This window comes from Ceratotherium simum, chromosome 2 (genome assembly GCF_057802395.1).
Source record: "Ceratotherium simum simum isolate JZ-2026a chromosome 2, ASM5780239v1, whole genome shotgun sequence".
Classification (NCBI taxonomy): domain Eukaryota; kingdom Metazoa; phylum Chordata; class Mammalia; order Perissodactyla; family Rhinocerotidae; genus Ceratotherium; species Ceratotherium simum.
The window spans coordinates 3,086,668-3,158,053 of record NC_141901.1 but is presented as its reverse complement, the minus strand read 5'-3'; the positions used below and the strand labels follow the sequence as shown (position 1 = coordinate 3,158,053).

The 71,386-nt window shown below is 46.6% G+C and overlaps 2 protein-coding genes across 2 annotated transcripts; both read left to right on the top strand.

The window, feature by feature from the left end:
• Positions 1 to 43,333: 43,333 nt before the first annotated feature.
• IL10 (interleukin 10) lies at positions 43,334 to 47,251 on the top strand. The gene is made up of 5 exons (XM_004425092.3): positions 43,334 to 43,498; positions 44,319 to 44,378; positions 44,635 to 44,787; positions 45,819 to 45,884; positions 46,974 to 47,251. Exons 1-5 carry the CDS (start codon positions 43,334 to 43,336, stop codon positions 47,064 to 47,066), a joined length of 537 nt encoding a protein of 178 aa, XP_004425149.1. The 3' UTR covers positions 47,067 to 47,251.
• Positions 47,252 to 64,586: 17,335 nt separating this feature from the next.
• LOC106800984 (MAP kinase-activated protein kinase 2-like) lies at positions 64,587 to 65,998 on the top strand. The gene is made up of 4 exons (XM_014783268.2): positions 64,587 to 64,610; positions 65,006 to 65,130; positions 65,479 to 65,564; positions 65,681 to 65,998. The coding sequence occupies exons 1-4, from the start codon at positions 64,600 to 64,602 to the stop codon at positions 65,996 to 65,998; spliced, it is 540 nt and encodes a 179-aa protein (XP_014638754.2). The 5' UTR covers positions 64,587 to 64,599.
• Positions 65,999 to 71,386: the final 5,388 nt, after the last annotated feature.

Genomic DNA, 71,386 nt, shown 5'->3' with positions numbered 1-71,386 from the left:
TGAACATTTGTGTAGAAGTTTTTCTATGGACTTATGCTTCCTCTTCTCTTGGGTAAATGCTTTATAGTGAAATGGTTGGATCATGGGGTAGGTGTCTGTTTAGTTTTTTAAGAAACTGCCAAACTGTTTTATAAAGTGGTTATACTGTTTTACATTCCCACTAATAGAGATACGAGAATCCTCACCAACACTTAGTGTTTTTTAAGTTATAACCATTCTAATAAATTCCAATGTACCGGTATCTCAATGCAGTTTTAATTTGTAGTTTTAATTTCCCTAATGACTCATGATGTTGAGCATCTTTCCGCTGTTTACTTGTCATCCATATAACATTTTTGGTGAAGTGTCTATTCAAAGCTTTTGCTGATTTTTTAAATTGAATTGTTTGTTTCTTGTTATAAAGTTTAGTGTACTTTATATTTTCTGGATACAAGTCTTTTATCAGACATATGTTTTGTGAATACTTTCTCCCATTCTGTGGTTTATCTTACATTCTCTTAACAGTGCTTTCTGAGGAGCAGAGGTTTTTAATTTTGGTGAAGTCTGATTTACCAACTTGTTCTTCTATGGATTGTGCTTTTGGTGTCATATCTTTGAAATCTTTGCCTAAGCCACGGTCACAAAAATTTTCTCCCATGTTTTCTTCTAGAAGTTTTATAATTTTAAGTTGTCCTTAAATCTATGATCCATTTGTGTACATGGTATATAGTAAGCATCAAAATTCTTTTCTTTTTATAATGTGGCTATCCAATTGCTACAGCACCATTTGCTGAAAAGACTATCCTTTCTTCACTGAATGCCTTTACATCTTCATCAAAATTCAGTTATCCAAATGTGTGCAGATCTATTTCTGGACTCCCTATTCTGTTTTATTGATCTATTTATCTTTATACATTGTCCTGATTACTAGAGCTTTGTAATGTCTTGAAATCAGGAAATGTTAGCCCTGCAAATTTAGTCTTCTTTTTCAAAGTTGTTTTGGCTATTCTCAATCCTTAGAATTTCTACATGAATTTTAGAATAAGCTTATCAATTTCTACAAAAAGCATCTGTTGGAATTTTGATTGGTATTTGCTGAATCTGTAGATCAATTTGAGGAGAATTGCTGTATTAACAACATTGAGTCTTCTGACCCATGAACAAAGTATATCTCTCTATTTATTTAGGTCTTTAATTTCTCTCAGCAATGTTTTGTAGTTTTCACTGCAGTTTTTTTTATCTTTTATCAAATTTAAACTTAAGTATTTCACATTTTTATGCTATTGTAAATAATATTTTTTAATTTCAATTTCTGATTGTCCGTTGCTAATAAATAGGAACACAATTGATTTTTGTACATTTAGAAACACAATCAACTTTTTGTATATTAATCTGGTATTCTGTAATCTTGCTTGACTTGCTTACTAGTTCTGGTAGCCCATTTGTAGATTCTATAGAATTTTCTATGTAGACTATGAATAAAGACACTTTTACTTCTTCCTTTCCAATCTGGATGCCTTTTATTTTATTTATTTATTTATATTTTTGCCTTATTGTAGTGGCTAGACTCTCAAACGTGATGTTAAATACAATTGGTGAAGGTGAATATCCTTGTATTGTTTCTGATATTAGAGAGAAAGTATTCAGTCTTTCTCCATTAAGTATGATGTTAGCTGTAGGTTTTCCATAAATGCCCTTTAGCAGATTGATGAAGCTTTTTTCTAACACAGCCATTTGATGCTATAAATTTCCCCCTAAATATTGCTTAGGTAGCATTCCACAAATTCTTACGTGATGTTTTTGTATTCATTCAGTTCAAAACACTTTTTAATTTCTGTTTTGATTTCTTCTTTGATCCAAGGGTTATTTAGAAGTGTGCTGTTCAGTTTCCAAATATTTGAAGATTTTCCAAATATCTTTCTCCTATTGATTTCTAATTTGATTCCTTTGTGATCAGAAAACGTGTGTGTGTGTGTGTGCACATAACTTCTAGTTTACTTTGGACTAGTGTTAGTATGTACGTCTTTTGACATTTTCTGCATTCTTTTACTTTTAACTTAGTTTTGTCTTTAAAGTGTGTTTCCTGTAGACAGCATATAGTTGGGCCTTCGTTTTTAAATCCAATCTGATGAGCTCTGTTTTTTAATTGGGGTGTTTAGGCCATTTGCATTTAATGTGATTATTGACATCGTTAGGTTTAAGTCTTCTCTCTGGTTATTTGTTTTCTATTCGTATCATCTGGGATTTTTTGTTGTTTTTTTTTTTTGGTGAGGGAGATTGGCCACGAGCTAACATCCATTGCCAATCTTCCTCTTTTTGCTGAGAAAGATTGGCCCTGAGCTAACATCTGTGCCAATCTTCCTCTATTTTGTATATGGGATGCCGCCACAGCGCGGCTTGACAAGCAGTGCATAGGTCCGTGCCCAGGATCTGAACCTGCAAATCCCAGGCCACCGAAGCAGAGTGCGTGAACTTAACCACTGCACCACACGGCCAGCCCCTCAATCTGTTTTTTAATGCTTTTTTTCCCCTCATTTTCTGCCTTCTTTTGAATTCATTGAGTTTATTATTATTCCATTTCCTCTCTTTTATCTATTCCTGTGTTGGCTTATTATATAAAACTGTTTTGTTATTTTAGTGGTTGCCTTAGGGTTTAGTATACATCTTTAACTCACCACAGTCTACCTTCAAATAGTATTATACCACTCCATGTAAAGTGTAAAACCTTACAATAGTGTCCTTTCATTTTTCCCCTCTCTGTTTTTATGCTGTTGTTGTCATATTTTACCTATACTTATGTTATAAACTACAAAATACACTATTGCTATTTTTAAAACAGCCAGTTGTTCAAAGAGATTCTTAGAAGAAAATAATCTGATACATTTATTCATGTAGTACCATTTCCAGTGCTCTTTGATCTGTTGTGTGCATTCAGACTTCCATCTGGTCTCATTTTTCTTCAGCCTAAGGAACTTTCTTTAACATTTCTTGTAGTGCAGGTCTGCTGGCAATGACTCCTTTCATCTTTTGTATGTTTGCAAAAGTCTTTATTTTACCTTCATTTTTGAAAGCTATTTTCACTGGGTGTAGACTTCTGGACTGACAGACTCGTTTTTCCTTCGGTAGTTTAAAGACAGTGCTCCACTGTCTTCCCTCTCGCATTGTTTCCAATGAGAAGTAGGCTACCATCTTCATCTTTGTTCCTCTGAACATAATGTGTCTTCTTTATCTGGATGCTTCTAAGATATGTTTGATTATGATTTGCCTCGGTGTGCTTTTCTTGCTAAGCCTATGTTTTACATAGGATTATGCTACTCTCATTTTGCTGATTCTAATCCCCAAAATCACGTTGATAATCAGATAGGATTGACCTAACCAAGCAGCCATATATATATAACAGTAAAGAAAGGGGTACTTTTTTTTATTTTTTTGTGAGGAAGATCAGCCCTGAGCTAACATCCGTGCTAATCCTCCTCTTTTTGCTGAGAAAGACTGGTTCTGAGCTAACATCTATTGCCAGTCCTCCTCCTTTTTTTTCCCCCAAAGCCCCAGTACATAGTTGTATGTCATAGCTGCACATCCTTCTAGTTGCTGTATGTGGGACACGGCCTCAGCATGGCCGGAGAAGCGGTGCGTCGGTGTGCACCAGGATCTGAACCCCGGGCCGCCAGCAGCGGAGCAGGCTCACTTAACTGCTAAGCCTCGGGGATGGCCCAAGAAAGGGGTACTTTAACTCAGGATTTCTAAAGGACTTATGCGACTGAACCCACCCAATGCAAAGAGAACTACATATGCTTTACCAGTTGACTTGGCTAGCAAGGCATTCTCGAGAGTAAAATTTTGGTTGCTTCTTCTAATATTTCCTCTATGGCAGTTTGAAAACATGGCCCCCAAAATTCTTTGACATTCTTCCCACTGAGAAGTGAGAGCTATATCTCCTGCCCTTGCACCTGGGTTTTGTGACCACTTGATTAATGCAATGCAGCAGAATCAACACCGGGCCAATTTCCAGACCCAGACTTTAAGACATTGTTGGTTTCAACCTTCTCTCTCTTGGGATGCTTGTTCTTTGATCCCAGCTACTCTGCAGTAGTGACCCCAAACTGCCTAGAGACAGGCTCACATGGAGGGGAAGCTCACAGCCCACCATCTTCACTGAGCTCCCAGAGAGCTAGCCCCAGCCATATGAGTGACACGTACTGAAAATGGATCTGCCAGCCCTGGTCTAGCTGTTACAGCTAATATTGTGTGGAACAGAAATGATCTGTCTGCAGTGAGCCCTGCCCAATTTGTGAGCAAAATGGGTGGTTGTTGTTGTTTTAAACTTCTATGTTCTTTGGTGATTTGTTACAAAGGAAGAGATAAACAGAACATACTCCCCAAAGAACTGGACTCCCAACCAATATCTCAACAAGTTGCTTCTGCTCTGAGCCACAGTGTTTCCTATCTTCCAACTTCTAACCTTTATATACTCCAACGTGTTCTGTTCTCTTTTTCTTCTGCCCTGGAATAATCCTTTCCTTCCAGTAGACTTGTACTGTTATTTGTAGAAAACACTTGTTCTTCAAATCTGTATACGCTCAAAGTGTGTTCTAATTACAGCCTTATTAACTTGTTTCTTCTGAGGCTCTAAATTCCTTCCATTATCCTCTGAAGAATGCTGCTTACCTGCTCTATGTGTTAATCATTGTCTCTTGTTAGTCTTCTAACCTACACACTCTACTTCGGCATCTATTTTCTCTGCCTAAGCAGTGATCTATTTACTGGCTGCAATCTCTACCCATGTTAGCTGTTTAAACTCACCTTTAGTATAGGAGTCTTTATTAAAAACTTCTACCAATTGTGAACCCTAACTGAATCAGTTAGGGTTCAGTCAGGAGAGCAAAACCACACCAGTTATTTGAAGAGAGAGAATTTAATTTGTTAAGTGATACACAGATCCTAACTAGGTAACTGTATCAGTCAGGGATTGCCAGAGAAACAGAACCAAAATCTCTTCATACATATATATAGATTTATTTCAAGGAATTGACTTACACAGTTGTGGGAGCCATCAAGTCTGAAATCTGTAGGGCAGGTTGGGAGGCTGGAAATACTCAGGCCAGAGTTGCAGTCTTGAGGCAGCATTTCTTCTTCCTCCAGGAAACCTCAGTTTTTGTTCTGAAGACTTTCAAATGATTGGATGAGTCCTACCCACATTATTGAGGGTAATCTCCTTTACTTAAAGTCAATTGATTATAGATGTTCACCACATCTACAGCGTATCTTCACAGTAGCACCTAGATAAGTGTTTCATTAAATGACTGGGTGCTATAGACTAGCCAAGTTGACACATAAAACTAACCATCACAGTAACTAAAAGACTTAAAAGAGAACTGTAAAATACCATGAAAGTTGCAACTGCTGAGATCTAAGGAAGCAAAGGAAAAAGGTTGAAATTTTTATAACTTAGAAACTTAGTAGAGAGGCCCTGAGGAACTGAAATTCAGACCTCTGAGTAGGAAGCATCGCTCAGCCAGTGCTAGTCATCTGAGTTCAGAAGAGGGGACCCAGGGGACTGGGATCCAGATCTCTGTGGAAGGGGCACTGGCTGGCTGTTGCTGGTGTCCCCAAGGGAGACATGATGAGGCTGATTCTGCAAGTGTTAGAAAAACTGCAAACTGGATCCAGCTGCCACTACAAGAAGAAAATGCTTATGTTATGATGAAGTAGCTTTGCCAGGGTGATACAGGAACCACAGGCAGACAGGAAAGCCTCGGGAAATATACAGCAGGGAGTAAAGCCCTTGTTTCTCCTCCAGCCTCGCAGTCTCCATCTAGTGTCCCTATTGGTAGAGCCAACTGGAAAAGCAAAATTGTGGTTTTCAGAGTCCCAGCTCTAGGATCCTTGGTGCTCAAGGTCACCAAGGCCACTGGCACCAAGGTGCAATTTCAGAAGTTCTGATACTGGATGCCTGCCCACTCTCCTAAACAAAATAAAGTTATTTTCCCATTCGAAAAAAATGGTGAGTTTAGAGCTGAGAGGCAATAACTTAATAACTGATACAGTCCAACCCTTTGGCTATTCAGCATCCAAAACACTACAGAAATTTGAACTTTGATATAATTACAAAAAGCCTTCTTTGTTTCCTTCTCAAAATGCAACTTTCCTGCATATAAACAAAGACAGTGTTGCCTTCTCCCCAAATTCAGGTTTGTAAAGTCCGAACTGTCATTTCACTCATCTCCAAGCAACATTAATTATTTCTCCAATTCAGTAACAATTCCATCTGAATATGTTTTCTAAAAACCAAATTGTAAAGTTAACTTCCAACAAAACTGGTAAAAAATAATAAGGATAAGAAGGAGAGAGAGAACAAAATAGTTAATATATACAATTACATATACATATACACATACATAGACATAATAAGCAAGTAACAGGTCATGAGGCCACAATTGATATTTATAACTTCCTTCTTTCATTTTCCATTTCACATTTCCTTTGCCTTCATCCAGTGTCTCAGATGGTTGGTTGTTTTTTTTTTATATGGTGGAGTAATTCATCTCGCTCGAAGGATCTCAATCATCACTGGTTATGCTTTTGGTAGGAGAGTGGGAAAATCGTCATCTTCTATTAACTTTTACTATTCATGAAATACTAACATAAAAATACTAAAAGTCACCCTGGAGAACACCTCCAGATATAGTCCTCCCTGCCCCCACTGAGTGGCAATAACTCAATTTTCCTTTGGTAATCAGTATCAATCACCCCAGACAGTAGAGCAACTCGCTTCTTTGCCTGTTGGTTCAGTAGGATGAGGAGCTCAAAACGGCCAGAGGGTAGTCTCATCTTCCAAATCAATGAAGTATTGGTGTGTGTCCTGGTAGAAGCATTTGTTTCTTGGGAATCAAGACTCTAAACCAACGGAGCTCAAAGTCACAGGGATTGGAAGCAGAACATCTGTGGGCAGGCTATGAGATTTAATAGTGAGAGGAGCCAGTCCACTCCCACCTCTGATTCCCAGACCCATGTAGTCCAGCTATGGGAAACACAGAACTATATATTTGTCTATGATTCAAAATATAATATGGATCTTTTGAGAAAGAGCCTATCCTTTCAGGTGTAATCTCCCAACTGGTATCATATCTTCAATAGGCCATTGCATCTTTCTATTAGGCCAGCTGCTTCTGGATGGTGGGGTATATGATTGTACCAGTTAATTCCATGGGCATGAACCCACTGCTGCACTTGTTTTGAAACGATTTTCCTGATGAGAAGCAATGTTGTGTATAGTACACCATATTTTGTAATCATAGATGTTGCTGGCAGAAGATTCTTGGCCAGGAAAGCAAATATGTACTCAGAATACACGTCTTCTCCAGTGAGGAAAAATTTTTGCTCCCCTCCGTGATGGAAGAAGTCCAATATAATCAACTTGCCCCTGGGGGCTGGCTGGGCCCCTTAGGGAATGGTACTATTTCAGGGGCTTAGGTTAGTTGCCAAGTTAGGCATTCGGCAGCATTGATAGTCAGAAAAGCCTTGATTAGGGCAAGTCCATGTTGCTGAGCCCATGCGTAGTCCCCATCCCTGACATTATGACCACATTATACACAGACCCATTAAGCAAGCACTGGAATAGCTAGGGAAAGACGCTAACTGAAACCCACAGGAGGGGTCATTTTGTCCCCCTTCAATTAAGGGACTCTGAGTCTGGAACTGGTTTAGTTCTGGAAATTGGATGAGAGGCCACTCAAGTCAGGTTTTTGGCTACCAGACTTTTACATACAAAAATCAACCAACATTTTAGTAGGCTATCAATCTTTTTCATTCCTAGGTGCACCATGATCAATTAGTTCCACTAAAGATCCCAAGGTTTCAAAACAGTTTGATTGCCACTACGTCTCTGCTGCCTTTTATGGTAAGTGTGGTCCCTTTGTCTCTTGTCATTTGACCTCTGCTATAAGGGAATTCCATCATTCCCACTGAAATCAGGGAGCCCTACTCAATGGAGGTGTCTTTCACCACTATATCTGGCTTACAGAAAACAGCCAGCTACCACAGAGTTTTTCAGAGATGCAAGTGCTACCATCAGCAGTGTATTTCTCAATGACTTAATGAACCATCCTCTGGGCCCTCTGTTTGATGTATTTGGTGGGTAGGCGTGCAGATCTCATGTGATAAAGTCACTTTATCATTCCTTTCTCCCTAAGTCTTAAATGCCTTCCTCTATATCATGTCAGGGAAGTTCTAGCATTCCTACCTTATTAAATACTTGCCACTGTTGAGTCAGCCAACCAAGACATCTTTAGAGCCACTTCAAATTGTAAGAGCTCACACATTAAACCCAGAATATCTAATAAATACACCCAATAAATTTGATCTGATACAGTGCTATGTTCCATCATCCTTGGCCTAGCACCCTTAGAATATACTCCTGCATATATTTCCCAGGTTTCTGCCAATATATACTACAAAATCTTGCACTTCTTTTAGCATACGAACTATTTCCTTCTGAGTCAGATTTTGTATTTGTCCTCTCTTAGAGAAAGCTGCGATCTGACCCTAATTTTGAGTCTCGTGGCAATCAAGAGTGGTCTTGAGAAGAATGGGCATCGCCTTGAAGGCAACTGCCCGCAGGTGAAGTTGCTATAAGGTTTTCAAAAACATATATGGGATGGTTGATTCTGTGTCTGGCAATCGTTGAACCACAACTCGCCATCCACTGATTAATCTGAGGAAATTTCCATCAATCTCATTAGAAATGAAGCGAAGTATCTTGCAAGTCGTTTACTGGAAATATATCGTTCTCATCACCCCAGCCCACTCCCACAGCTACCACATTTCTTGTCTGAAGTGGTTCTCACCTGACGTGCCGAGACTACTACGCTGCCATCTAGTGGCAACTGCTCATCGAAACTTGTTTTTTCACATGCTACTTACAACAGGGGTAAAGATGGTACTGATTCACCTTTTCCGGTGATTCTCCTAAAACTAGATAGATGATGGCCAGAGGTTCATATGGATGTGTTGCAGACATTCTCAGAGACTGGGTGAAGGATAAAATCATGTTTTAAAATCCCTCCCAGAGAAGAGGACTGGGTGGAGGAACGTTCTGCTCCGCCGGCCAATAGTTTTTCTTTGAGGCTGAGCTCAAGTGAGGACCTGGCAGGTAAGGCCAGTGGAGGTCAGGCCCCACAGACAGCATTTCCAGAAACTCACGCCCGCCTACCCCCAACACCGTGCAGGCCCAAGAATAACTGACACTACAGATTGCAAAGCCTTTCACATATGGAGGTCACACACAAGGATCTGGGGATCATTAACCACTATCCCTTCCTTTCGATGAGAACAGTCTTAAGATACTGAACTAGCTTGAGGTTACATAGATATGAAATGGCAGAGACCGCTAAGCCAGCCCAGACCTTCTGCCTACAAATGCTACATGTGCCGCACTTCACTGCTCCTCAAAGTGCCCAGGCCACAGGCAGCAACACTCATGGGGGCCACCTTGAGGGGAATATTGTTTTTTATCGACACACAGAAAGATTGTTTTCCAGGAATAGAGAGCAGCTTTGCTCACGCCCCCTGAACAAGACCTACTCCTGAGTTCATGGAGAGTCATGCAAGTTTGTTTCCAGAACCTTCTGCCTCCTTTGCTGTCATCCAGGATCCTCATGCACCCCTTCACTCGTGTGCCCCACCCCCAGGCCTTCCTTTCCGGGGCAGCACCTCAACGCCTGTCACTTCTTTGCTACCTCTGTCTCATCCCTCTTTGTTGTGCCACAAGATGTCCTCGTTGTCACAGTCCTAGGTCTGCAGCAGGCACACAATCAACCCCTAATCCCCTCAAGGAGAAAGCTTTGTCCCTGCGGCAGCAGTTTCTGGATTTCCTCTGAATTTTAACCCAATGTGAGTCCTCTGGCACATGGGAGTCTTGCTGTGCCCTTCACCCCTCCCCTCACTACATATTCTCATTCTCACCTCTAGACCTCTGCTGACTTAATCTTTTCTGCCTTATCCCTACACACACAAGTGCACACACATACACACAAAGACACACGCATACACACATGTACACATACATACACGCGCGCACACACACACATACACACAAGAAATGCCCTTCTTACCTCTCTCTGATTCACTGCATTCTAGCCTTCCTTCAGGGCCACTGTCGCTCTACACTCACAGCTAATTCTGCTCTCAGAGCCTCTGCATCACGTCAGCCTATATCACTTTTTGTGGTGCTAAATTAGGAACAGAAAGCACTATGTACTGGGTTTGTTTGTTTAATCTAGAACTTTAAAATCTGCTCCCTACTCCATTTTTTTAACATCACAGTTCATCTCTTTAATAGAAAAAAATGTTTGCCATCACCTTAGAAATTACTGTGAAGTCAGTTACCTCGACACCTTTCTATATATATTTATTTCTATATATAGCTACCTCATTTCAATTTTCCTTCTCTCCTTCCTCCTACAAATATATACTGTGCACCATTTCTGTGTCCCACACTCTGCTAAGACCTGGGAATTCGGGGGTGTACAAAAGAGATATGGTCCCTGCCTTCATGGGGTCACACTCTAGGGCAAGACAGACATAACACAAGTAAACACAAGTAAATATCTAATTACAGATTGTGAATAGTGGTTTGAGATAAGGGTGCCAAGAAAAATAGAAGGAAGCCTATTTTTAGCTTGTGAGCCCAGAAAACATCTGAGCAGGCAGTGTAAGTAAGCTGAGGTGTAACGGAAGGGAAGGAGCCAGCCAAAGAGAGAACGAGAGAAGTGAGCTCCGAGTAGAGGGAACAGCATGTGTGAAGGCCTGACAGGAAGGAGCCTCCACATTCACAGAAAGAACTGATAGGAAGCCCTGTGACTGTAGTGGGGTGAGCAAAGGATAGCATGATTGGGGACAATGCGTGGAGGCTGAATCAGGCAAGGTTTCAAAGGCCGTGGGAAGGAGTTTGAATTTACTCTACATGCCATACGAAGCTATAAATTATTTTAAGCAAGAAAGTGACATGATCTGGTTTACTAGGAAACCATTGGATAATATGTGGGAAATGGCTTAGAAGCGTTGAGAGTGGGAGAGAAAGGCAAGTTAAAAGGCTGTGGCAACGGTGCACACGAGAGATGCTGGCAGCTCGGACTGAGGCAGTAATAGAGGTTGTGATAGAGAGGGGACCAATTTCAGATGTAGAATCACAGGACTTGGTGATGATTTGTACCTACTTTTAATTTATCCTTATTGTTCTGGAACACATTTTTTTACTAGTTTGCTCAAGGAGAGTGCTGGGAATTATATTTTCTGGGTACATACATTATGAGAGACAATTTGCCCAGGTATAGAATTTGTGGGTCACACAACCTCTTTCCTTCACAATGCAAGATTTTGTGCTATTGTCTTCAAGCGTTTAGAATTATGGAGGAGAAATCTGGGGCAAATGTGACTTCTTTTTCTTCCTGTATATTTATTTACAGGGTTTTGGTGATCTTTTAGATTTAAAAATTCTACATGAATAGGTCTGAGAGTAGCTCTTCTCTTAATCTGCCCGGTGTGATGTTATTTAGCCAACCCAGCATCCATTCCCCTTCCTTCTGGAATCAGCAACCCCATTATCCTCTGAGAAACTGTCTCTCCCTTACTTGCAGCCCATGTGGACACTGGATAGAGCTGACCGTCCCTTATTCCAAGAGTGGGAGGGTGCTGCCAAGGAAAGGAATGCAACAACCCTTCTCAGCCACCCGGATTGATTCAAGGGTGAGTACATGACCCAACCCAGGCCAGAGTCAATGAGGATTAACCCAAAGTTAATGCTACAGGCATTAGAAAGACAGAATGCTTTCCTCCCTTTGGGCTTGGAAAGCTAAAAGAATATAAGCCTGGAGTGAGTGGGTGGCACCCCATGGGAACAACTTACCCAAGAATGAAGCCAATCCAGGGGAAAGCCAGAGCGGGAGAGATGGATTCCTGGTGAACCCTTGAACTGCTTTATGCAAATCAATAGAATCCCTTTTTTGTTTAAGCCTTTTGGGCTGGGACCCTGACACAACCCAAAGACTCCTGATTAATACCGTCAGCACATTCAATTTTTAAAAAAAGATTTTGCTTAAGGCTAATAGATGTTCTACATACAGCTTCTGCTCCAAATGATTCTGTTAATTATTTTAGGAACGCCTATTATTTGTGGGTTGGCTCTTTGATCGCTGTCTTTCACAGCGAGTGAATTCTTCTATTCTTTCATTTTCATTTCTTTATCTTTTGCTTCTGTGTTCTAGGAAATTTATCTTCAGTTTATCTTTTACTCACTAATTTAGTTTCCTGCAGTGGCCATTTGCAAGTCATGGCTTCCATTTTAGAGTTTAATTCCTAGCCATGTTTTTTAGCTTAATAACATTTTTCTTCCACTTGGATCATTTCCTTTTTATAACGGCTTATTCTAATCACACAGACGTCAATTTCTTTTTAGCATCTAGGATGTGGTATTCTTTGAGAAATAAACCAAAAAAAGGAATGGTGTTGTCATTCATCTTTCTGATTAATGATCTCCCTTGTCATAGTATTCACCTCCCTTAGCCTACTTTGTCTTTATAGCACCTACCACCGGATAGATAGATAGATAGATCTAGAACAAGGTGCAACATAGATATATATCTCTAGACCTAGAATAAGGCCCAGCACAAGTTGGTACTCAAAAACTATTTGTTGGACATGTAAATGAATGATGGAAATGCATTAATTTTCTCACAGTATCCTTGAGAAAGTAAAACTAGCACAAAAAGAAAAATAACAATCCATGGCAGCTAATTGAGAGCTATCAGAAAGACACACGTGATTAAGAGCCTAGTGAATTGTACAGATACAGGTGTACTCCAGGATCAGAGCCAGGCGTGGGCAGGGGGACATCAATTCGTGCTTAAATGATCAGAACGGTGTCTACAGGGGAGCCAAGGATTGAGTGGGACTTTGAAGAAGGGATGGATTTGCAAAAGAAGGGGGCTGGTGGATTCTTCGCCCAAAGAGCATTCCTCTAGGATGCAGATGGCTCCACCCATGGCAGTGAGCCCCCATTCGTTTCTTCAAAGGTACAGCTACTTTTCCTATGATGTAATGGACTTTCGGAGCCCAAACAAATAGAGAATTTTAGATGGAAAAATCCCAGCCCTCGGGGCCGGCCCAGTGGCATAGCAGGTAAGTGCCCGCGCTCCGCTGTGGCGGCCTGGGGTTCGCCAGTTCGGATCCCGGGCGTGCACCAACGCACCGCTTGTCAAGCCATGCTGTGGCGGCGTCCCATATAAAGTGGAGGAAGATGGGCACAGATATTAGCCCACGGCCAGTCTTCCTCAGCAAAAAGAGGAGGACTGGCGACAGATGTTAGCTCAGGGCTGATCTTCCTCACCAAAAAAAAAAAAAGAAAAATCCCAGCCCATTTTCTACTCCTCCACCCCCAAACGAAAGTGCAGAAAGCAGTACAAGAAGACTGGTTGAGGGAGGTTTCTTTGGTGGGTTGGTCTCTTGTGTCTGTTTGATTCCTGGGTCATTATGTAGGGCATCTCTGGCCAGGAACACATTTAAGCACACAATTCCTTCTTTATTGGGCTTGTACTGCGCCTGAAAAGATGCTGAAGTTGATAAAAGCTTGTTATCGAGAGCGAAGACGCAGCCTATGACTCAAATGATGGACACCTGGGGGGACTTTGTAACCCTAATTCCTTCCACGTCTAGTCACTTTCAGCTTCTCACTACTCATATGATTCCAATGCACCCAATCTGGGGGTTGTCCCGAAGTAGGGAATCTAAGGAGGTGTAGAAAACAGATGAAAAGCAGGAAAAATTGAAACAGTTAACATTGAAGCCAGGGAAGGTCTGTGTTGGAAAGGACTTCAGGATTCGTTGGCCCCAACTCTCCCAGTGCAGGGGCCCTCTGTGCCATGACTTGGACAGATGTCATCCAACTCGTCTCCACGCCGAGGAGCCCACATCCTGCAACTGTCATCTGCAAACTCAGCAGGCAGTGTAAATTGCAAGCAACCTATATTTAAACATATTGAAAATAAATATGTGTTGTATTTAAACTTAAACTTATAAGGTCCTTCTGGGTTTTACACAGCTAGACAGATCCCTGTGCTACCCTACAAGAGAAATGAGCGGTGACGTTTTTCTGAGCCTCTTGCCATGTCATGGCCAGAATGGAAGGGAAAAGACAAAGATGGGGCAAGGAGACAAAAGGTGATTTGATATTGTAATGTTCAAGCTGGAATGATTTTCCCTTTCACCTTAGTGGAGTGGCTTCCAAATGGTAGTCCTTGAAGCAATGCCAGACTGGCTGTTCCAGAATCCCCAGGAAGCTTTGTACAGATTTCCAGGTCTCACCCCTGAAAGTCGAATTTAATAGATCTGGGGTGAGGCCTGGGTGTCTCTTATTTTTTTAAGCCTCAGATTAGCTGGAAGGGCATCCAGGTTAAAATTCACTTCCTTACAGAGCTCTGGCCTAGATCACCCCATCCCTGGTGATAAAAAGCAAAAACAAAAATGCTGTGGTCCCTAAAACTCACAGAAGCAGTGCTCTTATGTCCTCTGGCAGAGTTTTCTCTATCATATTTTTGTACCACTGAAGGCAGGTCGATTAATGCTTTCTTGCTCTCCCCAACCCCCGCCATGCCCTGAAGCATCACCTGAGCAGCAACATCATCTCAGTCTCTCCATCTCAGCTTGCCCTCTTTGTTGTGGGCCAGCCAAGATGCTGACAGGAACAAAAATGACTTGTTTTTGAGAGTAAAGATACAAGCTCTGACTGAGATGACGCACATATGTTCACGGAGGGAGACTCTCACATCCGACCTACCTTCCTCCGTCCACAGAGAGTCACGTTGCTACTCTAACCACATCGCTAATTCCGAAAGACGGGGACTCCTACACACGGCCTCCAGGTCAATGCCTCTGATGGGGGCAGGCACCTGGAGGGCGTCCAGCCCAAGTTCCTGGCACCTCAAGTGCTCTGGGCACAATGCTAAAGCCCATGGGCGTAACTGCGTGGCAGAGGCCGTGTTCTCAGTTTGTAGAATTTCTGAGGTGCTTGTTTAAAAAGGCAGACTCTTGGGTGCCACAAAAAACCTTCTGAATATCTGAGGTGGGGCCAGGAAATCCGCTTTTGAACAAGCAGGCCCAGGTAATTCTGAGCAAGGCTGATTTTGAACTTCACCCATTTAGGACTGAATCCCTAAAAAGGAAAAGTGTTTGGAAAAGGGAACAGCTTCCTCCCTGCCCTCCCCGGGCCATTGCTCCATCATCATCTTGAAAGCTTGGCCAGGTCCTCTGTTTTTTTGACATTCCCCTCACCTTCCCATCCTTCTCTTCCTCAAAAACTGTTCTTATCTGCCAGAAGATTGGTCTTTTTTTAAGGCTAGCAGTTAACCTGGGGTGGAGTCCAGTTCTAGCCATTTGGGCAGAGGGGACAGAACAAAGAGAAAGGACAAGTGGGCAGAACTGTGCAGGGAGGAAAGGACAGGGATGGAAGAGAAGCCCAGGTTTGGAACTGGCCTATGTCAAAAAAAAAAAAAAAAAAAAAAAAAAATCCATACCCCTTGAGCCTGGGTTGTGGAATCAAAAGATCTCGATTTATTCATGGCTCCATCTCTTATCGGCTGTGTGACCTTAGGCAAATTATTCAACTCCTCTGAGATTTAGTTCCTTTGTTTTAAAACAGGGGTGATTGTCTAATAGGACTGCTGTTAGTTTTAATGAGGTGACATATTTAAAGTACCTACACCATGGTTTGGCACAGGATAGGCAGTGAAAAAACCCTAGAGATTACTAATAACGTGACTGTAATATACACCTTTCTGCACTTCCGTCCTCTTCACTTACTCTAGGCTCCAGCCAACCTGAATTACTTACTGTTCCCTAAGGCTGTGGGCTTTAGAGTCTAATAGAATTGCTCTAATCCCATCTCCATCACCAATCTCACACTGCTTCTTCCCCCTAGAATGCCCTTTCGCATTTTCTGCTTGCTGGAATTCTTCCCCAAGCTGTCTTCATGCTACCCAACCACCACAGACAAGATGCCCAGATGAACCACCCTTCACTAACAAATGGAGTATGCATTGAGAGTCTGTTATATGTTGGGCACTGTTGTTAGTGCCCAGGGATAGAGATGACTGAGGTCTAGTCCCTGAGCGCCACAGATTCATTCGACTTAACCTAAGAACAAATAACTGTAATACTATGAGGTGAGAGTAGTAACAGAAGTAAGTCTAAAGTGCTGGGAGAGTACAGAAGAGGGAGCTCTTGGGTCAAATGGGTTGGGGAAGCCTTCACAGACACCGGGACTTAGGGTTTGACCTGAAGGATGAGTGATGTTTGACAGGCAGAGAAGAGAGAGAAGGCTGTCTAAGACTGTCCCAGAGACCTGAACATCTGAGATAGGCAGAAGGGAGCATGGCTGGAGGCTAACCTGGAGTTGGGAGGTGATGGAGACAGAGCTGAAAAGGTAGCAGGTGACCAGGATGTGAATGGTGTTGACTTTGACTAGGGAAAGTTCCCAAGAAGCTGGCTATATTCCACCCCTGCTCAGGCACATTGGGACAGTGGAGAGCAGACCTGCAGTCCCATGAGGAACGCCATCCCAGGACAGGAGCCGTCTCTAGAATCATTTCTCTCTGGTCGTCAGCATATCATTGACTAAGGGGCCGTGGGCTGTAGGATTGTAACTCAAAGGACACGTGGGTACAGAGGCCCCCTTCTGCTGGCTTTTTTTTTTTTTCCAACTACAAATGGACAACTTTTCTTTTGATTTCTCAAATTCAATTGCAAAATTTAGAAAATCCCACTCCACTCACGAGGGAGTGAAAGTTGGAAGATCCGGTGCTTTCTGAGGAAGGTTGCAATGTGGGAGTGAAACTTTCATCTCATCATCCAGCCATCTCTTTCTATGAGCCAGAGGTCAATGACCCGGGGGAAGGCACAATGCCTTGTCCTCGGGCCGTCTAGAATATGATCCTGGCCAGGTGTTGTTGCTGGTTTCCAGGCTATGCCTGGCTTCGTGTCTGAAGCAGTCAACATCACTGCCCTCCAGACGCCAGGGCAGCTGGCTGTTGATGCTCATCACCTCCTGGGCTGAGCACACATGGCCAAGCAAGGTTCCTGGCCCGCTTCACCACTCTTTCCCCCCATGTTCCTTGTGCTCCAGACGCGCTGGATGTCTCACCACGCTTTAGACAGAGCAGCCCTTTCACAAATGCTTGAAATCTCCTTTGCATGTGCCTGTCTGGAAGGGTCTGATCACCTCCTAGCTCCTGCCCCCTGCCCCCAACCCCCCAAACACACGCGCACTCACTTACCCAACTCACACTCTCCCTAGAAAACTCCTACTCACCCTTCAAGTTCAGTCATGTGTCACGGTTCTCAGTGAAACCTCCCTTGGCCACCTCCTTCTCCCCCGGGTGGTAAATCACTCTCTCTCTGAAGTCTTACAGCACTTCTCCCCCATCCTTTAATAGCACTGTCCTGTTGTGGAATAACATATCCTGATTCGTCTGTGACCCCTAGGGAAACTGAGCTCCCTCCGGGCAGAGCTGGAGACTTGCACATCTCTAGCCTTAGCACCAGCATAAAGTCCAGTTCATAGTAAACACTGTCTATTGATGGTCTCCACCACTAAGTTGGAAGCTCAATGACATAAGGACTTTCTTTGTCTTGTTTACCGTTGTAGCCTCTACGCAGCCAGGACAGTGCCTGGTACGTAGAAGGTACTCAACAAATATTGGTTGAATTAATTGAATTTAATCTACTCAAGACAGTGCAGTGAAATGACAGACTTAGCCAAGTTGTTTTAGTTTCCTGACAATTGATTTATTTGGGGATTATCATGACTTCAAATATTTATTGAGCACATGCCCAAATTTTTTTACACGAACTGTTAGATACATGAAGATAAACAAACAAGAAGCTTATGGATATGTGGGATAGAGGCAGAGATGTTTATAAAAGCAATACTAACACAAGGTAGGAAGCAATAAGTGCCACGGAAAGGGACAAATAGAGTGCCAGGAGAGTGGGAACTTCTTCCATAGGATTGGTCAGGGGCCTTCATGGAAGACAAGCCATTTGACTTGGGACATCATTCATGATATTTTCCCAGTCTTGCCCTGGCAGCCACATGACCTTGGTCCCCTGGATGAAGCTGAATGGAGAGTGGACACCTGACCTAGGCTGAGCCATTAGTCTCTGTCTCCCAGGAACTGGGATTTGAGACTTCAGAGCACTAATCCATTTTTGCTGGTCCCTTGCATTAAAGACAAGTAGCCTCCAGAGCCGTGTAGTTGTGGTCTTCTGCAAACTGCTCAGAGGTGCAGAGAAGGCTGGTCTGGGGAGAAAGAAGAATGCAGGGGCACCAAGAAAAGCAGAAAGGAGTGGCCATGTGGCCTCAGAGAGCAAGAGGCCAAGGCCTGGCTTTCTGACAACTTCTGCCCCTGGTTCCAGTCTCACAGCGACCTGCAGCAGCATCTGCCGTGAGAATATAGTTTATTGGTCCTCATTTCCTCTCCGCATTTCCTCACTCCCCTTCAGCATCTCCAGTCCAGGGCCCCTCCATCTCCTCTAAACCTGGCCAGCAGCCTAGAAGTCAGTTCAGAAGTGTTCGCATATATGCGTGCTTACGTACATCCACACGTGTGGATGGTGAGGAACACACAGATTGGTATGTAAATGCTCCCTCTAAATATCTTCTGGGAATCATGTAGGTGCATGCAAGCATCTATCTATGGAGAAAAATCATAGAGAGTCATCATTACAAAGAAAGTACACTAAGCTCCCACCTTCTGGTGGCTTTGAGGTCTACAAAGTGCACACACGGCAACCTCTTTACAAAAATTTAACCCAGCTATTCCGAGCTGAATCATACCTTCAATCAAGGCTCACACTGTGTGGGAGGGCTCGAGGAGCAGAGGAGGGGTCGGTGGTGTTTCTCAGGGGTGGTGGGACTCCGATATTTGGCCGATTGGGTGGGTGAGGGGCATAGCCAGATTCGACGGGGCCTTGAGGCATATACAGTTGGAGGGAGAGCTCTCTTTAAGGAAAAAACTATATATATATATATATATGTAATTACTAATGTAAAACTTGGTCCAGGGCTGTGGAAAGGGCTGGTGCAAGTACAAGACCCTGCGCTTTAGCTTCATTACCTTCACAGGAAATTGACTTGGGGGATGGGGGGATGGGAGCTTGATGCTAAACTTCACTTTCCTTTCTTCTGTCATTGTCATTTCCATACAAATTGAAATCCCCAGAGGATTGTGGCTCCACAAAAGCACCACTTTCCTCACAGAGGTGACACCTGGGCTGTAGTGGGGCTGGTACAAGCCCCCTGCAGGCTAGACAGCACAGGCCTGGATGAACCCCCTCGCCAGGTGAAGAACATGAGCTCAGCAGCTTGAGAGGGGGAGAAGTGAGCAGTTGCTCTCCCATTCTTACCACTCCTCTAACCCAGCAATTCCCAAACTTTCTGATCCTGATCCCTTTCCCTCTGTCTCTCACAGATCATCCCTCTTTCTTAATCCTCTAGGTCACACATCCTTTCCTTTGTGTGTGGCGGGGGCAGGGAGGGGGACTCACCATTCGTCTTGCAATATGGCCTCAGGGCCAAGCCTGGGGGTCAGGCTGCCTGGGCTGGAAGTCCAGTTCTGCCACTTCTTAGCCGGGTGAAATTGGGCAAGTCGTTTCAGCTTTCTCTCTGACTTTCAGTCTCCTCTCTGTGAAACTGAGATAAAATTAGACCCCACCTCATACAGTTATTGTGCAAATAATTCAAGAAAGATGTCTAACACTGTATATGCTTGTAAGGTTGACTTGCCAGCACCGCAGGCCAGCAGCCATTGGATTTTAACACTCTGGTCTCCCCGTCTTCATGAGAATCTGGACCTCTTGTTGAAGTTTCTTCCCTTGCTCCTCTCTATGAGGATCTCAAAGCATTTCTCAGATGTACTGCGTGGGAGCAGCAGACAAGAACTTGGGACAATTCTCCCCATTTTACAGCCAACCAAGGTAAGGCCCAGAGCTGTTAAAGGCAGGGCCAAAGCTTCAGAGAAAAGTAAAGGCATCTCTACAACTGGAACAAAAGCTTCATGGCCCTTCAGGATGGTGGTCTGGATTGGGAAGCAGAGTAGGGTTGCCCCGATGGAAACTTGGACTCTGCTTCTTGGGGAGGGAGAGGTAGGCAGCGAGTGGTCCAGGGGAAGTCACTTGTCCCTACAACCTACAGCAGTTGTGTTCTGCTTCCTCCTTCAACTCCAACTCAGCACAACCAGACATAGAAGGTTCTGGGTTCCCTGAGCAGTCAGGAGGTCTGTGGCCCTCACAAATTCCTAGCTCTGCCAGTAACTAGCTCTGAGATTCAGTTCTTTTGTCTCTAAAATCAGAGATTGGGCTTGATAACATCCAAGGTTCTTATTTTAACCCTCTTCAGAAATTGCTTCATCTTAAAGTCACTTGGAGAAAGAACCAGAGCCAATATCCCAGAATGTTGCACTTCCTACAAACCACTACACCTTCTCTGGGCTCCCCTCATGCCCCGGGGAGTCCTGATCCCTGAGAGAACATGGCCTGAAACGGCCAGCTGCCTTCACGATAGAGGTGGGTGATAAACGCGGGTCTGGAGGGGGCAGCAGGAAGTTTGGCTGGGCCTTGAGCAAGAAAAAAAATCAGGGAACTGAGGTGCTTCAATCTGGAGAGCAATTTTTCAAGTAATATTTTTTTTAGGCAAATGAGCATGACACCTGACCATTCCCATATTGGTGGGAAAAACACAGGAAGGCGCTCCGGATCAAATCACAGCAGCAAATACTTAGACATTTGCAAGAATAGCTGAACTTTCTGAGATGTGGAATGCTGAAACGGGTGATCACAGGTAAGTGTGGAAACTCTTTGGCGCCTCTGACTTCCATGTGTTCTGCTTAAGAGGAAGTATAACATGATCCCCAGCCCACCCACCCCCTACCACGGCTTCCTTTCCTGCCTGAGAATTCTAGAATTCTGCATGAGTTAAGCAAGAAAGCACAAAGGAGGACTGACTTGGCAAAAGGAACAGGTTTGGCAATTAATGTGTCACAGAGTGACCCCAGACGAGTTACTTAACTTGGCCATGCAAAAACCAAGGATGTTCACTTCCTGTCCAGCAACAAAGCCTCTGTACTGCAGGGGGTGAGCCCTGACCCTTAGAGGCTGACCCCAGCATAGAAGTCAGGGAAGGTTCTTCTTCCTCGAAGTCTTACCCCAGCCTCACTCTCAGCTCAAAGAGACTTGTGACCTGAGTCATCAGGCAATGCTACCCACCTCCTGGACTGTGAGCATCCCTGAGTGTGTAGCCCTGAGCTGGCCAAAGGGTGGGGATCCAGAGGAAGGAGACCATGGCCTTCAGGGGATCCTAGAATGATAGGGATAGCAAGACTATGGACTCTACCTCCAGGAGCTGGCAGACTAATGGGGATGGTAAAGAACACATTGAAATAATCCTACAGGAGCTCATGGAGGAAAAAACAATACTAAGTGAAAATTAACATAGCTCAAGTCTAATACAGGATGGAGAGTGAACTGAATTAATCAGAGAAGGCTTCTCAGAGAAGGTGAGTTTTAAGACTGGTAGTAAAAGGAATAAGGAGAAGGGAGTCATTGATTCAGACACAATAGATAGAGTGAGAGTGGGTTCCGGGGAAAAGCCGGGGGGCAGTCTCCTATCGGGGTAGGCAAGTGCACTGCTTTCCCTGTGTAGAGGCCGTGTGAGCTCACAGCAAGTTACTCCCAGGCCCCGAATCTGTCTCCCCATCCACAGAATGAGGAAGAAGATAAACTAGCTAGTCCTTACGGTTCCTTCCAGCTCCAGAATACTACATTTTACAATCCTTGAGCACAGGGAATGGTCCAAGGTGAGTTGGCTTGGGTAGGGTGGAAACTAGGTGGTAAGTAGAAGAGAGGCCAGGCTCTTTAGGCATCTAGTCCGAGCATCATCCAGGTATAGCAGCTCTGGCTGAGCAAACTCAAAGCCCACCCCTGACCAAGCATGATTCAGGACTGGTCCCATAAAACAGCCCCAGAGCAGAAGGCAACCTGTGTTTATGACAGAATAAACCCAGTTGGATGCAAAGAAGCTGAAATGTGTAAGAAGGTAGGGCTGGAGCTAGAAAGGTACTACAGATTTCAGACGACTTGTCCAACCCCTCTAACAGACCACTGCCCACAGACTGTTGCTGGCTGCCAGTGTTACTCTAGTTCTCAGACCACTGCCCACAGACTGTTGCTGGCTGCCAGTGTTACTCTAGTTCTCAAATTCTTCACCTGGCCCATGTGTCTGGATCTACATTGGCCCCTATGTCTGAGCTGTTTGCACAGAAAGAAGGGAGCCCCTCCTCCCAGCCCCCAAGAGAAACATCTGGGCCAGAGCAGGACAGCCAGAATTGATTCAATAGGCACAAGGAGGTGGGGTGGGGTTTGGGAGGCCTTGAGTGATCCGTAGAGCACAAGGTTTTGGGGCCCCTCATCCTGCCCTGAAAGATGCACTCACTGGCCTTTGCCCTGAGATTCCCAACATTTTCCACCTCACAGCACCTTTGCCAATTCAAACGGGTGCCATGGGTAGAGATAGGTATAGAAAGTAGGGAGTGTGGCAGGATTACAGCTTGACCAGGCAGGGGGATTGGGACAGGTCATGAAACATGGTCCAGGGAAATCCCCAAACAGAAGTGCCCCAGCTGGTTTCCCCATCACTTTGGGTAACTTTCCACTGTCACACACCCACACCCACCCCCCAGGTCTTTTCTAAAGAACCTATTGCTTACTTAGTGACCTGCTGGGCATTGAAATCAAAAGCAATGAGTCCAGTTCCTGAACTTGAGAAACTATAGCCTACATGGGAAGATGAAACTTACACTCATTGCCACAGTAGGGAGGACCCAAGAGGGTATACAATGATCAAGGGCCAAACTGAAATATAGGAGGCTCAGAGAAGGGTGTGTCAGTGAGAACTGGAGCAGTGGGAAGAGGCTTCATGGAGGAGAAACACCTAGGGCACCATAGCATGGCAATCAGTGAATGCATGGGAGGCAGGAAGAGTGGTTTAGGGAGCAGGAGACAGGACATTGGAGTATATGATGGGACAGACCATAGAGAGAAACTCCTGTGAAATAAACCACCATTTGTTGAATGCCTACTATATGCCACTTGTCGTGCTAGGCACGACCTGTTATTTCATTTTATCCTCCCAACAAGAGTGGTAGTATCTTTATTTCCATTTTGCAGTTGGGGAAACTGAGGTGTTGATATGAATTTAGACTGGACCTGGCGGCCAATGAGAAGTCTCTGCCAGTGGCCAAACTGGCAAGCAGCTTGATGGTAATGGTGATGGAGTAAGACTGGCCTCAGTGCTGGAGAACATTGTCCATCTACTACCTAATGGGTCAAGAGGAGACATGACCCAGGAGCCCTCTAGATGTCTTTGGGACACTGAGTGATGATCTCTGACCTGGGGGTTCACCCTCATGACTCAGGTGCACTAAAATTAGCCTTTGCCCAGGGCTTTTACCCTTAATGGTGTCAGCCTGTCCCACTCTTCTTCCCCCGGTGCTCAGCTTCTCCGCCCTGTCAACGGGCACCCTCCTCCCTGGCCCGGCAATTAAATGATGTAATTAATCATCACCAACTGTTAAAGAGGCCAACAAAGTGTTATGATCACAGCCACCCAACCTGCGGCTATGACTAATCGAGTAGTGTCAGAGATTCAGAAAGCATTGATAACTATTATAATTATTTTTTCCAGCCTTTGCGTTTTTTCTATTTTTGAGGTTCCAGGTGTGAGATGGAGAGTGAAAGGAAGGCTCAACCTTTCCCAGAATTGAGAAGATGTGCCATTTTGTTCAGGCCCCCGCCCAGCCTTGTGGCGACTGAGGGGGTGCCTACTGGGGTCCTATTTGACTCTCCAAGAAGCACCTTGATGGAGCTCTGGGCGTCACTGAGCAATCTGGGGGCTGGGGTGAGTCAGGCCAGATGGGGGAATCGAAGGCATTCTACCAGAGCGTGGCCGCTGGGGCATGCAGCCGGGGAATCCCTCAAGGGAACCGTGGACCCGTGCTGACCAAAGCCGGCCTGTAGGAAAACCCTGTCTTGCTACATGACTCCTGATTCATGGCTTTCCCCTCCTGGGACTTGGCTCACGTGCTGCCCCTGAAGCAGCCATCAACAGCTGCCTCACATTATTTTAAAAATAGTCACCCCACAGATTCTTCAGAGAGCAAACTCCACCTGAGATGGAGAGACTGAAAGTGTCAGAAACTATAGAAGTCATCCACAGAAGGCCTAGTCAGGACCCAACTCCGGGACCTCCATTGTCAGTGGCCTGCTTGGGTATCCCACAAACACTCCCACAACACAAATCCTTCTAATCCACTCCGTGATTGATCGTGAAAGCCCTTCATTCCATGGTTATTAGAATGCAAACCATTCCCAACAGAGGGACAAAAAAAGGGACAAGAGAACTAACATTTATTGGGTACTTTCTATGTGCTGGGCACCATCTGGTGAACTTTAACTACTTCATTTCAGCTTGTCTCCACACCGCCCTGTGAAATGTATCATTGTGACTCTTGGATTGGAGAGGAAAGTAAGACTCAGTGGTTCTACAGTTTGCCCAAGGCCACCCAGCAGAAGCTGGCAGAGCTGGAATTAGGACCAAATGTCTTTGATTCCAAAGCCCATGGTTTTCCTAATATGCCAACTGGCTGCCCCGTAACTCTATCTATTAAGGGACAACAGAGTGTGGCCCCTGTGGCTGCCCTGCACAGAGGTTCAAATCCTGGTTCTGATACCTTCTAGCTGTGTGAGCTTGGATTGGGCACCTTGCCTCTCTGACACTCACTTCCCCAACTGTGAGATGGACTTGTGGAGGGACCGACATCAATTATACAGGTCTATACTAGGATTGTTGTGAAGATTAAAGGGGTTAATCTATGTACGCCACTTAGAGCAGTGCCTGAGACATTGCAAGGGCTAGCTCTTGTTTTGTTTCTATCATTTATTCTAAAGAATACATGATACTTATATCAGGCTCAGTCTTTTTTTTTTTTTTTTTGTGAGGAAGATCAGCCCTGAGCTAACATCCATGCCAATCCTCCTCTTTTTGCTGAGGAAGACCGGCCCTGAGCTAACATCTATTGCCAATCCTCCTCCTTTTTTTTTCCCCTTTTTCTCCCCAAAGCCCTGGTAGATAGTTGTATGTCACAGTTGCACATCCTTCTAGTTGCTATATGTGGGACGCCGCCTCAGCATGGCCAGAGAAGCGGTGCGTCGGTGCACGCCCGGGATACGAACCCGGCCCGCCAGTAGTGGAGGGCACGCACTTAACCGCTAAGCCAAGGGGCCGGCCACCAGGCTCAGTCTTGAAAACACCTCTTGAAAATGGAGGGAACATGAATGTGCTGAACCCCAAAGGGGCAACCAGAGCAATCATGTCTTCATCATTATCCAAATTTTCCTGGCCACCCTGTCTGAGAGCCTACACCCCTGCCAACTAAATACAGCCCTTAACATGACAGGGAGGAGGCCGAGGCCATGCCTGGGTTGGGATTGGAGAAGGAAAAGACACTCTAAGGAATTCAGACCTGCCCCCAGGCTCAGGAATACCCACCCATATTTAATCTGGAAGTGGTGGGCAGTTGGTTTGCTTGAATATTATTTTCTGGGTGAAATTTTTCTGCCATTTCTCAGGCTTCCTCAGAAGCTTAGAACAAAGAGAAGTCATCTCAAACTCAGCCCTTAGACGCCACAGATATTACCAGGATGGGCAATTCCAGAGAAGTGGGCATCTGCCCGTGGCTGGCTCTATTCATCTTTCATATTGGAAAGGGAAAATGGGATAATAATCCAACCAGTCTGGGAGGGCCCAGGGCCTGCCCCCACCCTGCGCTCAAGTGCACACTCACATTCACACACACACTCACATACTCTCACACACCCACATGCGCGCGCAGGGACACACATACACACACACACACACAGAGCCAGGAATGCTCCAGTTTACTCAGACACTCTATTTGCAATATTACCAGTTAAAACTATTTGAGTTTTCCTGGGAGGGTGAGAAATTACAGTTATAACCTATTTTTTAAAGTGTTCTAGTGTGTTTTAAAGTGGTAAAGTGTTTTAAAGAAAGTGGGGGTTTTGCAGGGGGAGGAGACGGGAGCACCTGGTAAGGGTGAAGCTGTTGGTGAAGGAATCCACACGGAGGCTTTGGAAGGCAGAGAGCTGAGGGAGGGACTGGAGGGCAGGGCACCGGGCGCAGGAAGAGATGGAGCAGATCAGTGTGCAAAGAACTCAAATCAAAACCCAGGGACCCCCTGAAGGCAGCCAGCAGCACGGCCGCTAGGAATGCGCCCAGCCTTGCCCTCATAATGAACAAATCATGTTCCTTGATTAGTTCTCTCTGTTAGTCCTACAGCCGTCCCCAGAAACAATCTCCTTTCCAAGGAGGAAGAGGAAGAAGTCACTCCGGCCCTCCAATTGGAATCTGATCATTGGTGGGTGTGGCAGGCACTGTTCATCTTCCGTATGGTGATCAGCAGATGAGATGGTAAATCTGACCAGCCCTGGGAAAGCCCCCATCCACAAATGTCTCACACACATAAGCACCCTACAAGAGAGAACAACTTAGCAAGAAGGAACAAGGAAAGATATCAAATGTCATCTATCAAGTCATCCTAAACTTTCTGGAATGTATTCTAAGAGAAATCCCCATGGAATCCAGGATGTTTCCTTCTGTCCTGCCTGCTCTGCCTTCACGCTGCAGGCATGTGCTAAGGGGATTCTGGAGATGGCAAAACCCTAACACCCTTCCAGCACCTCTGACTCCTTCTGCCCCAGCTGGTCTGGTCATATCAGGGAAGGAGGCAAGGTGGGGTGAGGGGATGAGGTGTCAGAGGCCAGAGACGGGCTTGTAAACCCCAGACACCTGCCCGAGCCCTAAACCTGCGTCAGAGTCTGTCTTCATCGAAAGGAAAGAAAGCAAGTGTGCCACAACCAAATCACAGTAGCCAGAGTGGAAAATACAGCTCTGACACAGGCTGTTGGCTCTGGGGAAAATTCTGCTGATGAACCATATTGAGACTCAGCGTTGTTTATCTTCTATGGTTGCCAAGGTTGGGTTGTTTTTTTTTTTTCCCTCTTTTTCTATTTGGGAGGCGGTGGATATTTTCCTTTCATTGCAGTGGAGGAGGCTGCTGGTGCCTGTCCTCAGGCAGGCCACAATCAGAGAATGAGGCTGAATATCAGCCATGATGGAAATTCATGGGGCTCGGGTTTCCTTCTGGGACACTGATAGGATGGGTCGGGGGAGAACCACACCCTTGTGACTTTTTTTTATTGAGATATAATTGACATATAACATTATATTCACTTCAGGTGTAATGACATTTTTTAACCTTTTACAAATGTTTGAAGCCACAGCGTTCATCTCGGTATGGCGATATGGGTAAAGAAATGAACTGGTTAACCGGAGACGGAAGTCCTAATTCCTACTCTGCCACTCAGGGAAGTTCTTTAAAGGCTCTGGACTTCAGTTTCCTCATCTGTGAAAAGAGAGGGTTACTACTGGAGGGGGCCAGCCGGGTGGCATAGCGGTTAAGTTCGCGTGCTCCACTTCTGCGGCCTGGGGTCTGCCGGTTCGAATCCTGGATGCAGACCTACGCGCCACTCAACAAGCCATGCTGAGGCGGCGTCCCACCTAGAAGAGCTACAACTCTACAACTATGATACACAACTATGTACCGGGGCTTCAGGGAGGAGAAAAGAAAAAAGGAAGATTGGCAACAGATGTTAGCACAAGGCCAATCTTCCTCAAAAAAAAAAATTAAAAAATAAATAAATAAACAAAGTGGAAAATAAACTCCAAAGTCCCTCCCAGCTCTAAGAGCTCTAAGCCCTGGGAGTCCAGTGTAACCTCTACACCTCCTGGTACCTGACTTCGGGCAAGTTGGCTGACCCCTCTAAGCTTCAGTTTCTCCATCTGTAAAACTGCAGTCAGAAGCCTGGCCTTGCCTACCCCCCAGGGCGGCTGGAAGGCCCGAGTAATACAACACATGAAGGGCACTCTGTAAACCTTGATGCTCTAGACACGTGGAGACTATTTGTATAATTTCCACTTACCGGGGCAAATGATAATGGAAGAAGGTTTTGATTATCTGGAACTCCTGTGCTCCAGGAAGCGAGCAATGGGCTTAAAGAAGGAGAGGGGTCTTGTCGGACTGAAGGAAAGTTTCTGTCCACCAGGATTATCAGCCACTATGGAATCTTTTCTGAAAGCCTTCAGGAAAAGAACAGACAAGAATTGGCGATGCCAGGTAGTTTAGTCATGTCTTCAAAGTGAGGACTTAGACTGAGTGACTCCTACTTCTCTTCTAGTGTAAGAATGTTGTCAGTCTCCTAAGTGTTAGACTGGAAAATCATCCACGTGGATAACAGCCCTTTGGATCTAAACCAGACCATTTACGATCTCTAAGGCTTACTAGAATCTGGAGATGGCTTCCTGGAAGATGATTTTAGAGAATGTGAGTGCATGGGTAATGTTTCCTGAAGCAATGGATTGGGAAGATGGGTAGAATGCACGTGGATGAGGTTTAATTTTATTTATTTATTTATTTTTTCCCCCAAAGCCCCAGTAGATAGTTGTATGTCATAGCTGCACGTCCTTCTAGTTGCTGTATGTGGGACGCAGCCTCAGCATGGCCGGAGAAGCTGTACGTCGGTGCGCACCCGGGATCCGAACCCGGGCCGCCAGCAGCGGAGCGCACGCACTTAACGGCTAAGCCACGGGGCCGGCCCTGGATGAGGTTTAGAAGAAATGTAGAGGAGTAGTTTAGGACTTTCCAAAAAGGGAAATTCAGTGAGCGGGTATGGCTACTTTGAGAATATTCTTACTCTTACCAGAAGCTGCATGGTACAGTTTTTTTTTTTAAGGTATAAGTTTTGGGGTCAAATCTGTGTTCCCATTTCTGCCTCAACCACTTACTAACTGTGTGACCGAGGATCAGATACTTGAGCCTCATTTTACTCTTCTGTAAAATAGGATTAATAATTGGACAAACTCTTGAGGTTGTTGTAAAACTCACAGTAAAGTAATACAAGTAAAGTGCCTGGCACGTAGTAAGAAATCGAAAAGTAATAAAGGAAAACCAAGTAAGCCAGGCAGTGTCTGCTGTGGGCATCAGCGGGGATCCATGGGCTCCGGCCTTGGGCCAGGCTGTGTCAAGTCCATGGCACAAAGGAGGCACACACTGCATGGTAGCAGACAGCTGGCGTCACTTAGTCATAGAAGAGCTGCAAAGAGTCACACACCCACAACCACACAGGCACACACTCACACTCACAACAGATCAGATTGCTTAAGCTGGCCATCTCCGGATTGAGAAGATGAATAAGAGGTCTGCAGACCCATGTGTTTCCCCAGCCATGTCACAAGGAAGGAAGGTCTGCAGGATTCCTGTGAACCCCGCACAGAGGGGGATTTTATCAGGAAGCTTTCTGAAAAGCTCAGATTTCCACGGTTGTAATGTGGTTGGTAGAGAGGAAAGTGAGGCCTGGTGGACTGCACCACATGGGGCAGTGGGAAGGATAAAGCTCAGGAAAAGGCTGCGTGGCCTGGTGGTTTGTGGCCTGGCTAGGGAGGAGAAACTCCTGGATCATCCTACTCCTGCTGCTGGTTCTGAGAAAAGCTGCCAGGGCCTCCCTCCTTGAGTCAAGGACAAGACCACAAAGGGACTAACTCTTTCGTGTCTTGAGCTATTTTGTGGCCTTAAAGTATTTCAACATACCAGCAAGCCTCTTTGATCCTCTACAAAAGAGGAAAAAACGCTGAGGAGTCTCCCCATTCCACAGAGGTAGAAGCTGAGGTTTACTGAAGTTGGAAGACATCTCTATAGTCAACGCAGGAGAAAGACTGAAAACCAGCTCTCCTTTTCCTGGGCCTCGGTCTTGACCGTTTGAGAATCTTAAACCCGCATGCTAGCCAAAATGAGCAAAATATTCACACCTAGATTGTGACTCCTCTGTATCTCTGGCATATGTGAAACATGGGTCAAGGCCCCAAAGACAAAATACACACATGTACACATGCAATGTGTGTGCATACACACACACACACAAATACACAGGAAAAGACGCTTCACAACTCTAGGTAGCGCACACTAAGTGCTGCCAGGTATGGCAGTGAGCACCGGAGGATTTAAAAAAAGAGAAAGCTCAATGGGATGAGGCTGGTGAAGAGAGGCTAACGGAAGAGGTAGTGCTGAAGGGTTCCGCTGGGTGGAGGGGGAGGGGCTGGGTGCCGTGGTTGCAGCAAAGCTACGAGTGGAGGCAAGGAGTTAGGAGACTATAGCGCATCTTCTGACAACAGGAAACTTTGGCCTCCTGCTTTGGCCAGAGACTTTATGAAGAGAATCTGTGGGAAGGAACCCTGCAAAGGCATTTGGGAGTATGAATGCCAAGCTTGGATGGCTGGGTTCTGTTCCGAAGGCACTGGGGGGCCATTGAAGGTTTGTGCCCATGAGGGTTTGGTGATGAAATTGGTGCATTAGGAAGATGAGCCTGTGGTCGGGAGAAATCTAAAATGCCTGAAAGAACATATTCTGCTCTCTGGAGGCCTGAGGTTGAAGGGAACAATCTGCATAAAAAGTTACCTTGGTTGTCCTTAGAATGGTAATGGCAGTAACTACCAACTACAGCTGAACCTCCAAGTGGCCTTTGGCTCAGCTAGGGTGGGGAGTACAGGGGACCAGGGGTGGGGTCAATGTGAAGAGCTCAGCACCCCTCTTCCCATTTCTGCAGCCCTAGATCTTGGTTGCAGTGGCCCCAGCAGCCTCAACCCCAACTTTCCTGGCACTGCAGCCTCTACAGGAGCAAGCTCTGGCTCCACGTGACCTCCTGCGTGCAACCCAGCTCCTCCTCCTCCCTTCAGTTTACTTTAAAGCCCTCTGACTTTACATGAAATGAAACAGACGCCCTGGCTGTGGTCATAGTGACCAGAAGCTCCTGTGTCCTGCTCCCCAGCTCATCTGCCCCCAGCAAGGGCCCTGCCTCGTCAGTCCCCTGCAGCTCACCCCTTCCCACAAGGAGGACTCGATGGGATATCAACTATTCCTCCGCTTGCACCACCCTTTGGATGTTCAAAGTCATTTCAGGAGGCCCAGAAGGGGAAGCAAAATTGTAGTCGTATCAACAGTCAGAGCCGTTCTGATATGGTGGCCGTGGTCGTTGGAGTTACATAGTAGTCATAATGTAAGCAACCCATCTCCAGGTCATCGCCAGTGAGTACTAACTATGTGCCAGGCACTGTGACAAGCATTTATCCTGTTTTCTTCTCATAACCAGGAGATGAGTATTATTATTTATTATTTCTTCCACTTACAGATATGATAGGGTTTCCTTGGTGGAGGTGTATATGGGGTTCTGGATTCCAATGGCAGAGCTACAACAAGGCCAGTTTTCTCATGACACTCTGCTAAGGATGTCCTGTTATCCCTCCCCTTCCACGTCCCTAGCCCCAAGCCCCCATCACCACTCCTCCCCAACACACAGTCGAACCTTGCAGCCCCTTTGACCAGGTACGTGTTTGTGCCCTTCGGTGCAGGTAGCTTTCAGCTGACGCACAGACGTTTGTGAGTCCCTTTTTTGGAACCAGAAACAATATCTTCAAAGAAACTCACTTTGTAAATGTTGATTCGTTCCTAGCGTGCAATGCAACTGGCTTATACTCTAAACAGCACCAACCTCAGTTCAGGTTCCTGGGAGCTGGGATCTATGAGATTTACAAAGGAGAATTTCTTTCTCCTGCTGGACATATGACCAGCCTTAGGCAACAGGTGAAATAGACTTGGGTCTTGGGTCACCTCCTATTACACTCTGCTCCCTCTCCTGAGACTCCTATCTGGGTGGTCCCTGTCCACATTTCCCTCTGAGAGAACTCTCACTTGAAACCCTTCTACTGAAACCCCCACCTTCTGCCCAACTTGACCAAGAGCTCCCAGATGACCTACTCTCCTTCCCACGTGTCCCGGCTCACGACCAGCCCTGCACAGAAGGGGTCAGCACGCCTAAGGAGTTCCTGCTTCTTTTTCATTGCTTCTTCCTCATCACTGAGTCTGACCCCGATGGCTCTCTAGAAGTTACCGGTTACTTCATAAAGGATTTCTCAGAAGCAGAATCCTGAGGTAAGGGATTCCTCACCTCAGAAAGGTAAGAAAGAACTAATGGACGCCATTTGAGTCTATAGAAAACAGGCATTTCTAAATTGTGGGTGGCCTATGTACTCTTTTGCAGTTTCTATATGTTTCTGTTCAATGGGTCTTCGATCTACTTGCTCTGTGGAGAGTCCTTCATTGGATCCAGGAATCTGCTGCTTTGGAGGCTGCATGAGGTGAATGTTCATCTACAGTGGTTTTCACCACAATGGTCAAATATCCTGTTTCCAGCACTGGTCGTTCCTCCCTGCCTTCTCTTCCTTTCCCTGTGGGGTACAACCGAGGGGTTGAGGGACTTCACTCGTTGTTTCCAAGCCTGTAGCAGTTGACAAACCCCTGGGCCTGAAGCAGCACTCTAACTGGCCTTGGTGTGCTTTGCCTTGGGAATCCAGCATGCCGTGGTCACCTCCACCAAGAAAATCTACTGTCCTAGACTCATGTCATGAACCGGCCACGAGCACTTCCTCCCGGGCACCGGCCCGCCTCGTGGCAGACAGTGAGACCACGCTGACATTTCACCACACGGTGCCGGCAAGTTTTTGAGAACATGAAGGCCATTCTGAAAGAGATGTGAAGCGATCTCTAGGGCTTTCCAGTAATATTCTTTCCTCCCAGAGACAGTCAATGTGAGAAATCCACTTCCGGAAGGTGATCACCTCCCTCCCACGCCCCCGCCGCCCCCTAGGCCGCGCTCTTGAGGAAAACGCAGCATCACGTCCTCCCTGCCAAACGGAGGCCCCTCTGATTTCCACTGCTCTCAGCAGGCTTGACTCACAACGAAACTGCAACCTCAAGAAGGCTGCGGGCCAGGATTGCGAGAAGGAAATACAGGTGAACACACGCAAAAGCTGCCTGAGGAAAAGGTTTTGTTTCTCTTACAGAATGGTCCTTCCAGGGCTGGGCGGAAGCTGTGAACTGGAAGCGGCTGAAGGGGCCTGAGGTCATGCTGACTTAGTGGATTCAGCAGGGAGGGAAAGTATGCATCAGAGCCACACGTGCCAACTAAGTCCTGCCAAGGAAGGCAGATGGGGCAGGGTGGGGAGGGGAGATAGGGGAATCACAAAATTCTAGGATGTTAGATTTGGAAAGTACCTTAGAAAAACAACTCTGTCAAGCCTTCCACTTACGGTTGCAGACGGCAGGGCCAAGGGATGGAGAGGAACGTGTCTGGGATTTCACAGTGGAAGGTCTGGGGCGGGAAGCTGTTCACCTAGATGCCTGAGCCAGGGCTCTTTCGACTATGGGATTGACTTCTCTGCACCCCTGTAACATCCTCAGGATCTTGGGGTTGAGAACCTGTCCTGCTCCGAGTCTTCAGGTCTACAAAGAGACACAGCCAGCTCTAGCAGCTGAGCATTCACACAGAAAAGTGTCAATGCCCACAACTCAGAAGTCCTGACTGCTTGTTATGGACCAGGCACCCATCTAAGCACTTGTGTGCAAACACTATTTCATTCCGTCGTTACAGCCGGCCCACAGTTCCGCTCACCATCTCCACCTGCAAATACTGCAGCACAAGAAAGCTCAGTGACTCGCCCAAGTTCACACCAATGGTTAAGGGGCAGAGCTGGGCTGCACATTTAGTCTGATTCTAGGGTCCACACACTTAACCACCGCACTCTACTGCAAAGACCAGCCCAAAGGCAGGGCACATCGTGTGATTTCCAGTAACCGAACACTTGAACCCAGGGGGTGGGGGCTGGAAAAGTGGGGAGGAGGGGTGCTTTGCTGGCAAAGATCCAGCCTTTGCTGTCAGAGGTATATGAGGTCTGCCATGTAAGAAATGCTTGAGTGCACAGTGCTTAGCCATTCCTTCATGAAACCAATCAATCTACTGCTGGATACCAACTTATATCCACCCCCCTGCTTGTGGCTCCTGACATTAAGACGCCTACCAGGAACAGTCCCAGATCACTCACAAGTCAAGGCACAACCAGATTCTCTTCAAGTTTTTTGGGGTGTGTGAGGAAGATCAGCCCTGAGCTGACATCCGTCGCCAATCCTCCTCTTTTTGCTGAGGAAGACTGGCCCTGGGCTAACATCCGTGCCCATCTTCCTCTACCTTATATGGGACGCCGCCACAGCATGGCTTGACAAGCGGTGTGTCGGTGCACACCCGGGATCCGAACCCGTGAACCCCGGGCCGCCAAAGCGGAGCACACGCACTTAACTGCTACACCACCCGGCAGGCCCCTCTTCAATTTTATGATAGAATATTATTTTTGAAAAAGCATTCATGTGGGGCCAGCCCCATGGCTTAGCAGTTAAGTGCGCGTGCTCCGCTACTGGCGGCCCGGGTTCAGATCCTGGCCCGCACCGACGAACCGCTTCTCTGGCCACGCTGAGGCCGCGTCCCACATACAGCAACTAGAAGGATGTGCAGCTATGACATACAACTATCTACTGGGGCTTTGGGGAGAAAAAAGGAGGAGGATTGGCAATAGATGTTGGCTCAGAGCCGGTCTTCCTCAGCAAAAAAAGAGGAGGATTGGCATGGATATTAGCTCAGGGCTGGTCTTCCTCACCAAAAAAAAAAAAAAAAAAGCATTCATGTAATCATCAAAAGTATCAGAACCTTGCTGGACTTCCTTCAACTTATTTTATGGTTTTGTGATATACTATTTTGAACTACATTTGAAGGTTGACACATTTTAGGGCCTCGGGAGTTCTTAGTTCGGCTCTGGAAAAAAAGAGGTTCTGTCTCCATCACTCTGTAGAGTATCTCCCGCAGCTGGTTGGGCAGCCAGGGATGGAGCTTTAACTTGAACACGCAATGTCTGACCCAGTCCCTAAAGGGTGCCCGCCTTATCAGAGCATTTTCTAAGTTAGTCGGATCAGTAAGAGCCCTCTGACTGCCTGTGCCACTCAACTTTGTGTGGGGTGAGAAGAGACTGAAAAGCAAATTGTAGTAACTTGATCACATAAATCCTGGCCGGGTGAACTGGGAAATGTCTGATTTCATTTTCAAGATAGTTCTGAAAACTGAGACGGCACAAGGCTAACTAAAGAGAAAGCAGGGTTTTGTAACTGCCCGTCAGCATTGAAGGAGCGAGAGCGAGAGTGGAGAGACGGAAGGAGAGAGAAAATTAAAAGTGGAAGTGGAGAGTGGAACCCACGTGAGCCTGCAGTCGAGTCCTCCCGGTAGCCCTGTGCCCCTGACCACAGCCAGCCCCTACGGCCGGCTGCCTTGGAGAAGGGGACTTACAGTAATAGGTAGGGCACTGCAGATCAGCCCCACAACGCCCAGGGGTTCTGACTCGAAACCACAAACACTGCAGCTTCCATGACATACGTGATGCTCACAGGAGCTGCTGCACTGAGGGACCAAACTCGCTATTTGGAAACTCTGAACAAGGAAGACAGCAGTGGAGCAGTGGGCTTCCCCCTTCTCCATCCAGGCCGGGTGCCTTGTGGGTATGTCCCCTACCCCTTCCTCTGAGGCCAAACTTTGATAACCCTCCTCCCACTCACCCTCACCCGGAGATGTTTGTTAAACACTTAAGCCAGCGGTTCTCATAGGGTGGTCCAAGGACCTCTGGAGGTCCTCCCTTTTCCAACTATATATCTATGTGAGGTTGGATTTTCTTCATATGCTTCAACCCAAACAACATATCACAACAGATTGAATGTAGAAACAGACGTAGGAATATAGATTCTTCTATTAAACAGACATTTAAAGAGATTTGGAACAAGTGTCAAACAAAGCCACTCTTCTCACGAAATGTGTTCTGACTTGGAAAATACAGTTATGTCTCATAAAAAATGTGTTATTTATGTTAACATGTAGTGGGGTTTTTTTTACTACTTTAAAATGTCATAAATAGATTTTTTTAATTTCTCAGTTTTAGTTTCTAATATTGGTAGACATAACCCACATAAGTAAAAGCTCTTTGAAGTCATCAACAATTTTTAAGACTGTGAAGGGGTTCTGAATCCAAATAGTTTGAGAACAGCTGACTTAGGGGATCTCAGACCACCCTGGTCCACACCACAGGTGCACACTCCCACTCCCTCCCCTGGAAAGCTTGTCACCTAAGGCTGGCATGTAAATGACACAGTCACAGTAGAAGTGGCCTGAGTCCAGGGTAGAGGGAGCACCTTGCTTTTCGCACATCATGACAAGGTGCATCTAAAGCACACATGGAAAACACATGGAGTGTGGTTGAGGACTTAGAGCCAGGGGCGCATTTTAGAGCTAAGGATCAGAATAGGCAAGGTGAAGTTCTCAACTCTCTGCCCTCTCGAATAAGGTCTCTCGAAGGAGATGGTGGCTTAGTGGTTCTGTGGTGGGAGGGCATGCCAAATTATGCTTTTTAACACTGCTGCAGTCATATCTCAGTGGCAAACTATAGTAGAAACACTTTTCTATCTGCAAATACTCTAAGGCTTGAAATATTTCCCTAAAACAAAAGCATCTAAGCAACCCTCACCCCCATCCCCAGCTCCCAATCACAGGGTTACACACCCAGCGAGTGCATAAGAGGTTCTAATTGTTTGATGGATGGAAACTTTGTTTGCACAGACTTTCAACTTCTCCTCGCCACCAAAACCCCACGCACCACACACAACTTCAACTTCCCCCTCCAGTTGTTGGTGCTGCCCATGAGCATTCAGAGTGATTTAATCCTCATCTGAGTCAAGGAATTAGGTGATGAACTGAGAATAATGCAAAGAGAATTGGGTTCAGATTCCACCTTTGCCATTAACTGTCTCCAGTCCCTGGAAAGTCACTTTCCTCTCTGAGCCTCAGTGTGTCCACCTGTAAAATGGGAGGTGTGGATTAGATAATGTCTAAGGTCATTCCTCTTCTGACATCCTATGACACAGGACATTTTTAATGCTCCAGCAACCATTGGGGGATTCAGTTAGCATCTGCCCGGAAGACTGGTGACGAGTAATGAGATCAATTTAAAAAATGGAAAAGCTTAACGGGGATAGGCATATAGTTTATGAGGATTCACTTCCCCAAGCAAATTCATCCTCTGCTTTATATGAGATGAAAGACAAACATACAGCCAGTTACAGCTACAGAAACATTAGGAGCACAGACTCACACACTCGTCAGCCAATACACGTTTAGTGAGAACCTTGGATGTGCCCAGCATTGTGCTAAGCCCTGGACAAACAGTGATGATAACAAACAGACAGAGGCCCTGCCCTTGTGGAGGTTACAGTCTAATGGAAGAGATGGAGATCGATCAAATGACTACATAGCCACATGTATAGTTACAAACTGACATAAGTACTAACGAAAAGGAGCAAGGTATTCTGAGAAGACCTGACCTAGACTGGGGAACAGGGAAACACTCATTTGAGGAAGTAACATCTTAGCTGAGAACTGAAGGAGGAAGAGAGGAGTAAGAACAATCCAGAAAGGCGGATTATATGTGCAAAGGCCCTGTGGTAGGAGAGAGAGCATGGATCATTTGGAAAAAAAGAGGAATGCCACTGAGGCTGGAGTGCAGAGGGAAGTGGAGAGCACTTAAATTTGAGACAGAAGAAATAGACAGGGTCAGATGATAAAGGGAGTTGTAGATAGTATTAAGAGTGTGAGTCCTTATTTTACCCGGAAAGGGAAAGTGGCAAGCCATTGAAGGGTTTAAGCAGGGGGAGAGTGGTGATGAGGTTGGTGTTTGGAAATAATCACTCTGGCTACAAAGTGGAGAACAGGTTGGAGAATGGATATTAAAATATTAATTAGGCATTTATTTTGGAACCCATGAGAAATAAGGTGGTAGCTTGAACCAGACATTTGTTGCTGATGATGATGGAAATGGAGAGAAAAGTAAACAGATTAGAGAGAGACTTGTGAAGAAAAATCTGGAGGACCTAGTAATAGATTGGACACAGGTTGGCAAGGGAGAGGGAGAAACTAATAAGTTATTTCTAGGTTTCTGGCTTGTCTGATGGGTTAGATGGTAGCGCCGTTTACTGAGTTAGCGAGTGCAGGAGGAAGGTGAGACCAGAGAAAGAAGATGATGAGTCTAGTCTCATATATAGAGTTGGCTACACAAATTGGGGACCCAGTGCAAAATGAAAATGGGGGGCCCCTTGCTCAATAATTATTAAGAATTTCAAGACAGTGACAGCAGAGCAAGTGCAAGGCCCTTCTAAGCATGGGACCCTGTGCGACTACACAGGTAGCAGGGCCCCGGAGCCAGCCCCGCTTGTACATGTTGGGTGTGAGGTGTCAGCCGTGAAGAGGAGATGTGGGTAAACTGAACCCCACCAGAGAAACAGCCCTAGAGCTGAAAGAATCCATTGGTGCCCCAGGCTCAGGAACCCACCAGTTATTCTAGGTATTCACGCAGACAGAGCAGAAACAGCTGTGTCCTCTGGGTGGCAAGGGCTGCAACACCTGGCGGCCAGGCCTGTGTAAGCCAAATGTCTCATGTGAGAAGTTACAGATCGCAGCGTCCGTCCCCTAAGGAAAATCCAAACTGCTTGACTTGGCACCCCAGTTGCACAAAGGGGAATTCCACATGGCCTGTCCAGAGATCAGTCCTTCCGCTGTGGTTTGCACTGTCTGCCGGCTACTGTCCTTCGAAGGGCACCCAATCCGGTTTGCATAACCCTTGCTTGATTCGCCCTGGGGCCAGCCCCAGCTTGGGCTCCTCCTATACCTCTGACCGGCCAGGACTTTATTCTGGGCACCCCAGCCACAAGGCCAAAGTAAGAGGAGGACAGCACCACAGACGCCACAGATCCCCAGCCCCTGGGGCCCCCACCCGGCCATACTTGTGGGGTGTGATGCGAGACTCTGTGCTGTTGACCAATACTGTCGCAGCATAGCCACCAAGGCATCCCCTGTCCAGGGAGCTGAGGAAGGTTATTCAAGGGAATACTAGAAATTTCAAGCTGGGGAAACTATTGTACGCACTAAATGTCCTGAATAAGAAGAAATGAAACTCCTATTATCAGCTTAAAAGAATGCCTACTAATGGGCAAGTAGGAGCCAAGCCCGTAGGGTATTCTTCATCAGGACAGTCATCTCCTTTGCCCCAGGTGGGCACCATACCACCTTCTCTGCCTGCACCACTGACCTGTCTGCTCCCTCCTGAGAGGCCCTATTGCCAGGCAAACCAGTTGAACCCTGAGTCCAGCAAGCCCAGATTCCTTAGCCTTCCCTTTGTGGATCCAGTGCAGCCCCACAGGGCTGTCCCCACTCTTGGTTCTGAGTTGCAGAGTTGCTGCAGGCACAGAGCAACTACGCCAGGAAGGCTGCTATTTTGCGGTGCACGAGGGCGGCTGGAGGCAATTCTTTATAAGATCTTGTGCATTGTGGCTAGGACCCTTCGACATCTATTCACACACACACCAGCGGTTCTTGTCTGCCTGGACTCCTGCAGGTGACACTCACAGAGGGGAGCTTCTGGAAAGATTATTAGGATCTCCTGGGCTGATGTGCCCTTGAACCTGTGGACTTGACCCACATCCTCTCTCCCTGACATCTTGCAGCAGTGGATAGGGGAGCAGGAAGGCAAAGAAAGCATGGTCTGGATGACACACGAGTGCTGCACCAGCCTCGGATGGCCTGCCTCTGAATTTCTTGTTGGGTGAGACCAAAAAATAATACCCCCTTTTTTTTAAGCTGTGCTTAGTCAGATTTCCTTTCATTTGCAGCTAAATATAGAAATTAGGGAATATTCTGGAGCAGGGGTAGGAGAGAAGAGGTATTTTCCCCTCCCACACCTTCCTCTGATTTCCCAGTGAGTCCCCACTGGAAAAATTCATTTAAATTCAATTTAATAAGCATTTATTAAACACCTGCTATGCATGTGGACTTGAGGGAAAATTGGACGCAGGCTGCTTGCCCTCAAGGAGCTCATAGTCAGACGAGCAGTATTTGTGACCTCTTGAAATCCACAGGACCCAATGGTGCCCAGACTGACACTCCATCCCCCCGTGGGTGCTTGCCCTCCCTCTTCCTTCCCTGCACGGAATCTGCCCTGGGACTGAAATGCAAACTCAGATCTCCTAACATGCGGATTGTTGGCATTTATGTCTCGGATGTGACCTGTGAGGTTGGCACTTTTCCCCGTGGATCCTAATGTCTTCTCAGATGAACAGACACCTTCACGGCCTTGAGAAATTGGAGTCATCTTTGGTGTTCTTGTTGTTTGTCAATATAAAAGCAAAGGGTCTTAACTTTTTCCAAAATGTTCGTAACTACTCTCTTGTTAATTGAGGAATTGCATCAAGAAACTTGCCTAAGGTTATCTTTGACCATTTAGATTCTAAAAATTTTGAGAAGAGAGAGGACAATGTCTTCAAATCAATGGAGAAAGGATCAACTACTGTTTTCAACAAATGGCCTGAGATAGTTGACTATACATCCCAAAACAAAGAAAGAATTCAGAGCCTAACCCTAACCCTGCATAATAGACTATGAATTAAAGAAAGATAGAAATGGCTTTTGCCCACCTCCCTTCTCCCTGCCATCTTGTGTGTGTGTGTGTGTGTGTGTGTGTGTGGGTATACATATTTACATATATGTCTCAAATTGTAAGAAGTAGAAGAAATGCTGCTTGCCTCCCTGAATTTCTCTCCCTATCCATCTGAGTGCTTGCTGTGCCCAGACCAGCCTCCGTAGCCCTGCTTCCTGCAGCCCTGGTCCAGGCTCCCAGGGCACTCTGCCCATCCCAACATAAAAAAGAAGAAGTTGTGTACCTGGCACCTTCCACAGGCCAGACCCTGTGCTCAGCACCGGGTACACAAAGAATAATAAAACAACGCCCTGCTCTAGGGAGCTCACAGCTGACTGGGGGAGGCAAGCTGTGCACATGGGTGACAGCAACATGGGGGTAGATCTAGCAGTGGAGGGAAGCACAGGGCAGGGTGCAAACAAAGGTATAAGGAGTCCGTGCTGCCTCGGTCAGGGAGAGGGGCCTCAGAGCCTCGCCTGGGGTTCGGGTCCTTGGCTTGATTGGTCTCCTACGCTGAGTCTGCACCCGGAACACCCAGCTCAGAGAGTGGTCAGCCTCCAGGTTAAAGCAGACACAGCCCAGTAAATCGAGGAGCCAAGAGGACAGGAGAAGGGAGGAAAGGATGCAAAATCCAGCTTCTGGCCCGTTCTCTCTGCTTCCTCACGGCAAAACTCAGTACTCCTAAGCCCAGCATAAACCTGGCAGGAGCAGCAATTCCTGAGTTAGCTCCACTCCTGTTTCTAAAAGGCTCTTTCTCCCTTCGTGATTCTTAGGTTTCTACATTAACACTCCCTGAAAGGTCGGGAGAAGAGGCCACAGTCCCCTGATCCTGACCCACAAGGTACACCCAGAGGTGGCCCTGAACCCTCTTGCTCCTCCCTCCACTCACTCCAGACCGGCCTGGCCCTAGTATGTCGCCCCACTTGCTCTGGCACGGTGACCTTCTCCAGTGGGGCAGACTCAGAACCCGGTGCCACCTGAGGTGTCCCAGCGCTGATGCAGGAGGGCCACGAAATCACAGAAACACTGGAGATATCCCACAGCTGGGTCCACACCTTACTGCCCCGAACCCACCCCATGCGAAGCCAAGGTCCCTGGCAGGCAGGAGGCAGGTACGATTGCCCCTTGAGACAGATGGGAAACAGACACGGGGAGGCCGAGTGACTTGCCCTGATTTGAAGAGTGACAGCCAGGGAGGAGCCCAGGTCAGTGCTCTTCCCAGTTACTGTCTCCACTGGGGCGGTAAAGGAGCTGCTGTGGAAGGGGAAGTCAAGCACAATCAAAGGACCCCCAGAGACTTTCCAGACATCTGAAGAAGTGAGGCCACCACCCCGTCTTTCCTAACTAGAGGGAGAGCAACCTTCCTTACCACATCTGGCTACTCTGCCCCTACTCATACTCACACACTCTCACACTCACACACACATACACTCTCACACACATGCACACACACTCATATGTGCAAATCCAAGACAGGATGATGAAGGTTTCTCTGGGGGAGGGAGAAGGGACAGGTAAGAGGAAGGAATGGGGCTGCTGTCCAGCCCGCGTGGAATCCAGACTTATTTTCCTTGGTATTTCTACTTCTTCCTCCCCATCTTTCAAGCTTAAGTCTCCAGCCACAGAAGTTCCTAGCTCAAAGAAATCTTAAGGACTCCTTAATCCAATCTTGTCATTCCACACACTGGGGACAGTGCAGAGCCGGGTGAGGAGCACGGCGTTAGTGTCAGGCAGGCCTGGATGCAAGTTCAGGCCCCTCCCTCAGCACCTGTGTAATCTTGTGCAGGTTACTGAGCATCTCTGTGTGTTGGTGTGCTCACTCTAAAGTGGAAACAGTTCGGGTCATGGTGACTGGCAGGTACCGAGCTCTCAGTAAGTGTGGACTACTCTGACCAGCTTCCGCCAGGTCCTGGGACAGCGAGAGATGGAGACACGGCCCTGAGAGTCTAAATGAACCCGGGGCTAGGGAAGGAGTCTGGAGCACATCCACTGCCCCTGCCTGTCCTGCAGGAAGCTGGCCTCTTCAAGGGGCAGCCTTGGAACATACAACGAAAGAACCAGAAGGCAGCTGTGAGGAGATTCAGCTCGCCCCCTCATTTTCACTTGGGGAAACTGAGGTCCAGAGAGCTGAGGTGACATCCTGATTCAGCAAGGAGAAGCCTTGGGTGTTCAACTTAGGTTGGGGAGGGGATCCAATTATTTCTCAATCCCAGTGTATTCTGGAATGGCCAACTTGTCCACGTCACTGTGACCTAGGAACACGCGAATGGAACCCACAGCTCTGCGCACGGGACAGCTGTTCACCCCCGGAAATCAACTTTTTTTATTGAGAGAAGCTGTAAAATTATTTTAAAAGAGAGAGAGAGGTAGCTCATTCTAAAAATAGTCGTAATGCAGAAGTTCATTTTCAACTATCTTTTTTGCTTACGATGCAAAAAAAATACTTTAAGAATAAGAAGTTCAACGAATGCAAAAAGGTCTAGAGAAGGGAGGAGCTTTAATGAAAAAAACGTTTGCCAGGAAATTTGTGACTCTGTGGCTTTTTATGAATGGGGAGGCCTCACTGAACCCACAATATAAAAGGGGGACACAGGAGGTGAAGGTCTACACATCAGGGCCTTGCTCTTGCAAAACCAAACCACAAGGCCGACTCGCAGAAGAAGGCAGAGCTCCGCCATGCCCAGCTCAGCGCTACTGTGTTGCCTGATCTTCCTGGCCGGGGTGGGAGCCAGCCAAGACGAGGGTACCCAGTCTAAGGGCAGCTGCACCCTCTTCCCAGCCAACCTGCCCCACATGCTCCAAGAGCTCCGAGCTGCCTTCAGCAGGGTGAAGACTTTCTTTGTGAGTATGATGCCCTCCTGTCCATCCTTCCTTCCTGAACCAGGCATTCTGCTAGAGCTGTAGGGACCCTCCTTCTTGCTCACCTCCATCCCCAGCATCTATTTCCCCAAACTTAAATTCTTAAGAGAGTCCCAAGTCAAGCCATGGGTTCAGTGAGTTAAGCTAAGCCAGGGTGATGCAGCAAATACTCAGGAAAAGCTGCCTAGAAGGTAAACGTACTCTCCCCTGTGCTCAGAAACTTTCTACAAGATTCTCTTGGAGCTTCGTATTTCCTTGGCTGGGAGAAATCCTGTAGGGTCTGATTGGATGTGAAGACGTTCCCCATACCCTAAGCAGGGAAATGTAAATTGCCTCAGCCTAGAGGGCTTCCAGAACCTGAAAGACTCATGGTCTGGGGAAGCGCCATACAGGGGAAAACCTGCCTTAGGAGATGCTTCCCACTCCCAGAGACCTTCCAAGGCTGCAGCTGGATGTGGGCAGCAGGGAGAAAGAAAAGCACAGAGCCCCGGAGGGTTGACATGGGGGTCCTTCACGCGTGATATGGCTCTGCAGAAAGAAGACCAGGACCGAGTCAAGCTTCTGCCTTGGCTTCAAAATCGGCCAGATTTTTAAAATCACTTGATCCCAAGAGGGAGGACCTGGTTTAACTAAGGGTCCCAGCCACGTTGAATGTCCTATTTTGAAAAGTCTCCTTGCCATTTTTGGGCCAGGACTGCATTGATTAAAAATCAAAAACTCTATAAATAAAAGGACATCAGAAAGACATTCATTTCAGGTATTTCCCCAAACCTCAAGCTCATTCTCCTTGTGTTCTTTACAGCAAATGAAGGACGAGCTGGACAACATGTTGTTGAACGGGTCCTTGCTGGAGGACTTTAAGGTAAGAGCCGGGGTGGGGAGTGGGGAGCGCAGCGTGACTAAGAGAAGGGAGGCTCTGCCGCAAGCCTGCGTCGCTTTGAAAAGGAGAAGTGAGAAGATCTTAACTCAGCACGTAGCCAGCAGCCGAGGGTTACAAAGGGCTCAGTCCTAGGGGGAGGCGGCTGGTTAGGAAAGATCCCTGGGGACAAAGCTGTCCTCTCAAGCTAGCCCAGCAGCTCTGCCTCCCAGTCACCACCCCCTCTGGCTTCTGCCCTTAGGGTTACCTGGGTTGCCAAGCCTTGTCGGAGATGATCCAGTTTTACCTGGAGGAGGTGATGCCCCAGGCTGAGAACCACGGCCCAGACATCAAGGAGCACGTGAACTCTCTGGGGGAAAAGCTGAAGACCCTGAGGCTGAGGCTGCGGCAATGTGTGAGTAGGAGACCAGTCCTTTCCCTGGCAGCTCCTCTGTTCTTCCCGAAACACCATCTCCTCACACGATTCACACCAGAGACACACACCAGGCTGGCAGGAGCACTCTCGGGAAGGCGCTGGAGTTCCATCTTTTACTCATTTCTCTCTATGCAGGGGGTGGGGTGGCTGCTAGGCATTTACATGTGAAGATTTGCAAACAGCTTTCCTGTTATTTGTGAGTCATTTGTGGGTTATTAACTATTCCTCTCTCTCTTCATGAAAGGGGCCCAGAGCTTCAGTCAGGGCTCCCTTGTCCCTTTAGACCTAGGCCCTGGCACTGGCAGGAGGGGCCAGGAGGTGGGGGTCCTGGGGACAGGAAATTCTACTTACCTCTTATTCTCAATTTTTTGAAAGCAGAGCTCTAAGTGGGGCCCAACTGACTGACAGGTTTCCCCTAGTATTTAGAAGGTCCAGGGAGCTACTCACCCCCAGGCCATTATCTATGAATAATTCCCCAGGATAATTTATTTCTCCAATTAAAATGATGCCCTGGTTTCCTTTATTCTCTCACTGATACAGGGACATCGGTTGGTCTCTATCTGTGGGACAGGACAATGCAAAGCGCTTGGTCTGCATGGCTGAGACTGTGTCTCTGTTCCTCAGGGACTTAGAAATGGCCCTAGTGGCTGGGACTGAAGGAGAGGGACAGGACAGAGAAGCAGGAAAGGACAGAATGTCTGGCTCAGCACTCTGGTCAGCACTGTGGGGTTCCGGCAGAGGAGGGTGGGGAGCTCCAAGACCTGGGTTTTCATGCAAGCCTTGCAAACATCTCAGAGTGGCTTCTAGAGAAACATATTTCATCTCCCTGGGCTGTTTCTTCTGTCTTGGAGGGAAGGATGAGGTAGGGCTCAGTTCTCCCCAGGAGCTATGTGGGGTGGGCATTCAAGATGAGTCTGGCCCCTTCTTCATGCTACCAGCTTGTCTCCCAAGTGCTACGGACACGGGAACTGGGAGCCAGTGTCGTGAACACTTTCTCTTTCCTTCCATAGCATCGCTTTCTGCCCTGTGAAAATAAGAGCAAGGCAGTGGAGCAGGTGAAGAGTGCCTTTAGTAAGGTGAGCTTGGATGGTGGCAGGGAGGGTTGGGGACCATGACCTCTGCCCGCTGCCCAAGGGGTGGAGGTTGGCAGGTGCTAAGCAGCCCGGTCCTTCGTTCGGAAGGAGTGTGGGAACCCGACAAATGGTGTGACCTCCTCAGCCAGCGAGGAGCTGCCGCCTTGGTTATATTTGTTTTCTGTGAAGTGTCTTTGGGGGTTTCTAAATGACTGCTCCCCGCCTTTGCAGGCCTGTGGGTTAGGCCAGCCAGTCAGGCTGTGAACACAGTGAGCTGGGTGCTGGGGAGAGTGACAAAGGAAACAGAAAGTAGCTTGTTGGGAATCTAGGCTGAAGCCACACGTGCAGGAAGCTGACACGTGAATGTGCGCATACAAACACACCCAGGTGTTCAGCCCGGACTCCCTAAAACTCAGACCAGGGCAGGAGGCAGAATCTCACTCACCTGCAGTTGGTCCATGCTCACTTCTCATCTGCCATTCACACCTCTCAAAGTGCCTGAGAATGTCGGCTCTCAGACCAAATGGGGTTTCACGCTTCCCACTGTCCGTGAACTCTTACACCCTGTTTCCCAAAAGCCATGTGGCCTATGTCCTCTTCGTGGGCTGGGGACAGCCACTGGGCAGGGTTCCAACATCAAGAAGCATTAAGCCTCTGACAGTAGGCCGGAGCAGCAGGGCAGGGCCGGCTCCATCCATTGGTGGGGGAGCATAAACATAAAAAAAGGCTCCCTTCTCTCCTTCTCTCCTGTCTTGCTTTCAAAGTGGTTCCTCTAATGTCTTTTCATCAAATTCTGAATAAGCATCATGTGAGCACATGACCTTTAAAATTGTTGAAAAGGCACCATTTTGAAGACGGTGCTTTGCAAAGTGAATGTTCCTCTTGCTACCCACTAGCCATGCTTCAGGTCAATGCACAGCCTTTCCCAAGGCAGCTGGGTATATCCTCAGGTTCCCAGGGTCCATCCTTCACCTCCCGACATGAGGGAGCAGGTGCAGTTTCTGGGTCCCAGGGTCATGCTTATCCAAGTGGGGAACCCACTTACTCGCTCAGATGGGGTTTTCACTAAACATTTCTTGTCTCTCTACACAGCTCCAAGGGAAAGGTGTCTACAAAGCCATGAGTGAGTTTGACATCTTCATCAACTACATAGAAGCCTATATGACGATGAAGATGAAAAACTGAAACACCCTAGGGAACAAAGCATCCAGGACAGCAACTCTACTAGACTCCAGGATGTAAATTGGAGATCTCCCAAATCTGATCCAGGGTTCTAGGAGAGCCCAACCAGCTCCTTGGAAAAACCTGTCATACCTCTCTCCTAGACTATTTATTACCCCTGATACCTCAACTCCCATTTCTATTTATTTACTGAGCTTCTCTGTGAACTATTTAGAAAGAAGCCCAATATTATAATTTTTTTCAATATTTATTATTTTCACCTATGTTTAAGCTGTTTCCATAGGGCGACTCCCTATGGTATTTGACTGTTTTAAGAGAAATTGTAAGTTATATAAGGAAAAAAAATGTTTTTTGGGGAGCCAACTGAAGCTTCCTTTCCAGGCCTGACCACACTTTATAGCTGTTGAGCTGTCTTTCCTGACCTCCTTCTAACTTCTCCTGTCCCTGGGCCTGGGGCTCCCAGAGTGTCGCAAAGACTCTCTCCCTCTTAGGAAAAGAAACTAGGGAGCCCCCTTGAGAATTAATAGTCCAGTGGCTCAGAGGGATTCTCCTGACCTCACTCCCCTACTGCTTCATGCTTGAAAGCTGTGGCCAGCTTGTTATTTATAACAACCTAAAGTTGGTTCTAATAGAACTCAGTTTTAACTAGAAGCAATTCAATTCCTCTGGGAATGTTACATTGTTTGTCTGTCTTCATAGCAGATTTTAATTTTGAATAAATAAATGGGTCTTATTAAAATCATGTTATGGTGTCAGTTGACTTCTGACTAAAATTATTCCCTCAAAGTTTTCAAGATAGCAGAGAGTAGATGAATGAATTCTTCATTCCAGAGAAAGAAAGCCAGCTAACCTCTCCCAGAGAGAGAGAAGCAAATCTGATCAGGAGGAAAAGCTATGCTCACTTCAAAAGCCAAGAGCCAAGACCACTGTAGTCTTCCCATAAACTCAATCCTTTAAGGAATTATCCTTAAATCCTTAAAGATCATGCTGATTTTCAAGGCTGAGGATGAGATTCTGTACATACCAAAATTAGAAAGACAGGCAAAGGAAGTTTTTGTGTTTTTTTGTTTCTTCAAGCTCCAAAGGTCCAGGGGTGAATACTAACTTGCCTGAATTATCATGAGGATTAAGACAAAGTGCTAACATGGCTCCACGAACTAGGAGATGTTCCCAGTGCACACAGTTGTTATCAGTATTCGCCACTAAAAACTCCTCCCAAATCCTCCTTGACCTGAGATGAGGGAGGCAACAGGTTGGACCCAATCAAGTAGAATGTAAGCAATTAGTCCACTTGATAGGATACCCAAGGATTCAAGTGCTGCTGCTCCTTCTGTTTCCTCCTTGAGCCACCAGACAAATGTGAGACCGGCTTCTGACTGCGGTCTGCTGGGAGTGGCTGGGGAAGCCCTACTCAAAGCCCCGTGACTTGGAGGAGAGAGGAGGAAAGAAGGGCTGAGTAAACACTGATCCCCTCACACTCTGCCCAGGCAGCCCTGGTCGGGGGGAGGGTGGGAGCCGACCAGCTGTGGCCAGTTTTTCAGTAAGACCTGACTCACTTCGGTTAAAGTAACCATAGGAAGGAAGTGGGAAGCATCAAAGCTGAAATTCTGAGATGAAAGGTTAGGGTTAAGAATGGAGGCTAGCAAAAGACGAGGAGAGAAGAGTGAGGCTGTCTAGTCCCTCAGCCTGGAAGGTTTAGGCAGTTAAGGCTCTCTGCCAGGCAATGCACACTAACTTAAGTTTGAGGTTGGCACTGCATGTGAGGGAAGTGGGTATCTGAAACCAATAGAGACAGAAACTCACCTGGAGAAGCCACACGGCTGATAAGATGTTGACAGCACCACAATTTATTGGGCACTTATTTTGAGCTAGTCAGTACTAGATATATATGTATCAGGCATGCTGTATGGTATTATTGTTGCTATTTTCTATAAGAGGAAACCAATGCTCAGAAATGTTGGTATGGCTTGCCCACATGGGTAATGTGGAAAATGGAGAACTGAGAATAGCATAAACCGCCTTTTGCTTTGTATTAATTATCTGTTGCTGCCTCCAAAATTTAGCAGCTTACAACAACAAACATTTATTATCTCACAGTTTCTATAGGTCAGGAATCTGGGAGTGACAACTAGGGTCTGACTCAGGGTCTCTAATGAGGTTGCAGTCAACATGACAGCCAGGGCTGCAATCATTTGAAGGCTTGACTGCGGCTGGACAATTCACATCTGAGATGGCGCACTCACACAGCTGTGGGTAGGAGGCCTCAGTTCCTCACTGGCTATTGGTAGGGGTCCTTGGTTTCTCACTACATGCGCCTTTCCACAGGGCTTCTCGAGTGTCTTCACAACACAGCAGCTGTCCTCCCCAGAGCCAGTGATCTGAAAGAGAGCTAGGAGGAAGTCATGGTGTCTTTTAGGCCTAATCTCAGAAATCTCACAACATCACCTCTGCCACACTCTATTTGTCAGAAGTGAGTTGGTAAGTGTAGCCCATATTCAAAGAGAGAGGAATTAGATTCCACCTTTTGAAAGGAGGAGTATCAAAGAATTTGTGGACATATTTCTAAACGACTACACCCTTCTAAGAATTTAGAAGAAATAGCTCAGTGCTGGAATGGCGCATCAAGCTCCTGGGTTGGTAGGGGAAGGGGAAGAGTTGCGTAAGCATCCAGTGTGCATAGAGGGGTCAGTATCATGGACACTGCCCTCCTTCAGTCCTCTCTCTTTTGGCTCAGTCTAACATATTTACTTCTCTGTGCCTGTTTCTCGTTTGGAAAACTAATAAAAATTCTTTCCCAGGTGTTATGGACTGAATGTTTGTGTCCCCTCAAAATTCCTAACCCCCAATGGGATGGAATTTGGAGATGGGGCCTTTGGGAGGTAATTAGAGTTAGATGAGGTCATGAGGGTAGGGCCTTCGTGGTGGGATTAGTGCTTTTATAAGAAGAGACACCAGAAAGCTTGATCTCTCTTTCTCTCCACGAGCACATAGCAAGATGGTGGCACCTACAAGCCAAGAGAAGAGTCCTCATAATGAAACCTATCTTGGTGGCACCATGATCTTGAACTTGCAGCCTCCAGAATGGTGAGAAATAAATTTCTCTTGTTTAAGCCACCCAGTCTATGTATTTTGTTATGGCAGCCTGAGCTGCCTAAACACACCAGGTTTGATATAAGGGTCAAATGAAATGTCAGATATGAAGGTATATATGTGTTCTGGATAGGAAGTATAGAGGTGAGGTTTAGATGGGGATGTTTTTCTTTTTCCCCAACAAGCCTTTACTCTCTAAGAAGAGCAATCACCTCATCTCCCCCCATATCCATCTGTCCTCATACACCAGAGTTTGGATAACAGTAGAGAATGAAAATTTCTGTCTGTGGTCCCAGCTGCTGAGGGTGAGGAGGGTGGGACTAATGAGACAAGCTCCAAAAGTCTGTGATGACAATGTGGTCACCCTATCTAGACACTGACAGAAATCAGACAGATAAAAAGCAAACAGGTCCTTCCACCTTGGGAATGAGGCACAATCTGGAAGGAAGGGGATGAGATCAGAGATGGAAAGAAAGAGGAAAGAGGAGAACAGGCTTGATGGCAGATGCTGCCCATTCTGTGCAGGCTTCCCCCTCCAGACGCTTGTATGAGTGGGTTTAATTGTGGAACATAGGGACCAGTTTTAGGCCTGGGGTGATTTCGGAAAAAGCAGACATAACACTGCAAGGAAATAGGAGCTGGATCATAGGAATATACACTCAGAATTAAAAATGGCAGGAAGATCTTTGAACTTTCATAACCTGCAGAACTGGCTACAGAATGAACCAGCCAACTCTGTCTATTTCCCAGGTGACATATGTGTTTTATTATTTGAGACTCCTTTTACGCACTAACTCATTTGATGACTTTGGAAATTTTACTTACCCCATCTGGGTCTCGGTTTCCTCAATAATAAAATAAGGAAGCAGGTCTGAATCAATGGTCTCCAACTGGGGCCACTAGATTCATGTGGGTTCTTGAAGGCACTCATGGCAGGGAGAGGACTGTCTGAACAATTTCCAAAATTTGAAAAAGCCTAATGAAATTGTACATTTGCCACCCCCACCTTCCATATGTCTGCACAGGCTCATTAAAAACCACATCCAAGTGCTTGGCTGGAGTAACAACCACTGTGTGTAGAAAGGCAGGTTGCCTCATGCTGATCAGAAGCTCTATTTGGTAGTCATCTATTATATCTTTGATTAATAAAATCAGAAAATGAAATTATTTCCTTAAAAATTTTTTAACCAGTCAAAATATTTTAAAATAGAAAATCTCTGGGGAAAATTAATAGCAGCAGTCCTTTGCGGTCAAAAGCTTCAAAACCACTAAATTAGATGACCTCTAAGTTCTCTTCAAGCCCATAGTTCCTAATTCTAGTATCTGATTCCTCAGTCAGCCAGGCCCATTCCCACTTGAACCCTCCTCCGGGAGACATTCCTGTGTCTACAGAGTCTGCACTGGTAATTTTCCAGACGGCTTCCCAGTCGTCTGTGTATCACCCACAGCTCCCCTCTCCCAGCAAGTTTGAGCAGCCACAGAACCTTGAGCTTCCAGAAGCCTCCTTGAGACTCCAGCTGGAGGACACATGTAGGAGATGAAAGACCTGAGGAAAAGTCGCACAGCTCACCTCTCACTCCATAGCACAGGGCTGGCCAGCACAGCCTCTGGAGTCTGCTGAGCCTTGGCTCGAAGTCACATGACCTCGAGTCATCACCTACCTCAGGATTCTCTGTAACACGGAGAGAACAATCCTGCCTTCAAGGTGTTGTCGTTGTAAGACATAGAAGTATGAATACATCCAAAACACAGAGCAAATACTTCATAAAAGCAGCTCTTTCCCTTAGACATTTGGAAAAATGCTCCTGTGGGACCAGATGGTCAGATCAACACTAACACTATGGAAAACAGCTGGACCAGCTTACATGCCAGCCACTAGACCTGGACCTTTCCTTATAACACCTTCCGCCTCCCCACCTACCATTTCTGGGTGGAAAGAGAAAATGGACCATCCTGCACTTGAGAAGGAAAGAAGGAAATAATCGTTTTTTGAGCACCTGAAGTTGGTCCCAGAAATACTTGGCTTGGTGAAGTAAAAAAATATATATATGAATGACAGCCACTAGAGTTGCATAAGTTCAGTGAACTGCTTAACAAAGATGCCTAATCGCCATTCAGGGCAATAATGGTTACACATAACATTAAATTAGATTAGATTAACTATGTAGAAAGCTTTATTTGATTGCAACACTGGGCTTTGTTCACATGTGCTCATTATCCATCATTGTTGCTTATCTGCTAACAACCTGAAAAATGAGACTGCCTACTACCCTCCCTTTTCCCTTACCATTATTCAATAGAAATATATATTTTCCAAGATCAAGAAGCCATTGCATAGAAGAGCCTATAGTTTGTCCAATAATCAACCCAGAATCTCATGCCTATTTGAAGAAGCCTTCCTGGAATATTTGGAGGAGGGGGATATTATTTCCCCAACCGGACCCTAGCATACCTCTCCACCAGGGGCTGAATTAGTAACTGGTTAGTATGCAGCATAAATAGCTAATCTAGTCTCCTTACAAAATAACCTCTACATTCGTATCCGACCCAAATCAAAATAGAGGCAGACGGACTTCTCCTTGGCCTTTGCCCTAAATCAGAGTTTTTATGAGATGCACATTTATTCACTCAGAACCTATTATGCTCTAGGAACATATGCTCTATGTTGGGTGCTGGGGAAAAGCTGTGAAAAAGACCGACATGGTCCCCACCTTCATGGGTGTAAAAGCTAGCGGCAGAAACAGACATTACAAAGTAAACTACACAATTTTATTATAAGTGTGATAACAACTAAATAGAAGTCGGAGCTTTTAACAGGGCAACTAAGCAAAACTCAGGGTTAGGGGAAGGTTCCCTGACAGGGTGACATGAAGGGTGTGTGGGAGCTGCCCAAATGAAGAGAGTGGTGGTGAGAACCTTAGGCAGAGAGAGCTGTGTATTTAAAGACCCCTTAGAACAGGGCATGATTTCACTCATATGTGGAAGGTAAACCAACACACGCACAGATAGAACTGTTTGGTGGTTACCAGGGGCTGGGGGGTGGGGAGTGGGCACAAGGGGTAGAGGGATGCACTTATGTGGTGACTGATAAACAATAATGTACAACAAAAATTTCACAATAAAAAAAAAAAGAGTATACATAAAGACGCCTTAGGGGGCCGGCCCGGTGGCATAGTGGTTAAGTTTGCACGCTCCACGTCGGCAGCCTGGGGCTCACTGGTTCGGGTCCCGGGCATGGATCCACACTGCTCATCAAGCCATGCTGTGGCAGGCGTCCCATATAAAGTAGAGGAAGATGGGCACAGATGTTAGCCCAGAGCCGATCTTCCTCAGGAAAAGAGGAGGATTGGCAACAGAAGTTAGCTCAGGGCTAATCTTCCTCACCAAAAAAAAAGCTAAAGATTCCTTAGAACTGCAAAGAATGGGGGGAGGGGGGTCTCTGAAGCAAGGGTACATTTGTCCTGATACTAATTTGTGCTGATAGCTGGACCCTGGGCCTCTCCAGGACCCTCTGCTTCTCCATCCCTTCTCACACTCTGAGGCCCCGAAGTAGGAAGGAACTTAAACTGCTTCAGGAACTAAAAAGTAAAGCACAACAAGGGAGGGACATTGTGTGTGAGGGAGAGAGATTTAAAATGAGCTTGAAGAAATGGGTAGGGGTAAAAATTTTAGACTTTAACCTAAAAGCAAAGGGAAGCCATTGAAGGCTATTAAGTAGAGAGGAAAATATACATCTTCTGAATGAGAACACTTAGGGGCTATTTGCTTCCACTCCAGACAACAGAAAATTGTAGTCTGGACTAGGTGGTAACAAACACGAATTGAGAGAAGTGCAAGTGTTCAGAGAGTCAGCGACTACATAAATGAGAGTGGTGACAGCAGGCCGAGATGAACTTCAGATTTCTGGCCTGAGCAACTGGGTGGAGAAGAAGCAGGTTTGGAGGGGAAGGTGATACATTCTACAATGGCCTCACGGAGTTGGAGGTGCCTCTGAAACTTTGAGCAAATATGACACGAAGTGCGTGTCGTTGCTATCGAGATGGTACATGAAATCACAGGAGTGGAGAAAATCACCCAGTGAAAGAGTGTAGAGTGAGAAGAGAGGAGAGCCCAGAACCAAGCCCGGGAGAAATCCGATATTTATAAGTCAGAGCAGGAGAAGCTGAGAAAGGATTTGTAAAGAGCGGCCTGAGTGGTAAAATGAAATACCAGGAGAGAGTGGCATCCCTGAGGAAAGGAAAGAAATTATTTCAAGGAAGAGGGAGTGGTCAGTTGGATCAAATGCTATTGGGAACTTAAGTAAGATCAAGACAAAAGAGCCTCTACTGAATATAGCAAGTGGGGGCACTGGTGACTTTATCAAGAAAAGTGCAGGGGAGTGGCTGGAGATGGGAGATAGATGGAGTTGTGCACTAAATGATAGGTGAAAATGTGGGATGACAAGAGTGGACAACTCTTTCAAGATGCTGGGCCAATAGAGGGGGAAAAGAAGATAGAGGGGTGAGATGGGAGAACCGATGAAGACAGGCTCCTCAGAAAGCAGAAGTGGGTAGGATGCAGGTAGAGGAAAGGACACCCTTTGAAAGGAGGAGGAACACCTCCATTGAATAAGAACAGGAAGGAAGTAGGGACAGTGGGTTCAGAAGCAACTTGGTTTGAAGATTTGTTGGCAGGAAGTTGAGGTTGTTTCCATCAGGTGGTTTCTATTTTCTCTTAAAAGAGTGAATAATGAGGAGAGAACTCAAGGAGGTTTGAGGAGAGAAACAAAGGCTTGAAATGATGTTTGCAGAAATGTGGAAAGCAAACAACTCTAGAGAAACATGGTAGATTTCTAGGCAGTGTCGAGCCCAGTTGAGGTAGGTGATCACAAATTGAAGAGGTCTGCCAGATTGTATAATTTTTCTCAGGATTCTTTTGGCTGCCTGGGGTGAACATATAGAAGGCAGAATTGTTTTGCCCCATGAGTATACCAAAAGGACAAGGGGGAGAGGAAGTTGAGAGTATAGGTAAGAGCCTGATTGGAAAGAGTGACCCAAGATTCAAAGTTGAATAATGAGGGAACCATAGACAAGAGAGAGCTGATAAAAAGTGATAATGTAGATGAGCCAATGGACTGGAGGTTCTGATGAGATCAAGGAACAGTTGTGGTGGTAGGATCTGAATCATCAAGGAGAACAGGCATTGGCCAAAGACTGGAAAGACTGAGTGAAGAGATTTTGGAGGTGCGGCAGTTCTGAGGAATGACAAAGTCCAGGCTATAACCGTTAGAGCAGATGGCTGAGTAAAGGCAGAGGAAAAGGTCATTGGAAGTATGGAGGTCATGGAATTGAAAAGCCCCATTTCGGATAAGTCATCCACAAGGGCACTGAAGTCCGTCAGGCCCATGGCAGTAGAAGGCAGGTCAACAGAAGGCAGTGCAGGAAGAGTATGAGATAGGTGCTCAAATCGTTTGTGAAGGAAAGGGAGGGGTAGAGGATGTTTGAGTGTCCTGGAGCTTCTGGTGGATTCTAATTTCCACACATGTAGAGTTCTCAGAGTGGAGATACGATATGCTGGACAAGTGATCATTTTAGATTTTCTAAATCTTAGAGGACAACAGATCTAGATTTCTTGGGAAGATTGCCTAATATAGACTCCTTGGAATTTCCTAATAAATAAAAGGACCTATATATTTATAAATATACCTACCAGATTGAAGTCATTTTTACGTCAGAAAAATAACAACTGTCCAAGTATTAACCACACGCAACTCTAGAGTCACTCAAATCAAGAAGTTTATTTTTTTTTTGCCAAGATGAATCATCATCCAATGACACATCCAGTTGGAAACCTCCAGCAAATCCCCAAACACAGATCCGTCGTCTGGTGTGCAGGTTCTTTATCCCCGAGTCTGTTCCGTCTCACATATTACCATGTGCTCAATCTCCTTCCTGCAGAGCAGGAAAGTAGAAAATAATCACCAAGCAAGTGTTTCCAAAGCATAATATAAATCTTTTGATGAGAATAGAAGTCCCTGTGAAAACAGCCATGCAAAATCTAACCCCTGCTTCTGATGTTTGGCTCAACATTACAACCAGTAATTCCTCCACCCTCATCTCAGCTGAGGCATCCGAGCATCAAACTTCCTGAGTTGCAGCCTGAGGGGGAGGTTGGAGGCAGAAATCTGTCTAAATCAGTGCTCCTCAGTGTGGCCTGAAGACCAGCGCTGGTCCATGAACTGTGTGTTGCTAGTCTGCGGCAAGGGGAGTACAGAAATGAAAAGTAAGTGTTTAGAAAACTTGATAGCAGGCCGGCCCCGTGGCTTAGCAGTTAGGTGCACGTGCTCTGCTGCTGGCGGCCCAGGTTCGGATCCTGGGCACGCACCAACGCACCGCTTCTCCGGCCATGCTGAGGCCGTGTCCCACATACGGCAACTAGAAGGCTGTGCAACTATGCCATACAACTATCTACTGGGGCTTTGGGGGGAAGAAATAAATAAATAAATAAATAAAAAGAAAACTTGATAGCAATTTGACAGAGTATTTTTTTGTTTGTTAGACTGAATCATTGAAAATAGGGTTTGTATTTTGTATATCTTTATAATTTTCTTCATTTAATTTTCCTAATAGTTCTTTTTATTATATTTTATAAAAATAATGAGCCAGGGGGCCGGCCGTGGCGTAGTGGTTAGGTTTGCACGCTCCGCTTCTGGCGGCCCGGGGTTCGCAAGTTCAGATCCCAGGCGCAGACCTACGGACTGCTTACCAAGCGATGCTGTGGCATGCATCCCACATAAAGTAGAGGAGGATGGGCACAGATGTTAGCCCAGGGCCAATCTTCCTCAGCAGAAAAGAGGAGGATTGGCAACTGGTGTTAGCTCAGGGCTAATCTTCCTCAGACACACACACAAAAATAATGCTAATCCATAATGGATGGGAATTTTTTTGAAATCTGGTTCTTAGCCAAAGATAGTTTGAGAAGCATGGTTCTAAATCACGCTCCCTGGCTTATTCCTAGACTCATGGAAACTCCAAGTTGGAAGAAAGAGTTAGTGAGATATAAATGGTAGAAATACATATATTGTTCTTAGACTAACCCAATTTCAAATCCCCCTTCTACCACTTACTGTTGGCCTTGGGTAAATTACGTAATTTCAATTCCGTATCTGAAGGTAGGGATAATAGTCCTTGACTTGCAGATTTGAGATGAGGATTACATGGGATACTGTGCTACTGGCCTAGTATAATTCCAGGCCCACAGTGAGGACTGTGAGTTGCCTTAAAGAGCATCCAGTTGAACCCACAACCTATTGCTCCAGTGAGAATCTCAGGCCCCACCAATGAACCAACCACAGGTACCCTAGCATAGGCAGCATATCCTGACAAGGACCTCCAGTTCAGGCAAGGTGCGGGGTACTGGTCAGGTCATCGCTCCCCATGTCTCCATCATACCTAAAGAACTTAGCAGCCTAACTAGGAAGGAAATGCGGTCGCCACTGTTGGCTGCATTCTCCCCTTCCCTCAGGATAAAGAACCTGATTTTGTTCAGGCACCAGGCATCCATGTGCTTCAGGAGAGCTGGGCCCTTCCCATGGCAATTCCGTTTTCCCGGTCCAGTGACTGACTTAGGAATGGGTTTGTGACGGACCCTGGTCAGTGAGACGTGAGGAGAGGTTGGCTGAGGGATAAATAGGAAATTTTTTTCTTACTCTTAAAAGCAAGGAAACTAGGCCTTTTTCTGCCTCTGGTTGTTGTCCACATTTGAAGCCTGGAATTGCTAAAGCCTTGAGATCATGAGGGGACTCAGCCTAACAGGATAAATCCACAGGTGGAAAATAACAAACAGAGTAATGGAAAGAACTACTTCCTTGATGACTTTGTTAAACCCATGTTAAACCAATCCTAGATCAGAATTATTTCAGAATTTTCAATATGTGAGGTAATTTTCCTTTTGACTAAGTCACTGTTAATTGGTTTTAGGTTACTTAAAGCCAAAAGTATGTACAAATAATATATATGCATTCTCGGGTTGTAAACAGTCAGACAGTTTCAATCTTGGGGCTTCCCCTACTCCCTTCTTCCTTCTGAGCAGCTAAGTCACCTCTGACTCATCCACTGAACCCCAAGTATTGGAGGGAGTTCAGGATAGACAAGGAGTTCATTCCCTTTCGCCACAGGGCATCACTCCTGAGTTTCAGCAAATTCTCAGGCCAGCCCCCACCCTATCTTCCTCACTGGTTTCATCTAAGGAAACCAGAGCTCTGCAGAGCGAAGCGCAGACTCGGATGCTGCAAATGAAAGGCGTGCGGAGCACCTGCTTACGTATCTGGCCCACGTCTGCCTTTTTCACAGGGCTCCACCATCTCGCCCCCTCCTCCTGAGGTGGACTCTCCTCTACAGCTCTTTCCCATCCTCTAAGGCCCTTTTCAAATGCCTCATCTACTGGGAAGCCTTCTACCACAATGGAAGACCACACTCTTATCTCCACTCATTGACCAGACCACTCTACTACACATTAGACAACTGATGATAGTCTGAAAGGTTCTGCCTTCTGATTATTTCCTACAAGCTGACATTGTCCTTCAAATATGACTGTGCATCCCTGACTGTGCAGTCCTATATCCCCAATAGCGTCAGGCACAGAGAAGGCATTAAATAAATGTTTGAGTTCAACTAAAAAGAAAACATTCCCTACAGTCATAAAATCACAGATGTTTTGAGTCAGACCTGCAAAGGCTCTCTTGTCCAACTGCTGCCCACAATAATCCTACCAGATGGGCCTCTACTTACACTTCAATGTTTGCAAAGAAGCAGAACTCATTACTTTGTGTGCCACCTGTTTCATTCCTGGGCAGCTCTCATTACAGGAAAGTTCTTTCAGTTTTATTATCAGGCCCAAATTTGTTTCCCTATTAACATGCCTTCAGTTGTTTTACTTACACTTTCTGGGATAAAATAAGATACATATATTCCATTTTCACATGCTAGCCCTTCAAATATTGAAGGCAGCTATTATATCTGTTCTGTCTTAATTTCTTCAAGCTATCTTCGGTTACTTAAACTATTTTGTAAAGGTATGGTTTCCTGAATCTTTTCCAGTCCCACATTTTTTCTTGTATGTACTCATTAAAAGAGTCATTTCTCTCTTAAACCTCATTTATTAATTCAACAGATATTGATTGAGTTCTTACTATGTGCCAGGCACACAGCAGAGAATCAGAGTAGAGCTTACAGTCCAGGAGGGAAGACAATTAAACAATGACAGTGAGGAACAAAGTGTCACTGGTCACTGCATTGCACAACTTCAGGGGCTCTGTTCACACATAATACAATAAAAATTTCACCCTTTGGAGTTATGCAATGTGGTAGAGTTGTCACTGATGGGAACGAGCAAACTGTGGATCAAGAAAGGCCTCCCTAGAAGAAAGGACACTTGAACTGAGACCGGAAATATGAGTATCAGTTAATTAGGCAAAGAGAGAAAGGAACAGTGTGCTGGGCTGAGGGGACAGCAGGTATAACGATGTGGAGGAGAAGGGGGAGGGTGTGAGAGTAAGAGGAGGAAATAGAGAGAAATGAGTCCTGGGAAGTAAGCAGGAATCAGGCCATACAGTTTCTATTGGGCCATTTAGGGAGGTTGACTCATATCCTAAAGAGGGTGGGAATCCATTGAAGGGAATTAAGCAGGGAAGTAACATGATCATATTTGCATTCTGGCTGCTGTGTGGAAAGTGGATTAGAGGAGAATAAGACCAGAGGCTGGGAGACCAATTCAAAACCTGTTACAGTAATCCAAGCCAAAAAAAATCAGACAGTGGCCTGAACGAAGGTAGCAGCAGTGGAAATAAAAAGGAAATTACATAGACATATTTGTGCAATAGTTCAGACATAGTGTCAGTTAGATTTGATGGATGCCTGGATGTGGAGAGTGAAGAAAAGAGAGAAAGCAAGGATGTCAGACAAATGGGCAAACAGTGATGCCCTCCACTGAGACTAGAAACCCTGGAGAAGGCCTAGGTTTAAAAACAGGAGGAAGATGAAGAGCCCAATGTTGGGTATATTCAGTTGGGATATTTGAAGATATCTAAGTGGAAATGTCTAATTGGATTTCAGGAGACATCGCCACAAGATTCCAGAGTCATCAGTGTAAAAATGGTAACTGAAATCACAGGAGAGGATGTCAACTCACTCAGAAAGAACATGTAGAATGAGAAGAGAAGGTTTAAAGTGCTGAGGAATACAATCGTTTAATGGGTGTGCTGAGGAAGAAGTATCAGCAATGGAGACCAAGGAGAAACAGCCAGAAAGATAACAGGAAAAATGGAGTATGATGCATGGAATCCAAGGGATTAGGAAGAGCAAAGTCCTGCCGAGAGTCCACTGGACGTGCCCGCTGAGGTGGGTTAGGACTTTCACCTCCTTCTCCGGGATTATCCACCATGATGCAGCCTCACCACATCATGCAGATCCTTTAGCAGCAGCTGCACCAAACTGTTGGCCATGCTAGGTGTCATGGGTTTAATTGGGTCTCCCTGAAAGATACGTTCAAGTTCTAACCCCCTGGTACCTCTGAATGTGATCTTATTTGAAAATAGGGTCTGCCTAGTTGTAATCAAGTTAAGATAAGGTTATCCTGGAGCAATGACTCCAATGACTGTGTGTTCTTACAACAAAAGGGAAATTTGGATACAGAGACATAGACGCAGAGGGAAGATGGCCAGGTGAAGACGGCGGCAGAATTGGAGTTATGTGGCCACAAACCAAGGAACTCCAAAGATTGCTGTCAACCACCAGAAACTAGAAGAGGCAAGGAAGAGTCTTCCCTAGAGTCTTCAGAATGAGCATAGCCCTGCTGACACCTTGATTTTGAACTTCTAGCCCCCAGAACTTGAGAGAATACATTTCTGTTGTTTTAAGCCACCCAGTTTGTGGTAGTTTTTTACAGTAGCCCTAGGAAACTAATACCCAGGGGTCAGCTAAAATCCCACGTCTTTTTTATTTGAACTATGACCAAGTTATCTCATTCTCATTCTGCATTGTACAATGAAGTTTTTTAAATTAAATTTACAATTTATGTTCATCCATGTCTGCTTTAGTCTTAGGTACTCGGGGCAATCAACATAACTTTTGATAAACTTGGCTTCTATACCTTTGTCCAGGTTGACAGAACATTAAACATGTTGGGTGAAGGCCATAGCACATCAGATATCAATCAAGGCCCTTCTCCCAGCTAGAAGTAATCGAGTTATATCTTATCCACAAATTGATCACATAAAACTTTCTCAGATGCCTTGATGGAATCCAGATACATCAAGTCTACCAGAAGTCCGTATCTACCAGTCCAGTGACCATATGAAACAAGTAGCTTGTCTAGACCAGAATGACCTTGAATCTGCCCTCTCCACTCAAGACAGGCACCGTGCAAAATCATCTGTTCATTTTGTTGAGTGAACCTGAATTTCTCTACCCTAGACAATCTGACCTACTGACTATGCTACTTGTTCTGTCCTGCTTTAGCCTTTAGATTTGAGGTACGTTGTCTCCCAGGCCTGACTTTGAGGCTCCTCTGCACCCACACTTACAGTCTCCTCCTGATTCAGCCATCTCCCTAAGCACAATTCCGACAAGTGGCTTTCACAGCCTTAAAGGTGGGACCTAAACAGTGACACTTTACTGGATCCTGGTGACTGTTGCCCTCTCTTCTACTTGCTTGGACACCACTGGTTTAATAATCTGCATTCCACTGCACTCCTAAGGTAGAGAGAAGCAGTGGGGAGCCTTTCACACAGACGCTGGGAGAGAGTGGGAGACTGAGAAAGAAGAGGCATGCATATCAGGAACAACGTACGTCACAGGAGCTGAAGCTGGTTCAGTAGGAGATGGGACAAATGAAACTCCACGTTTACTGCCAGAAACCAAAGTTTTGTGTGAAATCTTGAATTCATAGAGAAGAGGAAGGGAGGGTGGGGAAGCTCCTAACCTACATCTCCCTTGGGATTTGGTGGCCCCATGACTGAGGTGTGTTTCACGGCTGATTTCGTTGTACCGCGTTCTTCCCTTCCCTCCTTTCTCTTACTGTTTCATAACACATGATAACCCCCTCCTCCCTTCCCTCTTTTTTCCAGGGGAAAATACTAAGAATAAATAAAGTCATATTAATACTGTGATGCAAACAAATAATCCGTCATTCCAGAATCACAGCATCGTTATTCCTGTATCCTGAATCAAATGGCTTTGCTAGCCACAATTTCTTTGCTAGATAAGGAGTCAGCACCTTCTTTCAAGCCAGCAAGAGAAACACCGAATGGTTTCTTTTCAGATTTCCCAAAAGTTACTTAGGATATTGGGTTAATTAGACAGAAATGATCAGAACTAGAGAGTCAGCTTTATCATAGAGTATGTTAGTTAAGGTAAGACTAGCTGCTGTAATAGATAAATCCTGAAACCTCAGTGACTTAACACAATGGAAGTTTATTTCTCACTCATGGAAGGAAGGTGTGTGGAGGAGAAATGCAGGCAAGACTCCTGCTCCTGCAGCCACTCAGCTGCCGGAAGCCCTGTCTGTGTCATAGTCACCCCTCAGAGACAGGATGGACCCCCACACCCAAAATATAGTTCAGATGTCGAGAATGATGATGTCTCCGCACACACCAAGAAGGCGTGGAGAGGTTTAACTCAAATAATGAGGCTTTCTGGGGGAAGCAGGGCAGCTTCCCAGGCAGGTCCAAAAATAGCTTGAGAGAGAGAGAGTGCAAGAAGGGGTAACTGGCTTGGGGTTTTATGAGAGTTAGGTGATGGGGCTTGGGAAAGGATTCCCAGGCACAGGCTGAGATTACATAGTTTGAACTTCTTGCCTATGCCAAAGGAGGGCACACTCAAGCTTTCTTATCAGTTTTGCAAGGCAGAAGAAGAAAGGGGAGTAGTGGGCTTGAAAGCTGTCAGCAAACATCAAACATAGAGTCAAACTCCTAATTACACTTTGCTGTCATCGACGCGTGGCTTTCCCAGCTGTCCTGGATGTCAGCACGCAGTCAGAAGATAAGGAAAAGGGAGGATCGTCAGGAGGTTTCAATAGGCCAGGCCCGGGGACGGCGGGTATATCCCTTCCACCCACACTCCAGTGATTAGAACCCAGTCACCGAGGGGCTGGAAAATGTAGGCCCTGGCTGGGTAGCCACTTCCCGGAAACAACTACGAAGGGGTCAGGAATCTTTAGTGTACAGCTGGCCTTTTCTGCCGCAGTGGAACGCAAGCAGCAACGGACCTAAGTTTTGTGGGGCCCAAAGCTTGAATAATTTGGAGACTGTCTTTAAGAAAAAATAAATTAAAAGTTACAGATACCAAATTAGAAAAGGGTCCATGCAAGTCAGGGCTCTGAGCTGAAGCCTCCTGAGCTTCATGGTAAAGGCCTCCCACCGAGTCATCCCAGGACGACTCCAGGGGGGCCACCACTCCACCCTTCAGGGTCACCGAGGATAAGCGTGTAGATTCTGACATGGCTACAGAACTTCTTCCTGAGAGGGAGTAAACTCTGGGATTGGTGACTTAAGCTACAGAGTTATGGAACTCTAGTCTAGAAACCTATGAAAACAATAGCAAATGTGTTATGCGAGTTGGGAAAAATTATATTGTTATATATTTTTTGTCAGTGAAAACAGAAAAAAATTCTACCTCTTTGCAACCACAATACCCAAAGAAATTACATCCCCTTGGTTTTTGTTATATACGTTGCTACTCAGTGGTCTAGGGCTGGGGTATTTTTAAGTAAAAGGTTCATAGAGGTGAAGCATGAAAAATGTTATTTGGTGTTCTTTGAGAAACACCAGAATCCCTTCATAGGCCTCCAGCCCTGAGGCTGTGTGATTCAGGGATGCCCCAGAATGTCCATTGCTCAACCTGCTCTCTGATGTGCCTGGGTGGGGGTATATAAGACAAACCAGAGGAGCTAGGACCCCATGTGAATTGTGATACCCCACTTTCCCTGTAGGCCATGGTGGGTCTGTGGCCCAGCGTTGCCCTCAGAATGGCTCATCTGAGCAGCAGTCAGACACGGCCTGGATAATAGGAGGGCTTCAGCTCCTGGGTAAGAGCTCTTGGGGCACATACTCCTCTCCTTTCCCATTTTTATTTTCTTTTTTCCTTGATTTTCTTATTTATTTTTATTCAGCTATGTTTTACCACATTAAATACAATTTTGGAAGCTTCTATTTGGGGAAAAGTGGCTTAAAAATAAAATACTAAACACAAATAAAAAATAAAGTGAAATAACAACCAAAAATTTGTTTCGATGATGATGATGTCATCATCAAATGATGTCACCGCTGAGTCCAGACAGAAGCTAGGTCATTAAAAGGACTTCTCAGGGCATCTTTTTAGTCCTTAGCTTCATCCATCTACTCATCTGATATTTACTGAGCATCCTCTATGTGTTGGCTTTCTGACAGGTGACGTGGTCCTTGAGTGTCATCATGTACATCCTGTGAGTGTGCCGGGGAGGGACGGGAAGGGAGCCACCAGGGCTGGGCTGGGCTGGGCTGGGGTGGGAGGTGGCCTGTACTTCTCCAGGACAAGAGGAAGAGGCAAAGGTTAGCATTGCCCTCTGGATGGGGGATTCCCTGGGAATCCCCTGCTCACAATGCCCTAGCTAAGTGGTGGGTACAAACTAGCTACTGGGCAGGAAAATGTGTCGTTTAGACACTTGGTAGATTGGATTCCTGGGCCCTGTCCTTGACTTTGTGTATGGTGCCTGAATCAACAAGTCCCAATTTCTCTGTGACCTGGACAAGAAGAAGCCTGTTTCTCACTCTGTTCCTGGTGCAGGGCCCCCAAATAACACCAGCTCTGTCCCTCTCTTCCTGCTTCCTCTCGGCTCAGGCTGTGTGGGTATCCCCCCTTCTATTCCAACCATGGCCTTGCCATCTCTCCGGGCATGAAGAGTCGCATCCGGATGGGCCAGTATGAGTTTCCCAACCCGGAATGGTCAGAAGTATCAGAGGAAGGTAATGAGCCCACATGAGCACGCCTCTGTGTGTGTGTGTGTGTGTGTGTGTGTGTGTGCACGCACGCACGTGTCCCTGTGGGCATCCGTCTCACGTGGGAGATGTACTGTGCCTACATCTGCTGGGTATGTCCTGCCTGTGTGAAGGGCCTGCTGCAGGCTCAGGGGCATGAGGCTGTGTAGGGCCTACCAAGTGGTATAGCCATAATGGTCCTCAGGGCCAGCTCCTTAGGCAATCTGCCCCCGTGTGACCCCCGTTGGAACCTGGTTTCTCCCGGAATACTGTGGGAGGGAACAGGAGAGGAGAGCAGCCCCTGAGCTGTCTCTGTCCCCTGCCCCACCCTCACAGTGAAGATGCTCATCCGGAACCTGCTGAAAACAGAGCCCACTCAGAGAATGACCATCACGGAGTTCATGAACCACCCCTGGATCATGGTAAGCCTGGCAGGCTGGAGAGACCTGGCTCCGTGGGACTATCCCTCAGGACAAGGGCTTAGCCAGGGCTCTGCCCAGCCCCAGGCTTCACTTGGACCCCTTTTCTCTCCCCTCAGCAATCCACGAAGGTCCCTCAAACCCCACTGCACACCAGCCGGGTCCTGAAGGAGGACAAGGAGCGGTGGGAGGATGTCAAGGTGAGGGGAGCCCCTGGCACGGAGGGCTCGGGAAGGCAGCTCACGGGGCCGCCCAGCTGTGAGTGGTGCTGGCCGGGAGGGTTTGCTGCTGCATCCTCTCCCACAGGGGACGTCTGTTACACAGGAACGGCGACTCTGAGCCCCTTTCCGACCAGGTTGTGGGCGGAGGATTCTGTGTTCCTGTCTAAACTTGGCCATGGCTGTTTCCTACCATCCCTCTGCTCCCTGGGTCTCTAGAGGGGCCTGAAAGGCCACCTGGTGCCACCTCCTCATATGGCAGATGAGGAAACCGAGGCTCAGAGAGGAGTGACCTGTTCAAGGTCACGCAGGTAGTGACTGGCGGGGGCCGCCAGAATCCAGGTCTCCTGACTCCTAGCCCAGTGCCTCCATGAGTTCACCTTACTCCAAAGGCACAGTGTTTCGGCCTGCACCCTTGGGCTGCACAAGTCCGTGGGCGATCTGTCTGCGGCAGCCCCTGCCCGATCCTGAGACGTCGGGTTGAGGACTAAGATGGGTTGGAATGGTTAGCGCGGTTACTGCCACAGGCCCCACGGAGGGCAGGACAAGAGGAAACGGGACAGCAGCAAGAGGGGCTGGGGTTTGCCAGAGGGAGGGCTTCCCCTCTCTCAGGGAAGCAGGAGCTCTCTCGAGTGACAGGAGAGCGCCGAGTATTGGGGTGCCAGCTAACCTCCTCCAGGAGGCCTTCCTGGGTCTCACAGACCTCAGGGGATGGCTCCTGGCCTGAGCATGTGCTGCTGTCTCTGCCACACCCTTTGGCACTTCCTCATATAGCGCCTGGTGTTCTCCGTGAAACTGTCAAGTCAGGGAGGCGGGGCACCATCTCGTGTATCTTCATTCTCTGCGAAGAGCACTGGATGCTACTAGGCTCCTGCCAACACTCAGCAAATATCTGAGGGCCTACTGTGTGCCGGGTGCTGGGGATGCGTCAGTGAATAAAGCAGACACAAGTTCCTGCTTTTGTGCAGCCTACAGCCCAGTCATTATAAGTAAGTTACACAGACTGTTAAAGGTGATCAGATCTATGGGGCAAAAAAATAACTAGGGTAACTTTGTGTAGGTACATTATACTTCAGTAAAAAAGATTTCTAAAAATAAAGCCATGAAGGGGAATAGAGAGTGCCCAGAGTGAGGACTCAGAGGTGGGAGGAAGATTGCAGTTTTAAATAGTGCGATAAGGGTAGGCGTCACCGAAAAAGTGACACATGAACAAAACTTAAAGGAAATGAGCAGTGCAGATAGCTGAAGGAGGAGCGTTCCCTCTGGGGGACCTGGGGCGGGGGCACACAATGCCCTACACTGTGCCCTCCCAGCCCTTCAGGTCCGTGAATGCTATGGGCCCCTACACTGTGGCTTGGCCGCTGACGAGGGGTCTTGAACCTCTATGAGCACTTTCACTGCCTTCTCTTTGCCTTTGGGAGGTGTTCCAAGTAAGCGGTCAACTACTGAATATTAGGGTCCTGTACTACACAAGATTGTTACAATTGTGTAACAATGATTAGCTACACTGTGATACACTGATTAGCTATTTAATTCTCACAAAAACACTATGATGAAGATGCTCTTCTGTCGCCATTTTACTGATGGAAAATTGAGGCTTACAGAAGGTGAGGGCCTTGAACTGGCCAGCGGAAGAGCCAGAACGTGATCCAGATCTGCAGATGGCCAGGGTTCCAGCCTGCACACACCACACAGCCTCTCCTCCACTGCCCACGCCACGTGTTCTTTGGTGGCGAGAGCAGGGAGAACCCGGTTCTAAAACCCAGACCAGACACAGCTGCTCTCACATTTCCTCCCAACCAGCCCTGATCCCTGCAGCCTCCTTCACTGGGATATAATCCAGTGGTTTTCTTTGCCAAACTCTTACAAGAGAAGAGAACAATACCCCAAAGTCAGGGGCCTGATTAATTCTGGCAACTGTGGGAGGGGAGGGATGGGGACGCATTCTTAGAACTGGGCCAAGCTGGGGCTGGCAGCCTCCTCTTTCAGCTCATTCTGGAGACCACGGGCATGAGAGTTTTGAGAGAAACCCTGTGACTCACCCTCACTTCTCACGGCCCGTTTCACTGGAAGGTGCACTGTCTTCCCATCATCCTCCCTTGGCCTCCAACTCTGCCCAGCTGCCAACGCCCCCCAGTGACCCACCCAGCTACTTACACTGCCTCTCAGCAAGTCCCTCTCCCTGCACGGGTGGGGTCCTCTCTGCCGGGCTGAAAAGCCAAAAATCCAGTGGCCTGAGCATCTCTGGAGCAGATCCTGCAGCAACCTCCTTTCTCACCCAGAGCCTCACAGTGCTCATCACCCTCACCCAGCAGAGAGCGACCCGGCCAGCCCAGGCTCCCGCAGGGACAATTATCACCATCACACAAGGGCACGTGTGAGGGGCCCTGTGAGGGGCAGGGCAGTGGGAGACAGAAGACTTGTGAGAAAACCAAGCAGGGAAGGAGCAGGAAGCATGTCTTGATTTTTAAACCCAAACTCTCCTTTCTAGTTAAATCAACCTGTTCACACTGGTACAATAAGACTACCCACTGTGAAAATGATAATAGTGAGTGCTGACTGTGTGCCAGGCATTACGCTCAAGCTTTTACAGGATTTCTCACTTGTTCCTAGTAACAGCCCTATGAGGTGGGTGATATTGTGTTAGTCTGGGTCCTCTGAGAAGCAAATGCCAGAATAGGATTGAACGTGCAAGGATTTTATTAGAGGAAATGTCTTGATGAGAGAAAATGGAGGGAGCCATGCAGGCAGGGAGAGTCGCCAGACCTTGTCTGACCCCATTGAATGAGGATGGAAGACAAGGGCGGGTACAAGCGTCCTAGACTACTGTGCAGCCTAAGGAAGGTTCCGAAGAGTCGCCCAGGAGCCCTCGGGCCAAAGTCAGTAGTCACTGAGTCCTGTCTCCCCCAGGAACCACGTGCCTTAGCATCCCTGCTGTGCCCAAGCCCTGCTGGAGCAGGCAGAGAGAAGCCTGGCTTCAGCCCAGATGCAGCAATGGATTTCAGAGCACAGCAGCTGGGGCCCTTGGATGATGACACAGTAATAGGAGGTCTATGAGGAACATTCTCATAATTAGTAAGTAATTATTACTATAAATATTATTAATAATTATTATGGGGTGCCACATTATCCCCATTGTACTGGTTGATAAACTGAGGCTCAGGAGGTCAAGTCACCTGCCCATGGTTTGAACCCAGTGTACTGTAACTCCAAAGCTTTCTCTTGTGCAGTGTGCATCTGAGCTATTGACCACATCACAAGCCTGATTCCTCAGACTCAGTAATCAGCAGAGGGCTGGCATACAATCAGTGTCCCATCAAGGGTTCTTGGGGTAATGTGGTTGAGCTCCTGAATAGTAAGAAAAAGTGCTTGCAAGTCTCCTGTGTCCCCCACACCACCTAGGACTCTGAGCCAAAGCCACTTCCTCCACCACGCGCCTTTCTCTCACCAAGGGAGATCCCTCCCCTAACCTCCCGGCTTGGCACTCTGGGAAGGAAGCGTCTCACAGCTCCTGCAGTCGCCTGAGGTCAGCAATCTGCACACCTTGACTCCTTGGTGTTCCTCCCAGGGGCACTCACTCCCCAATCTGAGAAGCAGGTCAGGTAACCTGCTTGAGATCAAACACCAGTAGGAAGCTGAACAAGGCTGAACCCCAGATTTGTCTTTGAGCCGTTCTGCCTACACACCCAAAATATATGCAAATACCCATAATTGGGTGAACAGAGCCGCTGATGTGGGGAGAGGTTGAAGGAATCCCCTTGTTCCCTCTAGATCTGATTTTTCCAGTCGCCCACGATGTGGCCAAGGGTATCCATCCATCAGTTTTGAGAAGTGCTTCAGACCCCCTCTTCGTCTCAGCTGACTTATCCTGTCTTCGGATTGCCCCCCTGCTGACAGAAATCGTTTCATGGACCTCTCATTCAGAAAGCAATATGCAAAGCACATTCATTCATAAATTGATACTGGCTTTTTGGCAGTGCCTACCAAAACCTACAATGTATATACACTCTGATCTAGCTATTTCACTTCTAGTAATCTATCCCACAGAAATCCCTATGATTGTGCCCAAAGATATCGTACATGATGTTTGCAGAATTTATACTAATAGTAAAAAAAAACGGAAACAAACAAAATGCGCTTCAATAGCAGACAGTTAAATTATGGCACATCCATACTACAGAATACTCTGTAGCTGTAAAAAAGAGCACGCTGGTTCTACGAGTTCAGTCATGGATGCTAAGACATGCTAAACTAAAAAAGCAAGTTGCACGTTGATTAACGGGTATGAAAAAGTTCTGGAGATTGGTTGCACAACAATGTGAATATACTTAACACTAATGAACTCTATACTTAAAAATGGTTAAGATGGTGAAACTTGATGTCATGTGTACTTCACCACAATTTTTTTAAAAAGCAAGTTGCAGAATATGCCCAACGAATCCATTTATACTTTAAAACCTTCAAACAAATTCCTCACCTGTGTTTATAAGCATACGTGTGTGTGGAAAAATTAACAGAAATTTTTTGTAAGGCTGGATAAAATCAAAATAAAATCCCACTTTAAAAGAAGTTATTTCTGGGCCGGCCCTGTGGCTTAGTGGTTAAGTGCGTGCGCTCTGCTGCTGGCGGCCCGGGTTCGGATCCCGGGCGCGCACTGACGCACCGCTTCTCCGGCCATGCTGAGGCCATGTCCCACATACAGCAGCTAGAAGAATGTGCAGCTATGACATACAACTGTCTACTGGGGATTTGGGGGGAAAAAATAAATAAATAAAATCTTAAAAAAAAAAAAAATAAAAGAAGTTATTTCTGGAGAGGCAGCTGGTGACACTCTGTATGTGTATGTAATGATACATGTATCTAACTTCCCCCCCGCCCCAAAGCCCCAGTAGATAGTCGTATGTCATAGCTGCACATCCTTCTAGTTGCTGTATGTGGGACGCGGCCTCAGCATGGCCGGAGAAGCGGTGTGTTGGTGCGCACCCGGGATCCGAACCCGGGCCGCCAGTAGTGGAGCACGCGCACCCAACCGCTAAGCCACGGGGCCGGCCCTGTATCTAACTTCTTTGATGTCTGAGTTACTGAAATCACGCGTGTTCACTGTTCTTTTGATGCACTTGTCCATCCAACGGGTACTGAGCACCCACGCTGTGTCCGCTGCCATTTTCAGGACCTGGAACAAGCAGGTCAGACTGGATTTCTCGTCTACCCTCTTCCTCGCCGCCCGGCTCAGAGAATGGCCTGCCCTGTGCCCTTCGCCTCCTGCCCTCGTCCCCACTGGGGTGGGGTTAGCGGTAGGGTTAGAGTCTCACCATGAGGACCATTTCCTCAGCACAGGTTTCTGAGCAGAAAAGGAGACGGCTGAGTGCCAGAAAACCCCAGGCTCCTCTAGGTCTTACTACGAACACCAGAGATCTGCCTGCACCACAGGCTCCACTCACAGCCAACCAAGGTCTTGGTCTCAGACTCAGAGGAGATCGTGGTTTCTTTGAAAAATAAACCTCTGACTGGTGAATTCAGAACCACAGGTCTCCTAACCAGAGGGTGAGGGCAGGGAGTACTCAGCTCGTCCCTCACAGTCCCGCAGGCTCTAGCTATTTGAGGAAC

Excerpts from the sequence above, each read along its gene's own strand:
- IL10 (XM_004425092.3), top strand. The coding sequence starts at position 43,334 with ATGCCCAGCTCAGCGCTACTGTGTTGCCTGATCTTCCTGGCCGGGGTG. Across the intron at positions 44,788-45,818 it reads GGCTGAGGCTGCGGCAATGT|CATCGCTTTCTGCCCTGTGA; the intron begins GTGAGTAGGAGA and ends TTCCTTCCATAG. Across the intron at positions 45,885-46,973 it reads TGAAGAGTGCCTTTAGTAAG|CTCCAAGGGAAAGGTGTCTA; the intron begins GTGAGCTTGGAT and ends CTCTCTACACAG.
- LOC106800984 (XM_014783268.2), top strand. Across the intron at positions 65,131-65,478 it reads GTCAGAAGTATCAGAGGAAG|TGAAGATGCTCATCCGGAAC; the intron begins GTAATGAGCCCA and ends CCACCCTCACAG. Across the intron at positions 65,565-65,680 it reads TGAACCACCCCTGGATCATG|CAATCCACGAAGGTCCCTCA; the intron begins GTAAGCCTGGCA and ends CTCTCCCCTCAG.